The 72,089-nt window shown below is 40.0% G+C and overlaps 4 protein-coding genes and 1 pseudogene across 5 annotated transcripts in view; 3 read left to right on the top strand and 2 right to left on the bottom strand.

Moving 5' to 3' along the window:
* LOC105048713 (vacuolar protein sorting-associated protein 9A) overlaps window positions 1-4,297 on the top strand; it is a 10,267-nt gene extending 5,970 nt beyond the window's left edge. Inside the window, 3 exon segments of the mRNA XM_073261396.1 lie at window positions 847-1,026; window positions 2,928-3,303; window positions 3,306-4,297. Coding sequence (XP_073117497.1) covers window positions 847-1,026; window positions 2,928-3,303; window positions 3,306-3,748 — 999 coding nt within the window. The 3' untranslated portion in view covers window positions 3,749-4,297.
* Window positions 4,298-15,984: 11,687 nt separating this feature from the next.
* LOC105048712 (uncharacterized) lies at window positions 15,985-17,199 on the top strand. Its single transcript, XM_010928130.4, has 2 exons — window positions 15,985-16,804; window positions 16,934-17,199. Exons 1-2 carry the CDS (start codon window positions 16,124-16,126, stop codon window positions 17,018-17,020), a joined length of 768 nt encoding a protein of 255 aa, XP_010926432.1. The 5' UTR covers window positions 15,985-16,123; the 3' UTR covers window positions 17,021-17,199.
* A 10,184-nt stretch (window positions 17,200-27,383) lies between these two features.
* LOC105036946 (uncharacterized) lies at window positions 27,384-37,355 on the top strand. Its single transcript, XM_073261395.1, is given in 11 exon segments — window positions 27,384-27,562; window positions 27,640-27,744; window positions 27,852-27,911; window positions 27,994-28,167; window positions 28,248-28,358; window positions 32,727-32,798; window positions 35,404-35,487; window positions 35,594-35,624; window positions 35,627-35,693; window positions 36,071-36,155; window positions 36,714-37,355. Coding segments are annotated over 11 exon segments (1,239 nt in total). The 5' UTR covers window positions 27,384-27,484; the 3' UTR covers window positions 37,086-37,355.
* Window positions 37,356-40,388: 3,033 nt separating this feature from the next.
* Window positions 40,389-46,174, bottom strand: LOC105048709 (uncharacterized). Of its 2 annotated transcripts, none has more exons than XM_010928128.4 (5): window positions 45,990-46,174; window positions 45,573-45,911; window positions 42,957-43,172; window positions 41,278-41,497; window positions 40,389-40,851 (listed from the first exon to the last, which is right to left on the bottom strand). In XM_010928128.4, the coding sequence occupies exons 2-5, from the start codon at window positions 45,683-45,685 to the stop codon at window positions 40,585-40,587; spliced, it is 816 nt and encodes a 271-aa protein (XP_010926430.1). In that variant the 5' UTR covers window positions 45,686-45,911; window positions 45,990-46,174; the 3' UTR covers window positions 40,389-40,584. The 2 variants fall into 2 exon arrangements, with proteins under 2 accessions (XP_010926430.1, XP_073117495.1); XM_073261394.1 differs by lacking the exon at window positions 45,990-46,174 and adding an exon at window positions 43,287-45,474 and having other exon boundaries at window positions 45,573-45,910.
* A 2,453-nt stretch (window positions 46,175-48,627) lies between these two features.
* On the bottom strand, window positions 48,628-49,691 carry LOC140859348 (uncharacterized; annotated as a pseudogene).
* Window positions 49,692-72,089: the final 22,398 nt, after the last annotated feature.

The following is a 72,089-nucleotide window of genomic DNA, read 5'->3' as shown; positions in this document are numbered from 1 at the left end:
TTAATGTTATTACAGAAAGGCTTAATCATTTTTGTTATTCATCCAAAGACACTTTAAAGTTTAATCCATAGACATCTTTTATGGAGAGAAGTTGTGAATAAAGGATTGAACATAGACAATGTTACCTAGGTTCAAGAAATCATGATTATATCTAGATCTCACTTGGTTATACAAATTGGCTGAGACCTAGTGGTAACAATCAAAACCTACAATAATCTTTCTTCTTCTTCTTCTTCTTTGTGCTGGCGGGGGCAGAGGAGTGGCATAGGCATGATTGATCTGACACAAATGAGAGGTGCAAGTCACCGAGTGTTTAGATATTCATAATATCTGAAATATTTAAAGCCATTTGAAACATTTATAATGTTATCTTTAACATTCTTATGCTTTACTCTTTTACTTATTAATTGGTGTATTTTTCCTAGCATTCTCTATTGTTCATGGATTGATTTAATCTTGAAATTAACTCTTCAATATCTTTTAGGGCAAATTATGAATACTAATTGTTATAGGGCATAAGTACTGCCATCATATTCTATGACACTGCTTTGAGAGTAGCATGGATTTGTATCGTGTCTTATATTGTATTATTATGTTGATTATGTAATTATTATTTTGATGTTCTTTGTATATTCTCTCTGTTGCATAACAGTTAGTGGATTTACAATTCTGTTGTTATCATTCTTTGTTATCTTCATAGTTAGCTATCTTGACCGTTGTTTCTTGTCTAAATAGAGCATGTGACAAGGTCCTAGCACGTAAATAGATATTCTATGATATGAAAATTTCTATCAGGGTCCATGGGAAATTCATGAGCACTAATATTTTTGTTTATTTATGTCATAGCTTGCACAAAAGGAACTGCAGAAGATCAATATGTATAAGGCTCCTAGAGACAAACTTGTTTGTATCCTGAATTGTTGTAAAGTCATTAACAACTTATTGCTAAATGCTTCTATTGCATCAAATGACAACCCTCCTGGAGCAGATGAATTCCTTCCGGTCCTCATTTATGTTACAATAAAGGTATGTTTGGAGTCCATGCAAATACTTTAAAAGAAAGCTCTCTAACTAATAATTTGCTGCTTTTGTTCTGCAATAATACATAGACTGTTCCAGTCTGCCATGTTCATAATCTGAAACACAATTATTAGTATATGTGGTGACTGATTTTATGTACTCATCATAATCTGGTGATATGATTAAAATTCAAGTTTCAAATTTTCAATAATCATGTAACCCTGTTGTTCACTAGTATAACATTGTAACAGCCAATATTTGCCTGGATCTGCCTGGACAGAGATTCTTTATGATTAAAATGGTGGCTGTTATAATGGTTGTTATTCATCATTACTGCAGAAATTAACTAAAAATAACAAAGGTATTTGCCCTTGTCACCATTCAAAGAATTATTCTTCCACCTGATACAAAAGTTTTATATATATATATTTTTAAAGGTTCATACGGGTGAACAGTCAAATGTTAATAACAGCTTCTATGATGGGATAGTGGCCGGAGAATGGATGTTATTTGTGTTCCTGTTATTAATGTATGTAATGTAAGAGGCCTCTGAAAACCATTATAATGGCCTTTACCATGTTGTGAGGGCCGCTGTTTCAAACTTTGCTTTGCAATTGATTAATCTTTTAAATTTGTTTAAACCCAGGAAGTTTTGCTCATATGTTATGTAGGTTTTTGATTGCAGTGAATGGCTAGTAAAGTAGCTAAATGATTTTGTTTTGAGCCAAAACTGTGAAAAATTAATAACATAGTATTACAAGAAAGGAAAAGGTATAAAAAATGATACCAAAAATGGAAAGGAAAATGAGTGTGAAAAATACAAGAAAGTGGTTTAAATGTCTATAAAATCTAAACTTGAACCATTTTCTTCTCACGTTGATGTATCTAATGTAGTCGCTGCAATTTAAAAAAAGAGCATGTGCTTTACACTTTAAACCTTTGCTAGTACTCAGTCGTTCTCATCTTCTTTAGAATGGAAAAAAAAAAGACTGGTACCTAAGCGTATGCAATGCACATTTGATGAAAAATAGTATGAAATTTTAAATTTGTGTATTATGATTTATAAAAAATAGTACTAAAAGTAATTCGATTTTTTTATCTTTCAGATTTTTCTTGGTACTTTTTCATATTTATCTACTTTCACAATAAATTTAATTTTTCCTTATCCATTTACAGCTTGTATTTCTAATTTTATTTTCTAATTTGTTTGCTCATGATTTTTTTTAATTATGATAATTTCTTTATCTGTTCGCAACACAATTTTAAATTATTTATCTTTTTATTTATTCATTATCATAAAATTTTGAAAATAACAAAGAGAATTGTTTTTTTGTATGATATCTTCAAACACGAAATATTTTATTACATTTTTCTTATTTGTTTGTGGTTGTTATTTTCAATTTTTCCTTTTTTACCTCAAGTTCTTTTTTTGGTATGACCTTTTCCTTTCATGTTTGTAACTAGTTCTTTTAATTTTCCTTTATTTGTCAGAAACCAAGGTTCTTTATTTTTATTTGTTTATTGCTACAATTGTAATTTGGTAAAATTTCTTTATATATGTAAAACAAAATTATTGACAAATATATATAGGGCTACAGTTTTAATTCCCTAAAAGTTCTGTTTAGCTTGTAAGGCCTTTTAAATCAACAGATCCGGCCTGCAAAAACATCAAAAATCCTTACAAGTTCAGATTGGGTTTCTGCCTGCATTTTGAGTTTATAAATATGCCATGACATTGTATTTCCATTCTTTCGATGCATATCATATTGCTAGATTCTAACTTTTCTAAGGCAACAGAAACAAGTTTGCACATGTGCTACAAATTTGTTCAGTGCAATAGTTATGATTTGCAATTTTATGAACTGGGCCCTGCAGAAAGGAATTATGAGAACTACTGTACTATGCAGGCAAACCCTCCACAGTTGTATTCAAACCTGCTATACATACAGCGGTACAGGCGTCAATCACGATTAGTCTCTGAGGCGGCATATTTCTTCACAAATATACTCTCTGCAGAATCTTTCATCTGGAACATTGATGCACAATCACTCTCAATGGATGAAGTAGAGTTTGAGAAGAAAATGGAATCTGCTAGAGAACATTTATTAGGCCTATCCACCAACACGGAGAGCCAAAGAAATCAAACCACTTTAGATGCTTTGGAGAATAAGATGGGGAGTTTGAGAGCTAACAGAAATTCAGATGATTCTTTGTCTGTGAGCAAGCATCAGGTTGCAAACCAATCATTTGAGGTGAGTATAGACCGAGATATGAAGGATAAATCAATGCACACGGGTCATCCACCTCAGATTTGGAGAAGAAAGGAGCTACAGATCTTCTGAAGGATGATAACTTAAGCAGACATTTCCAAGAGTTCCCATTCTTATTTGCTCGTGCTGGAGATTTGACAGTTGATGATGTAGAAAGCCTTCTGAATTGCTATAAACAACTTGTTCTTAGGTATGTAGCTCTTTCCAAAGGAATGGGCATCAGTAATGAGTCTCTTCCTGCAACCAGTGAGCAGACACCAGCAAAAGCTGAGACCACTGGGGAGCCTGAAGATGTAGCAGAAACAGAGATGAACAATGAAAGGGTTGACATCATCAGTGGAAGTAATGACAGTTCAAGTGAGAATATGATTTCAGGAACGGACGGCACTGAGACCAAGAAGGATCCTGATGACTCGGTTGCCCATTCAGGTGTAGAAAAGGATGATGAATTCCATTAGCCTTATTTTTGCAAATGTGTGAAGTGTGAACAGTGTATTCTGCTCTCTTTATGCTAGATGTCACAGAAACTATTGCATATGCTCAAGGCAAGCATCACAGGAGCACAGTTGTGCGGGTAGGAGCAGTAAAATGGTGTTTGATTTAGAAGATTGAAGTTCAGAGGGAGAAGAATGGAACGTGGCTGCATTTTACAGAGAAAAATAGCTACATTACATCTGTCTTCAAGAACATGTGCAAACCAAATCCTGCTGGCTAATCAATTCTACCATAGATCTTGGAGAGGTGTCTTGGGTCGTCTGCATTTCCTCCACTCTTGGATCAACTTTCCCAGGCCACAGCATGTGCCAACTCTAGTTTCATATATCACCATTCCGTTGTGTACTTTGTCAGGTGTTCCTTGATCTTTTCAGAAGATGCTCGCTTTATTGTGCTCTTGAGAGCATTTAACATTTTCTAGATTGATTCCATCAAAAAAAAAAAAAAAAATTGAAATTGATTTGTTAGGGCAGCATTCCACTTATTGCTGTGGTGCTCCTTGACCTGGATGATGCTTTCTGCATTCCCCTCTTTCTAGGACATGCCTACAGTTGCATCTTTCTCTGATTAATACTCGGGGCTTTGCTTCAAAAGCTTAGCATGAATAAAAAAAAATCTTTAATCAAAAACCCACCTGCTTTCTTACACATGCATCCATGCACTGAAGGAGGTTGTTTTTCTTATCTAATCCAACTATACCAGCTGACTAATAGCTTCTTGCCCACTTTCTGAACGATGAATAAATTCATCAATTTTCAGAAATGCTCAATGGTATCTAGGCTCTAGTATATGCAGTATACTTTCTCAATCCTATCCTCTCCAACCAAGTACTTGAATTTTAATTGTTGCCATTTGTTTTAAGTTCGAGCTGGCATTCCGGTTGACAGGAGTATTTCTGTATCAAGTTTCAAAGACTAAACCGCTAAGCAATCTGTGACAAGCAATCTCACCTTGCCTGCATAAGCTTTACAAGATTTGCTGGTTGCATTATCTACCCAAGTGAAAATGACAGCAACCATACCAACAAGAAAAAATAAGCACAGAAAAAGAGACACCATCTGCATTGTTGGCCTGCTGTGCAAATGCCTTGAACTTGCTACCTGTGCTTGACTACATTCTAAGCAAGAAATACAAGGTGCAAAAGCATTCCACCATCAAAACAGTCAGCAATTCGAAACAAAAAGAGAAAAAGAACCAGCATCTGGAACCACTAAATCTGCAGTTAACTATTACATTGCAATGACATGAATTTCCCACTTTCACTAGATGAGTTTTTAAGGGTAATACTAGCTAATCAACAATATTTAGCAGCGCCTGCACAATAACTTGGATATAATCAAAGAGTTGGCAGGTTGAAGACCTCATAATATATGACAACAGCTCACTTTAAATTGCATGATCTAATAACTGATCTCCAGAATATTGACTGCAATATCGGGGTGGAAAAATGATTCTTCAAACAGGTAGCATCGACTTAGTATGAATTGTACAGATGTAAATTCTGAAATAATCGTAATGGTGCATAATTGCATATTCAACAAAATTTTTGTAGAATCTAACTCAAAATGAGCTTGCTAGTGTCTAATAAGTATCAGCACTGAAATGTTGATAGATGAAATGATGACAATCTGCAAACTAATCTTACAAGATCTGTAATTTAATTGAAACCTCTATTCCTCTTTTACAATTGGAACAACTTGGCTCGTGTTGCTCTCCAATTCCCAGGGTTTAAACCCTGTAACTTTTCCATGGATAAGTACTTGAGGTAGAGGCGCAAAACCAACTAAGCTAGCAATTATTACAACCTCCGGGCAAGAAATCAACTAACTAAAGCAATTAATTCTGCACAATGCATTGATCGAATCTAAGTCATATTTTGTGCAATTTCCCACAGATATATAATGCCGACATAGAAACTTTCTAAATTATATCTTTCGTTAAAAAAAAAAAAAAAAAAAAAATCTTTCTAAATTATATGGTTGGGATCTATGTAGTATTGAATCATTGACCAAATCCTATCTATCACTAACTTAACTTGGTTTTCTTGGGATATTTTCCATTTTATGGGGTTTGTTGTCTTCAACAATGATATTTTATGGGATCTTGTTCGAGATTCTAATGATAGCTCACGGCGGAATTCCTTGATCCATGAGCATGCTAGGTCGAAGTCTTTTTCTCTTTTTTTCTGATAAAATGAGCGAAGAAACTAGATTTACATATTAAAACCTTACCTTGATGCCAATCATATGGAGCTTATTGCAACATAAAGACGGCATGGATAATAATGGAATCTCACATGCGCTGCCATGGATTAGACAAATTTTACTTAGATCCACCAATTCCTACTCGGAGTACTTCCAATCACTTATGACAACAGAAGAAGCAAGAATATAGAAGTAAATGACAATTTCATAGGAGTTTTCACTAAGAAATGGATTACTGTTTTAAAGGTAATGATTTTGAACAGATTAATTATCCAATAAAGCAGAAATCCAAAGATCACCAACGAAGTTAGATAACACAAGAGCCATCAGCAAGTCAAAAGCCATCAAAAACATTTGAAATCCCCCCTAAACCCACTATAACCATAGTTAATTAGGAGAGTCAGGTTTATGAGATTAAAGGCATTGAAATGTAGAATGGAGTGAGAAGGGCTGGGGTTCAGACCCGTTACCTACCCTAACAAAGAAATAATTTTTGCCATTCATGATTTATGTGAAGTCAAACGGAAGGACTTCCCTAGATGAAAAAAAAAATATTTAGGCTTCCAGGAGTCCCAGATTTACAGGAGTCATATGCTGACCTTGGAACCGCTGTGCAGTTGAGCCATCAATATATGGATATGTTGAAATGAATGAAAATTTCTTTAAAATTCTCTCCATGAAGCTTCAATTATTTAAGAGTTCCTAAATTATGGAATTTATATTGCCCATGAATGGAATTGTTATTTGGTCACCACATCGATCCTCCATAGATTTTTTTTTTTTCTTTTATTATTATTATTTATGGAATCCTCCATAGATTTTGAATATGAAATCCCTCAAGAACTTTTAATTAGTTAATATTTTGGATCCTAGACTGTTTCTATATTTACTTTGTCGACAGTTAAATGAGTCACTATATGCAATTTCTGAAGGTTCTGGTTACATGAAAATTTATTTGAACATCTTTCCAGGAACCTGTAATTATGTGAGAATTTCTAAGTTACAAGATTTCTGGGGAAGGAACGTACAGCATTCATAGTTTATCCAAAAAAATGGTAGCTGATGGATGACTATTATTCCAGTGACTAAGATTATTGAATTAATTTTGATAAGCATGTTTTTGTTGTTCTTATGTCCGCATCTTTTTTCTCTTAATCATTTTAGGGTAAATATAGACATATTCATTTATTATAAAAAGGATAAAATATATTATGGCTGCTAGTTGGCCGAAATGGAGGCTATGTGGAAGTTCTTGTACATGCCATCACTATTTTGCTGACCATCTCTTCTTGGAGGACTTCAAGACGGTTATATCCTAATTACAATTTCAAACATCTTCATTGATGGTGGATATTTGAAGACTCAAATTAAGTATCACTACATGTACCATGAGACATTTTTCTGCAGGTAAACCATGCAGCTAAGTAGATGACTTCCTATATGACCAACCACTGATTTAAAATTGTGGGAGACCTTTTCGTCATTGTGAGGCCATCTTTGAAAATTCTAGCAATCTATATGACTAGACATATTTACTCACAGGATTTTTTTAAGGCAGACAGTCCAACAACAACAAAAAAAGAAAAAAAAAAAAAAAAAGGTGAGTGCTCCGGAGTACTTTGCCCTCTGTCCATCTGTAGAACAAATATGTGGATTCGATATAAAAAAAGGCTGATGGTGAAATTAGAAGTACGAGGATATTATAAATGAAAAAAAAAAAAAAAGAACAGTCAATATATGCGAATTATTGGCTAATAACATAACGTAATACTCGAACAAAACAACAATCCACAGTGGTATTTAGTGGGCCAAATAAATGATCTTATTACACATTATCTAGACCGGACACATGCACAAGGCTCCAACCCAAGGACCGACGTGGGTTCCAGTACTTGAGAGTCATACTCAAGTCAGGTAATACTTTTAATATTATTTATTAGTTTTTACAAGATGTCTTGTAGTTAGGTCAGAGCTAGGTTAATATGCACAATCACTGGTGTGGCTTGCTGAGTTGCTTGGATGTTACATAAAGTTTCACCCTCCAAAATGTTGGGTATGTTTATGTAATCCATGATGATGCTAAGTTCATAATTTAATACTAGCACGGAAGTTTAAGCCTGTCACACTATTATATGCACCCATGGGGAAAGAAATCTGAACGCATTTGTAAAAAACTAGCACTCCTCTTGTTGCGGCCAATCCCCTTATCGTCTGATCGTCGGGAACGAGCGCCTGCAAAAGAAGTCCACACTGATCGAAGGTGACTCCGACGGAGACCCTCCGACGGTCAAGTCAGAGAGGAGATTAGACAACAGTAGAAAAGAATCAAAGAGCTCAGCGATGAGAGAGAGAGCTAGAGAGAGAGGGAGTTCAAGGGTTTCGAAAGAACCTCTTCCAGCGCTGTTGCCTTCCCCATTTTATAGTAGAGCGCGGCATGGCGCCATCATTAATGGTGCAGACAATGGGAGGAGTTGTCAAATCGCTGGAGGCTATCAGAGTCGCCGCGGACTGTCAAGTCGCCGTGGACTTGTCACATCGCTGGGGTTAATCTATGTCCTTGGCAGGACAATGTCCCAGGGTGGCTATGCCGCATGTCTTTGTCAGGACGGCTGCCCACAGCAGTCGTACGGCGTTCGGGGGAGCCGATCGACTGTGCATCGGTATTTGGTTGTGGGATGTCGAGTGATAACCCGGAGGCACCGTTAGCTGGTCAGGTGTCTTATTTAAGTCGGATGTCAGCTACCACCCCCGACAGTGAGTCGGTAATAGGGGTTCGGCCGCTCGATCGGTCGGAAACAGCATGGGTCGGTTCGGCCGACACTCCTTCAGTCGGACAATGTCGGCAGTTACTATCGGCAGTCGTCGATCAGTGCGGTCGGTAGAGTCGAGCCCGACGGTGAGTCGGGGTATGGGGGTCAGTCGGTATATCCCAACAGTTGCCCCCCCACTTCTGAGTCCGATGTCGTGTTGGCTCGCTTGAACACGTGGGCGACGGCTTCGGGCGAAAGGAGTGATTTTCCGTCATGTCTTGCCCCGACTCTGGCGATCGCATCAACGAACGATCCGATGTCGGTCATCCCGACTGCAGGTCGAGCATGCACGTTGGGTCGGAGATCGGCCAACCTCCGAATGTTGCTCGTCGACACGATCATTCCGCAGAGTCTGATGGTCGAGTAGCATCCGACGTATTTGGATAGGATAACGATGGCAAGTCGAAGATCCATTGACGTAGCATGTCGAGCGTATGATAGATGGTGGCAAGCCGAATATCCTTCGACCGGTCGTGATCGGGTCGGTATGTCGCAAGTCGAATACCCGTTGCCCAGACTTTGGTCGGGCGGGCATGTCACGGTTGTCTTGGTGTTTTGCCCTTTCTTAGTCGAACCTAAGTTGGCAAGTTAGCCAGCCACGTTGGTCGAAGCCCTTTACCTTCAAAGGCGGGGCCGTCGGTTCGGCGATCGGTGATCGAGCCGTTGATTCGGCGACCAACGATCGAGTCGTGGATTCGACGATCGACGATCGAGCCGTTGATTCGGCGATCGGCGATCGAGCCATGTTGGTCGGGGCCTTTTGTCTTCAGAGGCCGAGGCCGTCGGTTCGGCGATCGGTGATCAAGCCGTTGATTTGGCGATCGAGCCATGTTGGTCGAGGCCTTTTGCCTTCAGAGACCGAGGCCGTCGGTTTGGCGATCGGTGATCGAGCCGTTAATTCGGCGATCGAGCCGTGTTGGTCGGCGATCGGTGATCGAGCCGTTGATTCGGCGATCGACGATCGAGCCATGTTGGTCGGGGCCTTTTGCCTTCAGAGGCTGAGGTCGTCGGTTCGACGATCGGTGATCGAGCCGTTGATTCGGCGATCGATGATCGAGTCGTGTTGGTCGAGGCTTTTGTGCCTTTAGAGGCCGAGGCTGTCGGTTCGGCGATCAGTGATCGAGCTGTTGATTCGGCGATCGACGATCAAGCCATGTTGGTCGAGGCCTTTGTGCCTTCAAAGGCCAAGGCCGTCGGTTCGGCGATCGGTGATCGAGCCGTTGACTCGACGATCGACGATCAAGCCATGTTGGTCGAGGCCTTTGTGCCTTCAGAGGTCGAGACCGTCGGTTCGGCGATCGGTGATCGAGCCATGTTGGTCGGGGCCTTTTGTCTTCAGAGATCGAGGCCGTCGGTTCGGCGATCGGTAATCGAGCCGTTGATTCGACGATCGGCGATCGAGTCGTGTTGGTCGAGGCTTTTGTACCTTCAGAGGCTAAGACTGTCGTTCGACGTTCGGTGATCGAGCCGTTGATTCGGCGATCGACGATCAAGCCATGTTGGTCGAGGCCTTTGTGCCTTCAGAGGCCGAGGCCGTCGGTTCGGCGATCGGTGATCGAGCCGTTGACTCGACGATCGACGATCAAGCCATGTTGGTCGAGGCCTTTGTGCCTTCAAAGACTGAGGCCGTCGGTTCGGTGATCGGTGATCGAGCCGTTGATTCGACGATTGATGATCAAGCCGTGTTGGTCGAGGCCTTTGTGCCTTCAGAGGCTGAGGCCGTCGGTTCGACGATCGGTGATCAAGCTGTTGACTCGACGATCGATGATCGAGGCATTTGTGCCTTCAGAGGTCGAGGCCGTCGGTTCGACGATCGGTGATCGAGCCATTGATTCGGCGATCGACGATCAAACCACTTCGGTCGAGGCCTTTTGTCTTCAGAGGCCAAGGCTGTCGTAGATACTCCGCTCCTTCGATCTCTATCAGGATCTACGCACGAGGAGTGGGGAGAGGGGTGTAGGAGTCATACCTGCGATGCATCGGTCTCAGACTCCGTTGTCGGAGCGAGACCCGTCTATCGGTGGGGGGCCTGCTGGGTTCAGCAGGGGCCCGATCTTTCTTCTGCTTTTCCTTTCGGCCCGTGCCCTAGGTCAGGCACCGGTCGGAAGCTCCTGAGGGCATCGGGTGTGCCGCCGGTTGCTCCACCGACGAGTGCGGCAACCGGGTTGGTTGCTGTTGAAGGCTCTTGACCGCGTCCATCAGCACGGTCATCTGTCGCACAATCGCCGCGATCTGCGCCTCCGTGGTCATCATAGGACGCGGAGAGTTAGGTTCCGCCATGGAGGGTGGAGGAGGGGCCTCTTCCCGACGGGAAGAGCGCCTCGCCGACCCGGTGACCCTCGATCGCTGAGTTTTGGTTCTTGTCATCTCGAAAGGATATTTTGAGTTCTGTGGAGGTCGTGATCCCCCCTACCTGGCGCGCCAAACCTGTTGCGGCCAATCCCCTCGTCGTCTGGTCGCCGGGAACGAGCGCCTGCAAAAGAAGTCCGCACTGACCAAAGGTAACTCCGACGGGGACCCTCCGATGGTCAAGTCAGAGAGGAGATTAGGCAACAGTAGAAAAGAATCAAGGAGCTCAGCGATGAGAGAGAGAGAGCTAGAGAGGGGGGAGTTCAGGGGTTTCGAAAGAACCTCCTCCAGCGTTGTTGCCTTTTCCATTTATAGTAGAGCGTGGCATGGCGCTGTCATTAATGGCGCAGACAATGGGAAGAGTTGTCAAATCGTCGGAGGCTGTCAGAGTCACCGCGGACTGTCAAGTCTCCGTGGGCTTGTCACATCGCTGGGGTTAATCTATGTCCTTGGCAGGACAATGTCCCAGGGTGGCTATGCCGCATGCCTTTGTCAAGACGGCGGCCCACAGCAGTCGTACGGTGTTCGGGGGAGCCGATCGACTGTGCGTCGGCATTTGGTTGTGGGATGTCGAGTGATAACCCGGAGGCACCGTTGGCTGGTCAAGTGTCTTGCTTAAGTCGGACGTCGGCTACCACCCCCGACAGTGAGTCGGTAATAGGGGTTCGGCCGCTCGATCGGTCGGGAACAGCATGGATCGGTTCGGCCGACACTCCTTCAGTCGGACAATATCGGTAGCTACTATCAGCAGTCGTCGATCAGTGCGGTCGGTAGAGTCGGACCCGATGGTGAGTCGAGGTATGGGGGTCAGTCGGTATATCCCAACATCTCTCGTGAGGCTAAGTACAAAGCACTGAAATCGAGTGTTTAAAAAAAAAAAAAAAAATAGTAATGCATGTAAGTTTAAAAGTTGTTTTTCAGATTACCTCAGCTATATCTATAATCTTGTGGTCCGGTTAGTTCTCTACCTACGTACGTAGCATGATTACTCTAGTGGCAGTGGAGACATGGACACTGGTAACTATTAACTGTCCTAAATTTAATTTGAAAATATGAGTTTCTCCAAAAAGCATGTGCATACTTGTTAGCAGGTTTGTTTGCAATATCAAAAAAGCTAGGGCTGTAAATGGATTTAGTAAATCTAGAGCTACACAAACTTCTCCCAATCCACATTCCAGCATAAAATTAAAACCAAGAGGTTGGACAATCAATCTCATATTGGTTCCTCAGCAGCTAAATTGGACTCGATCTGATAATGGCCAGATTAAACTAATATGAGCTGCGAATCATAGCTCAAAAATCCTGATCTGATCTTAAATGCTTACACATGGTTTGTAGCTGAACCAAAAGGAGAGCTGATTAGGTTTGGATCTGGGGTCGAGCTAGATCTGCATCCAACCCAACTGATCAGCAGCTCCATTAAAAAGCAGATGCAAGATCTTGTTGGCATATACATAGTAAATGGGTATCAAGAATGATAGGCTTGCTCTTCTAATCTTGCGTGACTCCTCCACATTCTTAATCTCCTTTGCTCCCTTCTCTTGCACCATCTTATTGTCTATTAGCATTGTAACCTCATTACCTCACTTCTAACCTCTAGTTGCCAGGGCGGCTGAAGGGCAAGGCCACCGAAGCCCTTGTCTTAGGCCCCCATCTCCAGGAGGCCCCCCACTCTTGAGTCCCGCCTTTGCCTCCACGCTCCACCCCGGCAAGGTCTTTCCGGTCCGGCAAGGCAAGACTCCACCACGGCTCCATCCCGCCCCGCCTCCACGGCTCCATGCATCCACCCCACCTCCATGGGTCATGGCTCCAGCCGCTCCACGCTTCTACCCTGCCCTGCCTCCACGGCTCCACGCATCCACCCCACGGTCCCCACCTCCATCGGCCACGGCTCCAGCCGCTCCACGGCTGACGGCTCTGGGCTCCTCCACCGCTCTAAGCTCCACCCCCGCTACCTCTCCCTCGCCCTCCCTGGCTCCCTCCATGGCTCCACCCCCAGGCAGCCCCAGTGCCCCGCTTGGCCCGTGCAGTTGGCCGCCGACCGGTCACCGATGGCGAGGAAGACATCTCTGCGAGCGGCGCAACGGTGGACGGGAGTCACAGGATGATAGGTTTTTTTATTTTTTTTATTTTTCGGAGAGCTCCTGCCACCCCCATCCCCCCCTCCGCTCGGTGCATTGGGTCGCTGGAGATGATTTTTTTTCGTTTCCCGAAAGCCGGAAGGCCCCTCCCTGCCCTCAAGTCCCCTCCCCCCGCTCGTCTTGCCGCTCCTACGAAAAAATGAACGGTGCCGGGCCGCTAGCCACTGACGCTGCGCGTCAAACTCTTCCAAGGACGAAGGATCGAAGGCCCCTGCCCCTGGTCTTGGAACTAGAAGACTGATTTCTTTTTTTTTTTCATTTTTCGAAAGGCTCCTGCCCCAAGTGGCCAAGTCCTCCCTTCTCGCTCGGTCTGCAAGTGAGAAGATGAACGGTGCCGCTCATCGAAGGTCTTGAACAATCGCCAACGGCCAATCGGTCGGTCACAGTCACTGGTGGCAAGGAGCAGTGAAAGACGAAAGGTCTGTGGCGTCGGTCGATTTTTTTTTTTTTTTAGAGATCAGGAACACGTGGCAGATCATAAAAGATTATGTTCACGGTAGTGTAGGAGAAAATAAAAAAAAATAATTTTTAGCTTTAAATCTCTAAATGTGTTGAGCCGTCCATGCTAGTTGCCCTAGTATTATTAGCATTGCCACGAGTTGTCTTTGCTGCCTAGTTAGATATATCAATGGATTAGTTTCCCACATAGCATAGCTATAACATGTGACCTGATAGAGAACAATGTAACATAAAGCCCTTAAGTTACACTTTTTGGCATCCGTATGCTAATTATCGTACTACCATGATGCCATTTTATGGCTATCTTGGTGCTCCTTTTGTTCCATCTGTGATGGATTGTTGCTTTTTTGATGCACGCTTCAAATCTTTGCAACCAACGGATGCAGAGAAAATCGATATAATCATCGTATCCTCTTTCAATTAGCTATGAAATTTGAATAATAGAAATATTATAAACATACATTATTGTTTAGTCCCACATTATACAAAATATAATGTAGAGAAAACTTCACCATTCAATAGGGAAGAATATTCATTGTAAAAGCAAATGATGGGACAAATATGGACTTAGGTTGGAAGTATATGCAGTATATATAGGATGGTCTGGTAACATGCAGGGGACCAGTTGTTAAACAAACACGTGCATGGATCTTAGCTAATTGGTCGAGCCGTCAAGATCATTAACCGCACTTAAACATAGCTAATGTTCCTACTGATGAAATTACCACTTCCTCGTGACCTGAGAACGAGGATCCAGATTCTACTCTGAGTGGGTGTGCGTGTGAGAGAGAGAGAGAGAGAGAGAGAGAGAGAGGGGTGGGAGAATCCAGACACTTGGTGGACATTAGGCTTTCCCTGACCCACCTCCAAGTTATCTCAATAAACTAATAAAAATAAAGCTCAAAAAAAAAAAAAGTATGGTCATTTGGCTCTGGTATTGTGGACCCCCTGCTGTTGGATATTTGAAAACTAGTGGAGAATAGTATTTCGATTGCCATAACTCGTGTATAGGGGGATGAACAGGACAATAGATTGGATATTTTCATTTGCTGCCAGTACATTGGTGGAATCGGACATCCCAATCTAGTATTTTTATTCAATTTAAAGATGTATTTTTTTTAAAAAAAATATTATTTGATTTTATTGGATGCACAATGCATTTATACAAACAAAAATTATATGAGACAGCTATCATAGAAGAAATTATGAGACGTGCTTTCTATTTTATTATTTTTTTTATTATCTATATCAAAGCAAAAATCCGAAAGCCAAAAGTTTCTTCTATTAACAGAGATGTCTATCTCATGATGGAAAAAATTAAAAAAAAATTATGTATGATATTTTTTTTTTATTTTCAAATATATTTTTTTATTAATATATATTATATGACTAGATAATATACATCAAATAAATTAGTTATTTAGCAAATCAATACGTGCATTTAGAAATAGTTTGTAGCGTATGGTTCATCAATACATAGTACATGACCAACTGATATATATTTAATGAATTAATCATCTAATAATTCAATACATAATTTTAAATAGATTGATATTTAGTTTTGAAAATATTATGTTCACTAATATATGTTACATGACCAAATGATATATATTTTTAATTTTCTAATATACATAGTAGGCTTATTTGATACACACCTAACAATTATCTAGTATGCACTTTTGGATAAATCACTACATAGTTTTTGGAACATGTATTTTATTTAGAAGTATATATTGACTATTATTGTATATGTATCAAAAAATCTTGCGATATATATCAGAAAGTCGACAAATATGTATCAGAATATATGTATTAGTAAATATGATGTTTCACAAATTGCATATCAATTTATTTGAAGGTATATATTGAATTATTATATGATTAATTTGTTATACACTGTATATAAAAGAATTTGAAATTTTGTAAAATATATATTGATTTATTTAGAACTGTTATCTTGCGATATAATTAATTTATTTGATATATATTTTTTAATGCATAAAAAAATTATTTTTTTAACTATGAGACCATCAGTTTTATTAATATAAAAAATTTTTAATTTTTAATTTTTTTAAGACAAATATTAGAAAAAAAATATAAGAAAATTAGAAATCCACTCCATGTGATTTATGGTAGGTAAGTGTGGGTCTCCGATTAATGAAAGGATTTTGCAAAGTTAAAATGGCCACTTAACACCACTACTCCCGTTTCACTTTCTCCCCTCTCTCTGTCTCTCTCCAACCGAGAGAGAATACAACCAAAACCAAATTAATAAAAACAAAACCAACGCGATTTAGGAGCACCGAAGAAGATATCGTGCAAGCGAGAGTTGGAAAGAGAAACCCTCGACGAAGAATCCCCGAATCCAAAGAAGAATGGCGGGAACGGCGACGGCGGCGGCGGCAACGGCGGCGGTGATGACGTCTCGGGCGAACCAGGCCAACGGCGACCACCACCACCGCCGGCCCTACCCTCCTCCGGGCAGCCGCCCCCATTACCTGGGCCCATCTTCCTCTTATTCCTCCTCCTCTTCTTCCGCCGCCTCCCTCAAGGGCTGCTGCTGCTGCCTCTTCCTCCTCCTCACCTTCCTCACCCTCCTCGCCGTCGCCGTCGTCCTCGTCATCGTCCTAGTCGTCAAGCCCAAGAAGCCCCAGTTCGATCTCCAGCAGGTCGGCGTCCAATACCTCCTCGTCGCCCCCTCCGTCGCCACCGGAACCACCGCCTCGCCGGCGGCGGCGTACCTCTCCCTCAACATCACGCTGCTGTTCACCGCGCAGAACCCGAACAAGGTGGGAATCCGGTACGGGAAGACGCAGTTCGTGGTGATGTACCGCGGGGTGCCGCTGGGCGTGGCCACCGTGCCCGGGTTCGAGCAGCCGGCCCACTCGACCCGCCTGCTCCAGACCCGGGTCAGCGTCAGCCGGTTCAACGTCCTCCAGGCCGACGCCCTCGACCTCATCCGCGACGCCCTCGTCAACGACCGCGTCGAGCTCCGCATCACCGGCGACGTCGGCGCCAAGATCCGCTTCCTCGGCTTCACCTCCCCACGAGTCCAGGTCCCCTGCCTTTGCTAACATGCGCCAACCCTTTTTTTTTAATTTATTTTAAATCAAAAAAATAAAGTTTCCTTTTCTTTCCTTATTTTTTTTAAAAAAATTGTTAAATCAATCAATTAATTAATGTAGGTGTCGGTGGACTGTGCGATAGTGATCAGCCCGCGGAAGCAGTCGCTGACGTACAAGCAGTGCGGTGTGGACGGATTGAACGTGTGAACCGCCAAAAAAAGAAAGAAAAAAAAAAAAAAAAAAAAGGAAGAAAAATATGTTAGATTTTGTTTTTAGATTTTAAATTTAATTTTAACTTTCTTCGGGTCGAAGTAAAGTGGACCGCTTGCTATCGTGCGCGGGATGTGCAGGACTGTTTTTTGTAATTTAATATTTTATTTTTCTTTTTCTAGGGAGGGTTGGTGGTGGGTGGGAGGGTCCGCTGATTGAGATTGAGGGGGAGCGGGAGTGGAAGGAGGACAGCCCCCACCACGGCGCCGTTTTGTCTGTTCTCTGATATCTGGACATGGTGTATTATTTGTGGTGATGGGAGGAGGTAACTGAACCCTGGAGGTGATGGGATTCGAGAAAAATCAAATCTACGGCTTCAAGCTGAGAACTTGCTATGTTATCAAAAGATAACATCTCCCTGTCTTCTAACCAGGAATGGATCGGCCAAATGTTTGTTAATCCGAACTCATCCCATGTATTAAAGATTTTTTAGAATTATTGGGTTGAAAATTCTATGGAATTTATAGATTCGACTTGATCTATATTCTTTTTTCTTCTTATAGTCTCAAAATCATAAAATTATAGGTTGGGTTTGATCTGTATTCACAACTATCTAGGGAAAAGCTTTGGAGTGGACCAATTTGAGGTTGTCATGGTTTGGTTCGGATTGATTTTAGGATATTTTTGAAATCAAATCAACTTAAGTTAGGTTTTCTAAGATTGAAATCAAAACCGAATGGACCGTGCACTAAAGTTGGATCAAATCAATCCGAAAAATTTGGACTGATTTATTGGGTTCGTCGTAGAGGCGAAGGTGAAGGGAATGAGAGAGTTACCGGCAGCCTCGTCATGTATCATTAAAGAGAGGGAGTGAGAAGTGGGATGTTTTGTCGGTGCTCGTTAGAGGTAACCATTGGTGGACATCCATGAATGTGGAGGAATCTACGATAGATCTTGCCATCTGGTGTGCCAGATGGCCATTTTCATCCGAACGATTTTTGTATCAACATCCCAGCCCTCTCTCCGGTCTATAACCATCTCAATCCCATCGATGTCACTGCCATCATTGGCCTAGCCATCATCTTTAACACCAAGGCTATCTCTTGCTTCAATAACATCATGTGCATCATCCATGTCACCGTCATCAGCTTCATCATCATCGTCAATCAAAAAACTTTTCTAACTTCATCCCTTTTGGCGTGCATGGCCTCTTCTCCATCTATTCCATCCTCTTCTTTGTCTGTGTTGGCTTCGAAATAATATCCACTATTGTCGAGGAGCCAGATTATCGCCCACGACATCTTGTTCAGCATCATCCATGACTATTACCATCATTTGTTATTGCCTTCTTGCCCTCACTTTCTGCCTCATGCAACATTACTCCCACATCGATTAAGGTGCAATTGCTAGATTTAGCAAAGATGAAATAAAAAGGAGAGGGAAGAGGATTGAGGCTTAATTACTTTCATTTAGGATTTCTTCTCCTCTCTCGCGAGGAATAGAGAGAGAGAAAATATGTGGGTGAGACTTATGAGAGAGAAGATGCATATGTGAGATTACGGTAGAGAGAGAGAGAGAGGATATGTAGAATCATGCGAGAGAAAGGATGCATGGGCGAGAAAGAACGCACGGGCGGTGGGTTAATTTTTATTAAGTAAAGCTTGGGCTAGTTTGGAGAAAGTCAATATACAGAGGGTCGGGTTGATTCGATTTAAATTGATTTTTTTGAGAATTTAAATTAAATTTAAATTGAATTTTTCGTTTCAATTTTTTTCAAATTGATTTTATAAAAAATAATTAAATCAAATTAAAAAGATTAGTTCGGTTCGGATTTACAGTTCAATCGATTTTTTTACACATTGTTGGGTATAAAATACCCACAGCCGAAGTCTTCAGCAGAATCAGCTCCAGGAGGGCTCCGTCCGGACTCCTACGGGAGCCGGGCTCTGCCCACGACTCCAACCCCAAGGAGACCCCGTCCGGACTCCTACGGGAGCCGGGCTTCGTCGCCAACGTCAACCGCCGGTAAGATCCGTCCGGGCTCCTACGGGAGCCGGACTCCGCACCTGACCTTAATTGCAGGAGGACTCCGCCCGGACTCCTATGAGAACGGGCTCCGATCGCAACATCAACTCCAGGAGGGCTCCGTCCGGACTCCTACGGGAGCCGGGCTCCGCCCACGACTCCAACCTCAAGGGGGACTCCGTCCGGACTCCTACGGGAGCCAGGCTTTGTCGCCAACGTCAACCGCCGGTAAGATCCGTCCGGGCTCCTATGGGAGTCGGACTCCGCACCTGACCTTAATTACAGGAGGACTCCGCCCGGACTCCTACGGGAACCGGGCTCCGATCGCAACATCAATTCCAGGAGGGCTCCGCCCGGACTGCTACGAGAACCGGGCTCCGCCCACGACTCCAACCTCAAGGGGGACTCCGTCCGGACTCCTACGGGAGCCGGGCTTCGTCGCCAACGTCAACCGCCGGTAAGATCCGTCCGGGCTCCTACGGGAGCCGGACTCCGCACCTGACCTTAATTGCAGGAGGACTCCGCCCGGACTCCTACGGGAACCGGGCTCCGATCGCAACATCAACTCCAGGAGGGCTCCGCCCGGACTCCTACGGGAGCCGGGCTCCGCCCACGACTCCAACCTCAAGGAGGACTCCGCCCGGACTCCTACGGGAGCCGGACTTCGTCGCCAACGTCAACCGCCGGTAAGATCCGTCCGGGCTCCTACGGGAGCCGGACTCCGCACCTGACTTTAATTGCAGGAGGGCTCCGCTCGGACTCCTACGGGAGCCGGACTCCGTCGTCGGCTCCAACCGGTGCCGAACTTCGGCCGACGGATCCGCATTCACAAGCGCGACGCCGCAACCGCCACGATCCCGCTCCACTTCCTGCGACAGATTCCGCGCAGCTCCATCACTCCCTGACAAGCCGCAGTAACGATCACAGCACTGCTCCACTTCCTGCGGCAGATTCCGCGCAGCTCCATCACTCCCTGGCAAGCCACGATAACGGCCACAACCCCGCTCCACTTCCTGAGACGGTTACCGCGCGATTCTTCCACCCACTGACGAGTCGTGACAACGGACGCCGCTCCACTTCCCGCGGCAGGCCCCACGTGACACACCCCGATGATAGCCACGGGTCCACCCCACTACTCTCTGCAACAAACTCCGCCTGACCCTGGGCAGCCCGCTGCCAGACGGTTACAGATGTCGCTATCAGGCTACCGCCCCCTCCGCCTATAAAGGGGAAACCCCAGATACGTTATTCCATAAGCTTTCATCTTTCATCTAAAAATTCTGCTAAATTCTCCGTTCGAGCACTCTATTCTTGTTGAGGCAGAGAACTGACTTGAGCATCGGAGGGTCTTGCCGGAGTAACCCCACCTTCTGTTTAGACTTCCTTTGCAGGTCCCGACGGCGACCGCGACTTCCTCGACTCCAGCTTCTCTGGCGCAAGCGGATTTTTGCACCAACACACATCAATCCGAATTTTATAGAATTTTTAGTCTAATCATCCAAACAAAATCCTGAATAGATCAAAAATCTATATTTAAACTTAATTATTTTATTAAATAAATAGTCTAAATCGATTTACAGCCATTTGAAATAAGTTAAATGGGTTAAACTATTTAGCATTGCCACTTCTATTTCTAACATGTTGATAAAAAGTTTCAAACGAGGATTGGATTCGGCGGGTGAACCAAAGTTTGGTGTGGCTCAGTTCTTTGCAAAAATTTAAGGGTGCTTATCCATAATGTCCGGAGTGAGGTTTGAGGGGAGCTGAGTTGAAAATTGAATTATTCATAAAGATGCAAAATACCTACGGCTAGATGGTAAGATCCAATGCATCTTGACTATCGCTCAGTAGTTACAGCAAAACGAAACCTAAGATAAAAATGAAAAACAAAATTAAGCATGTGCGATGCATGAGGTTCAGGATAAGGTAGCAAAAGGGAGTGGGGCGAAAGACGAATAATAGTGGATGAAACATTTGGTATTAGCAAAGATGCTTGTGCTTTGGAGTCTGTTCAGAAGGGAAAGTGGTGGGAAAGATTGGACCCTCCGAGTCACCTTTGTTCACCTTTGAGTATAGCAAACTATTTTTCACGGATTCGTTATTCTTTATGGGCGCCATATTTTGGGGGCCTTTAAATTGCGGTTGAAATATGGCCGCTTGTTTGGTTCTGCCGTGGAGGATCTTGGTTAGCTTTGGCACGTGGAGGCAAGATGCTCGAAAAGCATCGTAAGTGCGGAGAAAAGTGAGGCTCAAGTGGTTTTATCGAGGATTGGTACCGTAAGGATCGTGATCTATTGGATGCCCGTCTATATCCAATTTTGATTACCGCTATAGTGTGCATCAACTCGACCAGGTGACTGGGATGCAGTAATAATTTTAATATTTGTTAAAATATTTATGGAAGAAAAAAAATTTACTATCCCTATTTCAATAACATTTGATGTATCTCAAAAATTATATATGTTGTGAGTAGGGGACATATTTAGTTTTATATTAATTATGAATTAAAAAAAATATAATTTATATGGATCAAATTACTTCTTTTTTCATGAAATATCTTTTAAAGAATAAAATTGTGGACCCAACGTAGCATCTGATACGAATCTAAGTTAAAGCGGATAATATCTCAAGTGTGAAATAGAAAATTTTACGTGAATGATATTGTTGGAAAGAGAGAATTAGTTAGTATATATCTAATAAAAATAAAAATTTTTAAGTTGATGATTATTCTAAATTATCCTTCACTTATCTTTTCTTGGCAAGAATATTTCTATGCTATGACAAGGACTTCCCATATGGGATTCATGGGTCTCCACTGCTTTTTATCTCCAATTATTTTAAGTCATGTGTGAAGCACTAGTAATATATTTATCTTTTTCAGACTTTCTGTCATCCAAGCTATGATACTTTTTTCTTCCAATAATAAATAAAATAATAATTTTTTATTAAATAATTTAAAATATATAAAAATATTGTAACTAATAGTCTCTCCCAATTCCCAGCATAAAAACTCTGATCCGAATGTCATGCGAATGGTACTCATTCTTTCCCCCTTCTTTCCCAGCCTAACAACCAAATTATCGTTCTTGACATGCACAGTTGGCTGTTAACTTGGCATGTCAACATGGAATGCGCCCTCTCTTAGTTCATTCCAAGGATGGCAAAATAAAAAAGTTTTTAGAATCTATTTGAATATTCCTCCTGCGAAGGCTTAGTCTAAATGCTAGCCTACAAGAATAAAATGTAATTTTTCTTTCCCACAGGATTCAAACCGAGAAGTGTTGGGTTGACATAAGCGATGCTTAAATAGACTTTCTATTCTATGAATTCAGTCCAAATCCTATTGAATTACTCCAATAGACTCTTATTGTTTACATGGAGCATTATCCATGATCATTTAATCATTTGTCTTTTATAAATTCCAATCACTAGTATCTAACATTGAAGATTATATACATCCCAACCAAACCTACAAACTTCAAACATATCACCATTGAACCCACTATATAAAAAAACATAGGCCTAGCCTTGAAAGTTCTGTGATGTAAATGACCAATCTAGACCCATGTCCCCATTTTCTGAGTCTGGACCAACGGTCAATGCTCGCCAGTGCGGTTCTAAAATACTCAAGCCATGCAAGGCTGACGTTAAAAAATCTCCCGAGAAGAGGAGCAAGACCCTTGCAGGGAATGGATAATTTTTTGGTTCAAAAAAAAAAAAATAATGGGAGACATTATCAATGACCCGTTGCATAACAAAGGAAGAGTCATGATAGAAAGCATGCTTGCAAAGATTGTAAGATGTACTTCATCTTATGCTGATCTTTCAATCTTCATGAATAAAGGCATTTGATGCGTTGCAATCTATGTGAAATGTTTCAAACGAAGTCTGCAAGCCCCAGACATTAGTTTCATTATGGACAATGTGAGAACCTAGTTAGGTTATTGCTACAAAGAAGACAGGACTGTAGAGGGTGGTGGAGCCTCAGATAGATACAATTAGAAGCATAACATTGCATTTGATAAAGATACAAACATAGCTACTAGTCATGACCAGAGAGATACCTGCCAAAGTCCCATCACCACTAAAATCCCAAACACCAACAGAACTAGCATTGGCCAGTCATTCAGCTGATAGGTTTTATTAGCCAAAAAAAAAAAAAGCTGCTTTGGTGTTTGTGAGGACTTTCCTATTTGCTATATATGTATGGTGCAGGAGGTTGAAGGCGAAAGATAGCTACATATTGAATAATTATTATGAGAATAACCATATAGTGTAGATAATTTTCTAAATAAGCTTATAAAATTTATAAAATGTGATCTTTAATATAGTTCTCTATTGCAAGCTGAGATAACAGAAGTTGTACTCTAACCATCCAAAAATGGTCTGCACCTGCCCCCATTCATAAGCTAAAGGGACACTCTCTCTTTGCATCTTCCATAGATCTCGACATCTTCCGTGATATGAAGTAGCCTTTGCATTTGGTTATACTTTCTGTGTGAAGGTACCAATAGTTCAATCATTTGGTGCTGATGATTGCCATCTGTTTTAGTATTTCCAGAGTTATTTAAAATGAGCATTTTGCTCCCATGGTTGTAGTGGATAATTTTGGCTGCTGGTGATGAATTGCATTTTTTTTTTTTTTGGAGATTTTTTCTAAAAAAATATAAGTTGATCACATATATATTGACCTATAAAACAGCACAAATGCATAAAGGATGATATAGTGATTGATTGCAAAAAGGTTTTTTCTCTGATAAAATGCTTCTTGTGAGCTTCATACCATATTTTGTCTGACAACTATTTCTGGTGAGCATTCAAATTATGTTCCAGAACTGAATCGTGGAAAGCATGCATACATGCAGTTCAATGTGCCAATTCGAGGATCGGTTTGCCATGGATACTTAATTTGGTTGCAAATCCGCATGATGACAACGACGGTAACAAGAATAACAACAATAATATACTTGTCATCATCATCAATGTCTTTGATGTCCAATATAACATTTGCCAAATTAGCTTCTGATTTTTTTCAAGTGATTTAGAAACTGCTTGGTGGCCTTATGGCAGAGATAATTCATCGACAATTATACAACAACAACAACACTTTGGCTTAGAAAGGCCTTCTTTCTATCATTTATTTTCTTTCTTTTTTAATTAACTTGCACTACTACAAAAATCCAAAAATATGCAGATGAAATTACTTATATATGATAGGAATTAGATAAGAACTCTATTAATATACCGAGCCTGCATGTATTCAATGCAAAGTGCACTAAGAGAAGCAGTTTTATTCCTTACTAGGACCCTATCCAAACACAAGTTTACATAGACGAAAATATTACGCACAAGCTTACAAAGGAACTTAAACTGATTTTAAGATTCATTTAATTATGGCCCAAAGTAAAACATTGCTCATCTTACTAAGTAATCCTAATGATAATCAATGTATATGATATTATCTGAGTAGATTACTTATTTTGCTTCCCAAAACTTTCATTTATGTTGTAAATTTGGCATTGCTATCCATTCTTACCTTCCTATTTGTCCTCAGATGAGAATTTGAATCTGGATAATCCAAATCCAGCCAGCATGTACAATATTATTGAAGAATATCCATTGTTAAGAAATAAGAGAGTGCTCGTAGCATGTTTTGTGTGGTTTTTTATCGCAAGCCCGAAATGACAGACTTTTTACTCGGCATTACTATACTCCTCTTTAGGTTGTTCGCCAAACTTTTATGTGATCCAACTCTCTTACTTATTGTTCTGTACAAAATTTAAAGGTTTGGGGTAGGCACTGGGCTTGCTTTTCACATCCTTCTGTCTCTATATCAGCTATAGTTAGGTGGCACCGCTTCCTACTGAGTCTTTAAGATTAATTTTGACTTCTGTATAGATAATCATGCAGCTGCAGAATATGTAATACGAGATCATGATGCTAAACTCGTGCAAGTTGAAGATAAATTAATATCACATTCTTCAGTCCATTTGCTGAATAGTTAGTAACTTGGTTAGGAGTCCGGGCAGCTCTTCATGATTTACATGCATTTTGTTGCGGTCAAGGGATCAGATAGTTCGGATGATTGGGTTCACTCTGCTCCAGTGTATGTGAGATATTATCCGCTTGGCTTTAATCATCTTTGGATTTCAGCAGACCTTAGTCATTTAGAACCTCACAGTTTTGTCCTTTAAAAAGTGCCTCATGGAGTGAGAAAGTTCCAATCCATATAAGCTATACTCCTCTTGACTCACAACCAATGTGGAACTAAAGATACCATCCCCCACAACACATTTCATATTATACTTGAAGGTGATTCACTTACAGTAATTTTTGGCTTACTGCTCTACTGAAAACTCATCGTATGCATATCCCATTCTCAAAGATTAGACTCATTGGAAAAATATTCTCCTCAGTTTATAGTTATACATATCGTGGGGCCAATCAGTTGGCGATTATATGGCAGCAAGAACTCTTTATGGAAATTTTACTTGGAATCCTATGACTCATTTGGATGCACAGTGTTCATACACTTTGAATGCAGATACGTATGGTATTTCCTTCTTATGCATTAGTATGGGTGTCATTGAACAGACAGTTACAAGTTGCTCATCTATATGATCACTTGCAATTATTTTTCTGCACCTGAGATCCTTCCATGTTCTAATGGTCTGCCGGAGTTTTCTTTCTGATCATCAATTGTGCTCAACAGTTCAAAGCAGCCTTCTTGGTCTATTTTTATATATTTTTTTCTTTTGCAAGGTTATATCAACTTTTAGATTTGAGCCGCAGGCTTCTAAATCATTATAGTTCTCTATATGCCATGACACACCAACGACCTCTTATTTTTACCACTCCGTATGCTCAATTATGGTTCTGCTATATTCTACCTTTCAGGTTTTCATCTTTTTTGCTGGTTATTATACTGCCCTGTGTTCGTCAGCATATGGATATGATTCATTAGCATATATTGCACTATTGGCAAATGCTTTCTATCACCTGGCTATGGATTTCTTGTATAACATTCAGATGTATAATCTAGCAGTGGGCATTATTGCTTCATAGTTTGCAGCTTTACTGTGCTTCATGCTGGCTCTTATTGCTGGACTACTGCTACATGGTTCTGCACCTTCCAAGCTGCTAGGACTAATGATATAGAGCTCTACATCTCTGAAGTTGCTTGCCGTTGTCTACTTCTATACTTACTACTTATTCACCTATACTTCGTGTTCCAGTTATTACCATTATTACTGTTTTTCTGCCTTATAGAGGGATGCTTTGTTTGTCTCCCATACATCAGTTCCAGGGCTCAAGCCTGTATTATATCTCCCTTCATATTTTGTAAATCCATAGATTTTTTTTCTTCAATTGTCTCTTTTAGGTCTTATCTATGCAGGTTGGGGTATTTTTGATCCATGGGCCCTCACTTGTTTATTGGCCCGTGTTGTTGTATGGAGTTAACATTCTCCTGTTATAAACTCCATGTTATAGTTCTCGTCAATATAGCTTATACTAATCCCTCACCAAAAAATAAAAAATAAAAAATTGACCAAAGTGCTTGAAATTTTCATTTAGGATCCATTTAGTTGAAAATAATCTGGTATAGAAAAATGAATCACATGTCAGATTACGATGTTTGATATGAAAAATAAAAGAAAGAGATGGTAAAAAAATTGATGGGCTCCATATTTATTTTTTGAAAAAAAAAGATAAAATAAATACGATGAAAGATTGGTATTTGATAAATTTTTGAGTGATGGTAATTTTATTCTGATAAAAATATTTTTAATAAATTATATATATAATTATTAAATTTATTTTAATATTTTTTAAAATTTATTCAATATAAAGTTTTTATAAAAAAATAAGATAGAAATGATATTATGGAAAGAATTATATGATTATAATTATTATATAAAAATTAATTAGAGATAATAATATTATTTTAATATTAAAAATTTTTTATGTTAAAAGATATATTTATAAATTTAAACATATTTTTATAAATTTATTTTTTTAAAAAAATAAATTTTTTATTAATTAAATATAATAAAATTTATTTTTTTATAATTATTTTTTAAATAAATAATTTTTAAAAACTATCAGATTAAACTCTAACATATTCCAACCAAATGGATCTTGATTAGAAAGTTCATAGGCACAATACTAACCATGCGATCTTGATAATTAATATCATCCAACCATCCAATTACATTTATCTATATTGATTAACAAAACAAAAACCAAGGTCCATGTCCAATAAATAGTCCTGACTCCCGAAGGGCTAATATTTGGCAATTGAAAAGGCCACGAACCATGACACATAATTCCCCAAAGAAAAAGATTTTCTGCCAATGAACGGCTCAGATTACCCCACTTAAATACCCCAGACCCTGTCCTTAATCCGCCGTCGAAGGAAGTCATCGGCGGGGACCTATGGCGAGCGGCGCGATGGAGAAGACGGCGGACGATCTCCGCAAGGAAATCCAAGAACTCCAGCGCCAGCAGCGCGAGGTCCTTCTCCCTCTTTCTCGCCCCTCCTCTCCCTCTCCTTCTCTCTCACGCGAACCTTGATTTCTATTTTGCCCCAGATCACTGAGCGGCTACGCGATCCGAGAGGGCTCCGCCGCGCCGGCCTCGCTCCCGGAGGCCCGCGCCCTATTGGAGGACCTCGCCAGCGCGGTGTTGTTCGACCTGTACGATCTCTATACTTGCCTTCTTCGGCGGCACTTTTCTTTCTGATTTTTGTTGATTTTTCGATGTAATTATTGGTTTTTGGTGGGAATTTTTCGATGGGATTTAGGCGGTGGAATCCGAGGACCAGCCCGCTCCCAAAAGACGGCTCCTTTCAGCTATTGTCAAGGTATTTTGCGGCAGCCTTTTCTTGTAGTAAATATTTCCTTCAAAATCTTGAATCTGTTTTCTTGATGGGCCTGGTGATGAAGGTGGATGGTGGAGAAACGAAAGAGGATGAGAGCGATGTGAATGATGCCAAGGAGAAGGATCCAGCTGGGGAAGTGGGGGCGGCCTCCAGTGTGGAAAACAGCAACCAGATGGCTGTGAACTCACCGAGCAATGGTGGGTTCAGAAGGGATGGGAATGCCCGGTCAAGGAGAATGGTGGGCTCCGGCTTGTGTTTTGTGTTTTGGGATTCTGTTGGATTATTATCTTAGTAATTGTTGTTTGGGTTTTGTTGCAGGACTTTGATATTCCAACAGAGTCGATGCCGAGGAACCTGCCGAAAGATGAAGACCCAAGCTTGGTCAAGAGGAACAAACGAATGCTTGGGCAGCTCTTGGGGACACTGGAGGTAATGCCTTGCATCAGAAATTACATTTTGTCTTGGTTTCTCTCTTCTTCATATTTGTATTTGTATTGCAATAATGTGCTCTTGGTGTACTAAGTTTTGTACTTCTGCAAATATTTGTAGCTAAGGGCAGTTGTCTGTGCTGTAGAACTACTGCCAGTTTTAGCACGTTCATTACTATTTGATGTTTGCCTTCTTGCCGACAGTTTAGTCTGTCTGTAGCAATGCATGAATAATTTGTGAAAGTTTTAGCATCACTGCCAATGCTTTCTTGAGTGTGCATGGTGATGAGCACATTTTTGGGTTGGTTATTCTGTCAGTCAGGGGCTGCCTCATAGAAGAATGGAGGCTATATGGTTGGTTGTTGCAGATGTTTTTTGTTGGATTGTCTATGAGTCCAATACTGTGTTTGCTTTGGCTGAGGTTTTCCTCTTGGCCGGAGTTATCCTCCACCTTATTTGTCGTCATCCTTATTTGTCTATGTTAATATAATATCTACAAAATGATGTAGGATATAAAATATAAGATTAGGAGTGCACCGAAGTGTTTCTTGGTCAGTATGTTGCATAGATGTATGCTAACTTGCTTAAAGTTACTAGATTGTCCAGCTGGTTGTGTTATATTTGAATATGGATCATGTTGCATGTCATTTTCCAAAAGTTTCATGCTGTCCATACAAAGGTGCTAGATATCAAGTTCTCACCTTAAAGCCACCTTATGGGCTCTTAGTTTAAATATTATAAATGTACTGTTGGGCTAACTAGGGCTTAGGAATGGGTATCCTATTCTTTTGGACTATGAGGATTCAAAAGATAAGGGTAGACTATTTTAACTATATGACTGTAGATAAGGCATAAATGTTGGTTTTTAAAAAAATAAAATAAAATAATATCCATGTATCCTTTCTTTTCCCTTGGGAACATTGTCAACATCCATATTTGTTGGTAGATTTGGTTTTAGATTTTTGAGGATTCACTCTTCTTTTCAATCAGAAATACCCATCTTCCTGATTGTCCTAAAACAAAAACTCTAAACCAAGAACACCTCTTCTCTGTATCTGCTCTCATGGGGAGGTGTAAGCAAGACACCAAATGCACAATTATTCTCAACTTAACACATGTATAATATATACTCCTCGTTGTCTCGTTTTTGTCACAAAAGGGAAAATAAAAAAATGTCAAAAATGAAGGGGCATATGACTCTCTCTCTCTCTCTCTCTCTCTCTCTCTCTCTCTCTCATCTCTCCACTTTCTCTCCTGTGCTCTCTCCCTCGTTGTCTCCTTTCTTTGCTCTCTCTGTGTTTCTCACTCTTATGCTACCCTTTTGCTTCATGTCTTTCTCATCTCAAAGATACCGTCTTGTTCTCCTCCTACTCTCTCTCTTAGAGAGATGCCCAACCCTCTCTCAAAGATACCGTATTGTTCTCTCTCTCTCTCTCTCTCTCTCTCTTCCCCCCTCCCTCCCTCCCTCTCTAAGCTCTTTATCCCTCTCTCTCAGAGCTCCCTCTCCTGTGCCTGCCCCTTCTATGCCTCTCTCTGAAGCCTGCCAGCTATCTCTGCTCACAATGCTAGAGACCAAGGAGCTACTCTCCTCAGAACTCCTCTCCAAAGATGTCTAGGATCTCATAAGTTGTGTGTATAAGATCCTTGGCTTGAATGGTAAAGTCGATTGGGATTCCATAGTGACCAAGTGATCACCTTTATATCAATCTCATGTAAAAGAAAACCTAATAAAGAACAAGTATATTCCAATTGCTTCTATCTAGACCAGTCACTTGGCCTACGACGGTATAAAATTTTTTTTCTCTTGGCCATGCTTATTTCTGTAACTGTAGTCCTTACTATTCTAGACTTCGTGTTTATCATTTCAAGATTACTGTTTGTCCTAGCTGTGTTGGTCTGTCATTGCATGCTAAGTGTTTAGCCAAATCTGGAAAGCAGGAAGTGAGAGATGAGATCACATTTTTTCTGCTTATCTAGTAGACTACAAGTCTTTACAATGGTAATGTTATTGTTTATTACCTAATCCTAACTATTTATTTCATATTAAGTTATCTCCTTGCCCTTCTTCATTGCTCTTTACCTCCAAGCAGGCATGACCTAACCATCACATTGCCCGATTTTTATTGCTGATTTTCGCAACTTTAATGCTTATTATTCAGGACTTGGTCTTTATCATTTCAAGGTTAATGTTTATCATTGCCATGTATTTCTTAATCTCTGCTTGCCCAGTGTTTACTCAAATATGGAAAGCAAGAAGTCAAAGACAAAATCTAGCTTCATAAAACCTAATAATTTATTCCTTGCTAAGTTATCTCCTTATGTTGTACATGAAGGAGGGATACTAGAAACAGCATAGCAGGGAGTAGGTTTATGGTCCTTAGCTCCTTAAAGAACTTTCTTCTACTAGTCTAGGTTTTCCTTAAAGATATTGGTATAAGGTTAGAAGAAATCAACTTCAAAACAAAGAAGAGATTTTAGAGAGAAAGATATAGAGAAGAAAAGAAAGGCAGGAGGGAGAGAGGGAGGCAGAAGAGGGAACATGAGAGAGAGGATGGAGGTAGAAAGAGATCTCAAGGAGGGGAGAGGCAGATCTCTGAGAAAAGGAGAGTGGTGGAGAGAGTAGTAGAAGAGAAAGGGATTGCAGTGAAAGGAGAGAGAGGAAGAGAGGGAGAATGGGTGAAGGTAACATGGAGAGATGGAGATCCATACACCTCCTTCCTATGTGATATCTTTCGTTCTTTCTTTTTTCCCTTTCATGACAATGGAACAAGATATTAGGGGGTTGAGATCCACACCCATCCAATCGCTGGGGAACTGGCTGGATCCAATCCCAAATCTGGTCATGAGGAGACCAATCTCATATATATATATATATATATGTTATCCAACAAAGCTACAAATCTTAAAGAAACCTGATTGTAAGGATATGATATTGAACCGGTACAAATTTTTGCAACTGAGTTTCTGTATGAATCTTTACTTAAGGGAGTGTAGATGGCTTAGATTTCATTGGAAAAAAAAATTGTATAGTTGTTTGGGTATAAAAAGATTTTAATGATAAAATTTTCACAAGATTGAGATGCATGAAATTTGATGTATCATGTTTGTCATGCGTATGTAGCAAAGTTTTAGTCTGATGTAGAGGAACAAATAAACTAGGAAATAGATGATCAAGTTTAAAGTGATTTTATAACTAGAAAATAAATGATTGAGTTTCAAGTGATTTCATATTCTGTGTGAAGAATATGAAATTACAGTTAACAAGCTGCTTACCGTAAAACTTTTAGTGACCTTACAATTTTCTCCATTTTTTTGGTAGAAGCAAAGCTCCTACTATGTCTTCCTCCTATAAAAGATATATAAAATGCATAATTTTTTAACCTGATGTTTGAAAATTGAACTTCAGTGTGAATTTGTGACTAGAACACCTAAGTTCAACTTCAGTGTCTATTTTATTGGAAATTTGGTGATGACAATTGTAAGATGTGCAAGAAACGTAACTATGTAGATCAAATAACTTCAGTTTTATGTGTAATACAATTGAAGGTTAATTCTAGAAGAATCCAATAATTCATGGGCCAAGGTTATATACTTGGGATCTATCTCCTTTCCCAAGTCTACCTAGGTGGTCTTAATTTCTGATACATGTACTTGCTTAGGTGTTTCTTTTATAATTTATCTAGATGGCCGTTCTTGCTTCATCAGAAGCAAATGATAGCACTACTGCATTCCCATGTGCAATGTGCAGTCCCTTTGCACTTAATGCTCATCAAAGTTGAGAGGTGAGAATCACCTTTCCCTCACCATAAATAGCTACCATGCAGTTTTCGGCTCCAACCACCTGATAATGTCACAATTCACTCATTTTAACGAACTATGGAGTCACATCTTAATGATATTTCGTCTGAACTTTGGCACTCCATTCTGATAGGAGTAGCATAGCGTTGGGTCGTGTCAGGTTGGGGTTGGGTTTCATCTTTGAAGATATTTGTTGAGCTAGTCAGCCAGTGAGTCAACTGCTTATGGTTTTCAGTTACAATCTTTTATTTGGGAAAACTGCCATCCTAGCTAGGTACCTAATTTTTGATATTATCAGCAATGAAGATCATCGGTGTGTTCTCTTGAAGCATTTCTTATGTGCCTCCTAGGCCTTTTTTTTTCTTATTTACATGATGAAATTTCTCATGGCATTGATTCTGCATTTTTTATGTTAAATGCACTAAAATTTTTTAATGAGCTGATCTCTGTACTTTACGTGTATTTGTAAATTTTGGAGAAGACTTTTTGTGTCATTTTGTTGCAATTTCTTTCATAAAACTCATGAGCTTTAGACTTTAGTTAATTGATTTCTGACGTCTTTTTGATCCAGAAATTTCGTGAAGAGGACAAGCAATTATCAGCAACAGAGGCATACATGCGTAGGTCAGATTCCTTACGAAGGGTTAGTAACTTCTAACCTCTATTGGTTGGAGTTTGTCTGTTTCAGTTTTGTGCCTCTTATGGATGTTTTTGATACCTGAAATCCTAATTCAAATGGAAATCATAATAAAGGGTTTTTTTAGTGTTTTTTCTATCTTGCAACTCGAAATGATCCTCTCAAAAAAGAAATTGGTAAAGTTCCACTGCTTGAAACGAAATAATTAACCTGAGGTGCATAGCACTGGGTATAGGATGTGTGCTAAAACTTCTTTATTACTTCATAGTTACAATAGATAGAAACTGGAAAAACAATGTCCACAAAATCTCTCTGGTGATTTTTCTTTAATTTTAGTCTCAAAATTATGCTTCCATTTTCAATGATATGACCAATGTGTTATATTAAGTAGAGTATGTTTATTAAAATGGTAAAGTAAAGATTTGCTATGTCATGTAGTTTTCCTCCAAAATGCTGTTGTGTTGTTACAGTTATGTTGCTTCATTCCATCAACCTTTATATGGAGCATATGTGCTACTTTCCCAACATCTTCATAGAATATGTTTAGCTGTTGATGCTCTGTTTCAATGATTATTTAATAACAGGTGCGCGGACAAATTAACAAGTTCATTAGATTTGGCATCCAGCAAGTACTTGGTAGTTATGTTCTATTCTACACTTAAGGGATAATAATTCTCTGTTATACCCACTTTGGATTCCAGATGAATTTGGGCTATCCGCTGGCTATCCACCAATCACTCAAACAAGGCCTTCTTTTGTCTGGCCAAGGAACCAAAAATCTGGTTTACCGGGCAAAGCTATTTCATTCATAGGGGTGAATTAACTTTAACCCACAGAGCTCTCCTTTCTCTTTTTTATCATTTCACAATTTTCTGCAACTGATCCCACCAGCCCTCAAGCCTCAACCAAACAAGGAATAAGTGGATAAGTGAGGATGGATACCAGACTAAGAAAGAAAATGGATAATGAGGATGATACCAAGCTAAGACAAGGAATAAGTGGATAATGAGGATGATACCCAGAGCTAAGACAAGGAATAAGTGGATAAGTGAGGGATGGATACCCAGAGCTAAGACAAGGAATAAGTGGATAAGTGAGGGATGGATACCCAGAGTTAAGCTTAGCTACCCTCTGTTTAGCTAGCATGCATCCACATGCAGCTTAGCGGCATAAATAAACCTTGCATGCCATTAAAACAACAATAAACAATCCTTAAGATATTTTATCATGATGCCGTGCAAATTATTTGTCAGGAAGTAGGCATGAAAAGCCTTGTTTGTCTCTTAGAACAATATTGACTGCTTGCAATTCAGCATATCCCTATCACCAAACCACATCAGGCATAAGCAATCAACAATAGCAAAGAAAGGATATGTTCTAGTTAAGGTGTCCCTATATAGACAAATTTCATCAAATAATCCTAGAATGATGTGCTAAAAACTTTGAATAATGGGTACAAGTCATGATGCTGTGTAATTTATTTTGTTGGAAGCAGGAAAACCTCATTTCTATATGTCTTTTATATTAACGATGATACAAGATCATACAAATTGACAAAACTCCATTACCAAAACCATATTAGGGTAAGTAATCCACATAAGCAATCAAGCTCCAAAAACTTGCTTTACTTTCAGTCTTAGCCAGACTAAATCAGTTCTAGTTTCTACTGTAATTTCAACCATTTCAGTTGAGTATTATAAAGAACTCGTAAAAATTAACTTAATCCGGGGAGCCAAAATAATATGGATCTAAAGAATTAAAGAAAACAAATTGGACATCATTTTGAAGTATGTTATGTTGTTTCTGTATCTTGTTTTTCATGGAAACAATTGAATCTTTTACAAAATTTGAAAAAAAATCAAATTTAGAGTTTAACATATTACTATATTATTTGATGGTACTCTGACATTTTATATTTCAAATGGCTATGAGATTTCAGTTCTAGGATAGCAAACTTATATGGAAAAATAATACTCTTCTTTCTGTTTACTAGCATCACAATGCTTGCATGTCCTAGGAAAAGCTGAAATCAAAAGGCAAAAATTTAGCTTGAATAACTGACATATACAATTTGATATTTTACCTTCAAAATTTAGGCGAAACTTTGAAACCCGCCTTTGTTTTGGATTAATTCTTGCTGAAACTGAAATGTTCTGATTTTGAAGTTTCAAGCAAAACTATAACGCTTGTGTAACAATGAAGGGACTCATGCCTCGTTGAGGGTCTCTTTTATGGATAGAAGTTTCATTTGAGTGGGGGAAGAATTTGGGTTTTTTTTCAAGTTGTATACTATCTTGGGATTGCTGTATCTGTTATCTTGATTGTATTATCGGAGTTACATGGTGCACCTCTGGTTATTCTTCTAACGTTATATTGATGCTGATTCTTTTTGAGTTGCTAAATGCCAATATAGTGAATCATGAAAGCATGAAATAAGTGATCCAAGATTGCATGTTACGTATGTGCAGTACATGCATGCATACATACATGCATACATATGTACATAACATTATGGCTATAAGTAGAAATCTTTTATGATCCTTCTTGCTGGATTAGGTAGATAAACACAAGGTCTAGTGCTTTTTGTTTATATTTTATTCACTGCATGCAGGCTGAACAAAAGGCACGTGAGGAAAGTGAAAGGTTAAGGCAACAAGAGCGAGAACAAATTGCAGAGAAACGCAGGCGTGATCTGGTGATTACTCTGCATCCTGATCATCCGTTTCACTCTGTAGCATAGATTATGGAATTTGCCTGCCTATCTTTGACTTCTTTACTGGATCATGATATTTTCAATCCAGACACTTAGAGCTCGTGTCGCTGCTAAGGCAGAAGAAAGAAGTTGGAGCTGCTTTTTCTTCTCTGGGCTGAGCATCATAAGAAGCTGTCCAATTTTGTAAGGTACGAGTTATGCTGTAAAAGTCTTTTACCAGTTTGTCACTTTTTTCTTCAGTTATCTTCTACTTACCTTCCTTGTAAATTTATCTTTTTCTCATTGCTCTTATCAGTCAACTTTTAATATTTTCTGTTAATGCGCATAAGTTAACGCCTTTGGAATTAACTTATGAATTTCCTTATGCACTGCAGGTTATTTTTATTTTTGGCCCAAAAGTGTCCATATTGACAATTTAGTTGAAGCAGATAAGTTTCTGATTGTATGCATAGCGTTAAACCTTCGATGTGACTGGAAGCTTTTCTGATGCATGTCTTTTGTGCCATATGTAAACTACTTTGTAGATATTGATTTTGCTTTAACTTCCTTTTGCTATCTTTATTAGGACTGAGGCAGAACCCCCAATATATTACATGCCGGCCAAACCATTGGTTGATGATCCTGCTATTGTTGAACAGCACAAACAACAGGTATGATGTTAATGCTCCCTCGCATCTGCAAACCTTTGCCTTTTCTCACTGCATGCATCTCACTCCATTTTTTGTTACGCACACCGTGAAGCTGGGCACACGAATGACCTTGTATGCAGTACTTTCAGGATGATGATAATTAGAGCATTCTTTTCTGATAACTTATAAATTGTCCATTGTTTCCCATTCCCAACATTGTAAGGAAAAACATTACCTCTATTGCTTTCCCAACATTGTGAGGAAAGACATTACCTCTATTGGGATAAGGTGACTGACCGAGGCGACCAATCCACATAATGCATTGTATCAATGACGATTCTTCTTTTACTTATTTTTTTGAAAAAAAAAAAAGAAATGCCTTCCTTTTTCTATGCACTTCTCTTTTCTTCTTTCCTTTCCCATACTTCGGAGATATGGTTTATCATTAGACCATCTGATGGTCTTTAGAAAGGAAATCTTTGTACATGGCAAAATCTTATTATACATACATTGGAGGTCGAGTAGTATTCAGGATCAGCATATCTCATTGGTAAGGAACAAATTGGATGGAATCTACAGGTTTTTCTTGAATGGAAATCAGCACGAAGAGCTGAGTTGTCAGAATACCAAAAGCAAATCGAGGAGCAGCATATTTCAAATGTCGAGAAGGAGCTGGAAAGGTGGCAGAATGCTCGGAATGCAAGGAGAGCAAACAATCTGGTGACTTTGCAGGAGACAATGGACAAGGAGCTAGAGACACACAAGCTGGAACATGGCCCCAAGACACGGAGGATTCCAGGTGGCAATGACGATGAAGAGGATGTGGAGGACATAGCCGCTGAGGATGAGCTAATGGATGAAGTCCTTGAAGTCCATGAAAGGATTGATGGTGATACAGCCAAGCTGTCTGAAACTGGTAATACCAGTCCAAACCCTGTTGAGATGCAGTAGGAGGGTGTAGCAACTAGGTCACACATTTAAGGTATTCTGTATTTCAGTAAAATTTATATTCTGTGTTTGCATTGTGTTGACTCGTGTTTGGAGGTTGTATTTGCTTTTCTTTTTTGGCTTTTGAGTTTAAAATATTACCAGCATCAAGTCTTACATTGAGATGTTAGACCCCTGCATCTGTTGTTTTCATATGAGGGTCTTGATTTGGAACTAAGTGTCACATTGTAGTTATTCTATACTCAAGTAATATGACATCTTGTTTGCATTGTATTTGACTCAGTCCATTATGTTTCATGTAGGCTAGGGGATATTGCAGATTTGAGACTGACCATGATCAATCACGGTCTATAATTGGGGTTGATTAGATTTGGACCTCTAATTTGGCAACACCATTCCAAAGAACCCAAATATTGCATTCTAGATAGCCTTTGTGTGAGGTCTTGGATCATTATAAATGGTATCAATGCTAATCTGTGATTTGAAGCTAAGGATGGGATGATCACGATGATTTGACTAAATGTGGGCTCTTAACCTAGCAAGGATGTTGGAGTTTAAATGGAAAGAAGAGAAAGTTTTTGTGCACCGTGTCCAATGCAATAAAATTGATGTGGAGCGCACTACCTAATCATATTAGAGTACGTAACTACTACTTTCTAACGATATTTAATAGTGTATTTAATGCTGCAATTTTATTTTTTCGTTTAAAATTTTGAATGACGAAAATATCTTATTTTTCTGAAAAAATTATGATATTCTGTAGTCAAATTATGATTTTCTGTATATGTCATAAATTTTCTTTCAAAAGTTATAAAGAGATAAGGGCATTTTTGTCTTGAAAATTTATGAGTTTTTTAAATGACGAAAATAACTCTCTCTTCTTTATGATATCTTGTGTGTAGAAAGTTATAATTTGACTGTAGGATGTCATAATATGATACAAGATGTCATAATTTTTTTCAGAAAAAAAGAATATGTTCATCATTCAAAATTTCAAACGAAAAAATGAATCTACATATATTAAATGCATGTTGAAAAATGATGGCTATATGATCAATTAGATAGAATGGTATATTTTTTTTACACTATGATGCATAAAAAATTACTTATAAAAGAATGTGTAAGGACCGGTAAGCCGTATTTTAGCAAGTCCCTCAGGAGATTCATATGGTGGTTCGTTGTGCATGAGAGCCATATCTTCCCTGGAGAATTTAATTATGGGAAGCTGTCCTTTCACGCCACCAGACTTGGGAAACGTCCATCCTTGGTACAACAAAGCTAGCAGGACCCCGTTGCCCGCACATAACAAAATTGATGTTGGTGGTTTGTTCTTAAAACGAGTACCCGCTCTCGTTAGTTCAGGCGCGATGCCGCTATTGCTCAGCGGGGTGCATGGAATGTAGTTCTCTCGAGCACAATATGATCGTGGATCATTTCGGCAGCCATGTTGAACCAAAACAAGAGAGTTCCCTTCCAAAATGAGGGGCTCTTGGGCAAGTCTTCTTAGCTTCATAATGATCACTTCCGATGGATCTGATTTTTTTGTAGTCCAAATTTTTTCATGGCTCTCAATATTTCATTGTGACTGTCCATATCTTTTTTTTTTCTCATCAAGTCTCTCCATCTATTAGCTTACGTAAGGTCTTCCTTCCGGGTTTCTTTCTTTTCTTCTAAATTCCATGGCATCATCTTTTCTATCTATGAGATCTTCCTCGAGTCTCTTTCTCTTCTTCCAATTTTTTTTTCTTTTCCAAATCTTTATATCTAAAAAATTGTATATCATTTTACTTCGAGGTGTGTATTGCAATGTTGGATAAATATTTTGTTAGGTATGTATTAACTGACCATATACTGTATACTAATGGATACTAAATTCGGTAAATTATATATCAATTGATCTATAGGTGTGTATTGGATCATTACTAGGTGTATATCAAAAAAAATTATGATATGTATCAATACGCCGTCTAGTATGTATCATTTGCTGATGTTTTGTATACTGATGAGTGCTATATTTTGAAAACTGTATATCGCTTTACTTTAAGGTGTGTATTGAAATGTCGAATGAATATTTTGTTAGATATGTATCAATAGTCATGTACTATGTACTGTGAATACTAAATTCGATAAACTACATATCAATTTAACTGTAGGTATATATCAAAAAAGCTTATAGTATGTATCACTTGATTATATATTTAATGTATATTAGATGGTCATATAATATGTATCGCTAAAAAATATGTGCTAAAATGAAGAAGAAAAAAATACCTTAATCATGAGATTAATAATTATTAATAAAAAAATTTTAATTTTTAAATTTATTCTTTAAAATTGATATTAAAAAAAATATAACAAACTATAAAATCTACCCCATATGCTATTTTATAGTGCCCACCACATATAATTTTTGTTCATCAATCATTTTCCTGTGGTCCCAATGTAAGTGGAGCGATTGAAGATTAGAAATGTATATATACTGTTTAAACTCTTTTATATATATATATATATAATACCCCATCGTCTAAGCTTCCCGTTCCGCTCCAAACCTCCCAGTTGATTAAAACTTCTAAGGATGAAAAAATAAAAAAAAATAAAAAAAAATAAAAAAAATCAACAAAAACAAAAAAAAACAAAATTAAAAATAAGATTTTTTTTATCATTTTTTTTGGACTCTTTTTCTCTTCATTTCATTCTCTTTTTGGGAGATCCATTGAGAAGGAGAGCACCCGAGGGAGATCAAGAGGTTTCCTAGATTCCATAGATTTCATCTGGGTTTTCTTCTCAAGCACATAGGATTCGTGCAGTTGCAGCAATGAGTTGGTCTCTTGAGGTTTGAGAGCTTAATCTTGGAGCATGTGGTTTGTAGGGTTTGGAAAGATTCTTGTGAGACCGACTGTTTGGAAAGATTCTTGTGAGACCGAACTCAATCCGGTCTAAGATAAGACAGAAATATCCGATCCTAATGAGATAGATACGAATGGATATGAAATGAATTTTTTCATGATAAGACATACAAATATTGACCGATCTAATCCAAATCCAATCCATTGCCATCCCTATTGAAGGCAATTATTTTCAGTCCAAAATGAAGTAAAAATGAATCCTAAAGTAAAAAATGAAGAACTCTCGAGTCCGCCGTATCTATTCTTCAATGAAATCTTCAGTCTTAACACAGTTCTTGAGAGTTAAAGAGAGCGGAAATCCTAACTGCAATAGAATGCAAAAGCACAAGACTCCATACAAGTCAACCCTGGCAAAGAAAGTAGGCATACAAAGCAGAAGCAAAACGAACGGGAAAAAAAATGAAATATGAAGACTTGATGGGATTTTTATAACAATAGTTCACAAGTGGCTAAATAATAATACCTAAGCAAGAAACAAATTGTACATCGTTCACTTAGCTCCCATGACTCACCAATTAAGCAGGTACGAGACCAACAAAGACAAATTACATAACTATCGCTTCGTTTAAATCATAAATGCCAGACATTTCAGGCAGTTACTTTGAACCAAATGCAAATGATAACTTGGGACGAGACTTGTTCTTACCCAACAGCTTCATCAGGTTTGCCCTTTCTTCTTCCTCTTCCATTCTCTTTCTTCGCATAGCTTCTTCCTTTTGTTTTTGGAGCCGCTCCAACTCCTGATAACGCTCCAACTCTTTCTGCTGTTGTTCCAAAGCTTCTCTTCTCTGAGCCTCCTCCACCCTTCTCCGATTCTCCTCGAGCATCTTATCCAACTCCTCCCTCTCTCTCCTTTCTTGTTCCTGCAAGCCCCAAATCAAAACACATCCAACAACCAAATGACAAGTTTAGATAGAGGAAGCAGTTGTCAAGAATGTAATCTATCTATCTATTTTAAGATTTTACACAAGCTCACTCTTAAATTTCAGATCACAAGATACAAAGGCTAAAAGCTGTTAGCAGAATTTAGTATATAGACATAAGAACATTTGAATGCCGGCAAAGCTCAAGCAGGAATATATCCAATTTAGAGGCAAGACCAGTTAGTACAAGCCAACATGCATCCCACCTGATCATAACTAATTCAGAACCTGTATAAAGTTGACATTTGCATTTCATGCCCGCTAAAACAGAGAATTTAGATGATAAAACAATCAAAAAAAAAAAAAACATTTGTATGTAAAGTTGATAAGTGCACAATAAAGCTTGTTTTCATACAAAATACTTACCGCTTTCTGCCTGGCTTCCGCAAGAGCTGCTTCCTTTTCCTTCTCAAGTTGGGCTGCAACCTCATCAAGCAGCTTTTTTCGACCTTCATCAATCCGTCTTTGTATTTCTTGCTTGACCTCCTCAGAGTTCAAACTCTCTTCAACTTTTTTCCTAATAGCCTCTTCAATCCTCGTAGCAGTTTCCTCTTCTAATAGTTTTAGTTCTGCTTCCTTTTGACGCCTGTTAGGAAAAGCAACATGTTAGACAAGAACTGTCCTTTGACAAATTAACGCCGAGATCAATGTGGAAACATGTCTTTGAGGCCAGACAAAAAGCCCTAACTATATCAGCAAGCAGTACGATAAGCTTCGATTATCATGACCAGCTAAGCCTTCCTTCCCGTCCATCATCGTAATATTAAATACAAGCTTATGCTTTTTAGGCATACCTCTAAAGAATCCAGATCCAAACAAATGAGTTTTCAAACTGGTGAACAGTAGATAAAGGAGGCACCAATTGCATCATCAAATATAACAAGTGGAACTATAGCAGTAGCTTCCTTCAGAAAAGCCTGTGGAGAAGAATGTCAAGTAACCTGTGGCAGGTTTAAAACTAATCATGTAAGCACTTCAATTCTCACATTAAAGCACAGTTCTCGCACTATCAAATTCTAACTACTTAAATGCAAAGCACAGAAAACAGGGTGTCGCATTCGCTTGTTTGTAGCGCAAAAAAAATGATAGCTAAATGCCTCAACTGTTTACTACATATGACAGGAAAGTGAGCACCACTCAGAGTGACACTGAAGAACCACTATTATGAGCCACTGACCGTTACACTGAAGAACCACCATCATCATACTATCTAGAGGCAGTCCAAACTAAATCCTGAGCCGCCTCGACAACACATAGACGAGCAACTTATATTATTGTGATATGATTGTTCAAAAGTAACTCTTGTTCCACATTAACTGGTTGCCAAACTCTAACCCAATAGATTTCCTACTTCTTTTACGTAAAATGGGTGGCTTGAAAGTACAAATTTCATTAAAGCAAGAGCAGTTTAAAAGCTTAAAAGTCAGATAGTGAAGTTTTTCTACTTGTCATATGTTAACCTACAACAGTTAAAATGACAATTTCATTTTTTCCAATGCAAGCATTTCAACATAAACAAACAAAGATGATGCATCACACAATACCCTTTATTTCCTATATGATTCAAAGATGTTACTTCCCCTTCTTACACATCGCGATCTCTCAGGTTTATGGCCACCTGATTTCAAGTCTCTGTGATTTTACTTCATCTATCCTGTTGTGATAAATGATGCGCATGTATTTACTTCATCTATCCTGTAGTGATAAATGATGCACATGTATTTACAGTAGAATGCATTCTTAAATAAGATGTCCACCAAGCAACTAGAATAACCCTCATTTCTTGAGGTCATTTATAGGTAGCCTATCCGTGAAACGATTCCATTCCTGCCCGACAATTTTCATTTTTTGGGATCATCCTTTGATACCCCTGATTTCAATTGCTTCTTTGCAATGAAAAGCCACTCTGACTAATTTCTCCATATTTTTGCAAGTAATCTGGGTAATTACATGTCCAACGTCAACAACCTATAAGATCCAACCATAGAACTGGCCCAGACTTGTAATCCAGACTCAACCCAAGCGACTAGGGCTAAAGAATTTACCGCTTCTTTTCTTCTTCTTCCCTTCTTTGTTTCTCCATAGAATTTTGGCGCTCTACTGACCCAGGACTAGGGCTTCGAGACTTGTCTATGGGAGACCTTGTGGTGGTCCTGCTTCGCCGTCTGTACCGCTTTGGTGATGGAGAATGACTTTTGCGCCTCCTAGGGGTTGGAGAACGGCTTTTACGCCATCTTGGGGAAGGAGAACGACTTTTTCTCCTAAAAAAATAAAATAATACATTATCAGGAAAGTGTAGAGAATCTTTGAAACATATAATAAGAAAGACAAAGTCTTATTTCAACTACAAGATAATACTAGACTAGTTGACTTACAATATATCATGTACAGGTACCTCAAGCATTGTTAAGTGTTATCTGTGTATGCTCCATCTTTTACCAAAACACTCTTGTAAGTCCAAATCAAGCAACCAAAGGATAACCATGAGCATTCACCACCTGCTTTTAAGGGTCCTTTTTTCTTTTTGGCAGCGAAAACATAAAGTCTTACAAAATTTTGTTTTTTACAGCATATATATCCAGTAATAAATAGCATTTACAACTTTGAGAAGATAGAACTCATGTTAGATTTAATCCCATAATCATATGCATATGGTTAATCAAACATCAAAGGTTCTTTAATCTCATGCACTGTTAGAAGTCCTACAGAGTTGCTGACATTGTTAAAGTAGGATGATAGAGATTATTACCATCGACAAAGTGAACAAAATTGTGACTGAAGTATGATTGCTACTGAATAAACTGCATAGCTACTGTCTGCAAGACCTCGAAGATCAATATCATTACAAGATCATCAATCAGATTACTATACCGTGGCATTAAACATGGAAAAAATACAACTATTACTTTCTCGAAAAGACGAAAACATGTGGGTACTACATAACATATATAAAACAAACTGCATAAGAACAGACCAACCCATTCCATAAGTAAAGCACGATTATCATGTTCAAACTACTGTGCATCTGCTGGGCTGCAAAACACAATCATGCAGCTAGTTATTGTAAACCCCCTCGAGAGCACCATCTAAAATCTCATTCTCCTCTATAGAAGAGGCAAGAATAATCAAACCAGGATAAATAAACCATAAAAAGGGAGTCAATTTTAATATTGTTGTCCCACATTCAGAATTCCAGTTCTTATTGTATTAAGTCTGCTAATTTTCAAGTTGATAAATCAAGTTCAGCGAGGCTATTATGAAGAAGCAAATAATTACATAATCATGACTACTATTTTCAAGCCATCCATTACCACCATAAAAAATGTGGTGCATCCTGGTGTATATGGATAATAATAATTTCAGCTGGGTTGTTATTAAGAAGAAAAGTTTTGGTGATTATGACCATTTTCATCATGACATTCTTTTTCTTCATAAGGATGTGGTGCCTTTCACCATATCTGAAACAGTAATAACAACAATGATGACAATGGTAACAGAGCTGCAACACACTGATCATCATCTTTCAACTTTCAGCATCGTTCATCTAAGAGACAGCAAATGATCATCCATGGAGGCATTAAACTAATTACTTTGATACAGTTGTAATTCATGAGAATATTATACGAGATTGAACAAAACACACTTGATTAGAAGAGAATCAATTTGGGAAAACATCACTCGGAGAAGCAGTCTGAAATGATTTCGAACAAAAAAGTTCAGCAAACTGATTTATTGTTCACCTTGTGAATTATTTGTCTCGTCTTCATTAGAATTATCAGTGGTCACACAAAAATGTGTTGATCCACGTCATTCAAGATCATGGGAATAGCAACTTAAGAACCAGTGCAGGCTAACTAGCATTGAACTGGTTGACATAACACAAGCATGAAACCAACAATTTGTCTGTCTCAACTAGTCTCAGCCAAAGGAAATGATTGCAACCTCTGTATCTCATTAAAGAAATTAATAGCACTGTTCTGCAGCACCAAGTTAACCAAATATCTCTATGAACGAGCTTCAACCAAATACCAGGAAATAAGCAAACCAAAACAACCAATACAAAAATGCTTTCTGAACAAGCTTCAACCAAACACCAGGAAATAATCAAACCAAAACAACCAATACAAAAATGCTTTCTGACATTATAACCAGTTTTGGAGACCAACATGCATCTATAAAGGACTCTCCCAAATACTCACCACCTTTTTCGGGGCAAAAAAAAAAAGAAGAAAAAAAATCGTGTTCAAGCACCAGTCAAAGCCACAATCACTATGCTTTTAGCAATGGAAATATATTTCTACACTTAACAGAAAACCTTCAGCACTCTAATTTATAAAAACAAAAAATAATCACTATTTTCCATTCTGACTGCAAGAAGATATCATATACCACTCGAACAATGGATAACTGCAGCCTGGTAAGAACTTCTAACTCGATCAAGCAATCAGTCTTACATGTGGATTGATGCTCCGACAGGATGAAACAAAATTTGCTTTCATTCAATCTTCCTTCATACAATGTATTCTTATGAAGTAGAAGCAGAAAGGTATACACAGACATAAGCTGGAATCTTGCGGAACAAGATGCATTAGAAAAAGAGGAAATTTAGATCTAAGAAAGAAAAGGCTACGCTGTAGGTTTGTGATTTCAAGCGAGATCACCTATAAGAGTAAGGAGAGCGGCTGCGATCCCTTCTGCTTCTCCTGCTGCTGTACCAGGGAGAAGGAGAGCGCCTTCTCCTGTACGAAGGAGATCGAGATACCGTCCGCGGCATCTCTCACCCAGTCCAGAATCAACAAGTGCAGTCTTTAACAAATCTAGCGATCGGACCAAGCTCCTCCCGTCCTCTTGAGATGCCCTAGGAGTCCCAAACCCAATCACAGGTAGGGGAACGTGAAAAGGAGATCAAACCCTTCGATTCAAGAAATCATCGAGGTCTATTACCGCGAAACAGCCTCGATTCATGTAAAGATTTCTTCCAACGACCGGAGGATGAGGATCTGATCCAACGAGAAGGAAGTTAAGGGCCGATCAAAACAAAACCCCGAAAGAGGAACCGGGCAAAGAAAGAGGGGAACCTGGCTGAAAGGCCAGAGTACCGGCCGGGAGGGGGCGGCCTAGGAGAGGAGATCCGGGCGGAGAGATTGAGACCCAGGAGTGCGCTCTTTTTCTTCTACAGCGGGTAAAAGCGAAGCGATTTCCGAAGGGCAGGCTCAGAGTTCCGAGAGGAACCGCGAGGAGAGGGCCGGAGAAACGCTTATATATAGATAGAGGCGGCTTGGGAGGCACGAGATAGGAGAATGCCTAAACATACCGTAAGAAGGGTTTACTCTTTTGTTTTTTGTTCCTGAAATTATTTGAAGTAAAAAAAAAAAAACTTTTCGATTTGCACTGCGATTGATTTGGGAGAACGGTAGCGAAAAGATTACATGCAACAAGCACCGTTCCTGGGTTTAGTTGTGGGTCATTTTGATGATTCGATACGACCTCAATCAAACTACAGTGATACCTTTAACTTGGTTTGCTAAGGCTAGCTATGATGTGTAAATGATGTTTAGATTTTTTTTTTTTGATAAAAAAAATGTGAGATAATTTATTAACTATGGCAAATGTAATGTTTAGGTACAAAAATAAAAAAGTCTGCAAAGCAAAAACAAAACGCAAGCCGAAGAATGAAGCAACCGCAGCTTATAAGATGGAAATAAATATAGATGTTAAAAAAGCAACTTTTTCATGAAGCTTCAAAAAAAATATATATATATAATATTGTGAGAATCCAAAAAATCTGTGTAGAAATATAATAGTAGAAAACTTCATTTAAAAAATCGTATAAGACTGTGAAAAAGCAGATTCATATCCATAGAAGTTAGAATCCATAACTGTATAATGAGCAGGTTGGAGCAATGAAACATTTGAAGTCGATTTCGGGAGCAAGCTAAAACAGTGAAATAGAATTCCATATTTCCTGACTGTAGATGATTCTGTAGCAGGTAGACAATAACACAGAAGTAGGAGAGAAAGATGTAGAATCTCACAAATATACCCAAAAATACATCATGAGAAGCATCCCTATATACTTAAAAACGAAATCAGCTTTGTCCATAACATCCACAAATACTGCATATTCAAAAGACGACCAACTAACAACGTGCAAACAATGAGCAATAGATGTAGTCTTACTTGCCTGCAGACTGTTGCCATCTAGAATACAGAATAATATAGGATTGTTTGATTCACAGGAAGAATTTTTCTACTTTCCAGAAGTTACTTCTTAGGAATATAATTTTGACATGTTTGGTTGGTCATGAGGAGTGACATATTCCATAGTGCTTATGTTTGGTTGAATATCTATCTTCCTGAGAAAACTATATAAAATACCTATTATACCCTTAATATATATGAGACCATACATTTTTACTCTCAAACTATATATAAATAATAATATTATATTTATATTCATATAAATATAATATAATATATTATAATATTTATATAATAATAATTTATTACATTGATATAATACTAATATATGTATTAATATTATATTTATATAATACTAATATCTTGATATTATTAAAATAGATATAATATAATATTAAATACAGTATTATATTAATATGAATATTAATATATATATTCTATATTAATATTAATAAAAATATTAAATTAGAATGAATATTAAAATAATATTAATATATTATAAATATTATATTATTTATATTAATATAAATATTAAGATAATATTTATATAAAATTATATTAATACTTATAAGGATAATATTTAAATAATATTTTTGAGAATTTATACGCTCCACAATCATATATTTGTAAAATTATGAACATCATTATTATTTTTAATTTATAGTAATTGATCTTGTATGCTATACATAGATTTCTAATCTAACTACTTGTTTAAATATAATCATGGTATTTGTCTCAAGAAAATCAATCTTTTCATCTTATTTTACACAATCTTTTGATCTTATTAATTTAACTACTAAAACCATCATTGAAGCTATTGATTGTTAGCATATTATAACACAAGATATTTACTGATTGATATGCGTATCAGTATGTAAATGATCAAAATGCTCTTTGATTATAAAAGTTTGACAAAATGACAAATAATTTTTATTTCAAATTTTTACTATTTTAATATTTTGTTCAATGTACCAATAGCTATACTAAGATATATTGGTTTCAAATTGTTTGTCATTTTGTCAGTCTAGGCCTGATGAGATAACAGATAAATATAAACAAACTTTATAGATAAAAAATTTATCGACATCAACCAAATTATAACATTTGAAATAAAAGTCCAAGAGACATCAGATCTATAATGATCAGCCACAATCAAATACTAATGCTACTTTCAAACAAGACTGTGAGTTTTTGGTAAAACTTGACTGTTTCAGCAAAACCTATCCATTTCAACTGAAACAGATCAATTTGGCTAAGAGCCTGAGATAGATCCATCTTAATTAAATAAAATAGATTATTTTACTGTAATAATTATTATCCATATAAATAACCATCTAAATCCATAAAAGTAACCAGCTTACATCATGTGAAATAAGAAACAGAAATTAGCATCCAAAACATAAATTTATAGTTGATCCAAAAATAGTGTTTGCATACACTGTTATCAATAAGGTCTTCACCAAAAAGGTACCCAATATATAATATTCAAAATGGATGCACAAGGCCCACAACGACTTAGCTATATTCCACTTTGAAATCAGGCAAGCAAAGAGTTAAAACATATGCCCGTCTATAATCCTCTGGAAGACTGAAAAAGTAATCAGTCTCCAATGGATCTGTGGCAATTTTTTTACCCACCCTAAGAATCTCAACTTGAGAAAGATCCTGCACCTTCATCACCTCAGATACCACTGCCATTCTTCTATCTACAGCCTTAGACTTATGTTTAAAATATGAAGCCAATTTGCCAATTTGGTCTTTAACAGTTGCCATCAAGTTTCCTACCTTAGTCATCTCACATGTAAGCTCTCTCACTATCTCAATTGTCTCATACCTAGCTTTCTTAGTTTTGGTTGGCCGACTTGGACCTGTAGCTTCAGTATTAGCAGTCATTTGTAGAGTATACATCATGAAACTCTGACTAGCATAATTGCTTTCTTCTTCTTGACTCTCATTGATAGTTGGTGGTGTGTGTGGAAATTGTCGCTCCTCAATCTCTATTTCTTCAACAGCATCGGCAGGTGCTTTAGCTCCTATTCTGATAGCACGATCCCTTCCAAAGACATTAGTCAGGTCCTCAAAGTAAGAAAAAAGGCTTATTCCTCATCCCGTGAGCATTTGGATGACCCTATATTAAAAAAAGATGGGGCAATGTAGTAAGTAAGAAAAATTTTCAAATAAAATATGAACAACTTTATAATACCAATGTACCTTAACCCATTCTTTGAAGATATCCTCCTCACAAGTCACGCATTTGTTGATGTCATCCCACCCAAATTCACTACAGTTAGGTCCCAACATCTCTGCGATAGCATTGTACTACTTCTTCAAAAGTTTAAACCAAGACTCAATATGAGGTGTTGCTTTCAATCCATACCCAGGAAGCTTATTTTCCATCAGCCTTTCCAATTATTGCAAATACCCACTCCTAAAAGTCCCATTGTCGGCCCTCCAACTTCCTTGAGTTACCAACTCACCAATGACTTAACTAGCTTGGCATCCTCCGTAGAACCCCATTTTCTTATGCACTTTGTCCTTTTATTTCCTGTTGATATTTCTCCTGCCATTGAGGTGCTCATTTCTACAATCACAATCTCATATGTTATAATTATATAATCATAATTTACCATATTAGGTTGTGTTGGGTATAAAATATCCCCCAGCCGAAGTTCGGGTCAGGAGTGACCCCTCGGGGATTCTACCGGCGTCCGACCAGCAAGAAGACTCCGTCCGGACTCCACCCAAGTTTCCCCGATGATCGACCACCTCCTACGGGAGCCGGACTTCGTCCCCGACTCCAACTGTAGGTAGACTCCGTCCGGACTCCTACGGGAGCCGGACTTCATCCCCGACTTCAACTGTAGGTAGACTCTGTCCGGACTCCTACGAGAGCCGGACTTCATCCCCGACTCCAACTGCAGGTAGACTCCGTCCGGCCTCCTACGGGAGCCGAACTTCGTCTCTGACTCCAACTGCAGGTAGACTCCGTCCGGACTCCTACGGGAGCTGGACTTCATCCCCGACTTCAACTGCAGGTAGACTCCGTCGGACTCCTACGGGAGCCGGACTTCGTCTCCGACTCCAACTGCAGGTAGACTCCGTCCGGACTCCTACGGGAGCCGGATTTTATCCCCAACTTCAACTGCAGGTGGACTCCGTCCGGACTCCTACGGGAGCCGGACTTCGTCCCGACTCCAACTGTAGGTAGACTCCGTCCGGCCTCCTACGGGAGCCAGACTTCATCCCCAACTCCAACTGCAAGTAGACTCCGTCGGACTCCTATGGGAGCCGGACTTCGTCCCCGACTTCAACTGCAGGTAGACTCCGTCCGGACTCCTACGGGAGTCGGACTTCATCCCCGACTCCAACTGCAGGTAGACTCCGTCCGGACTCCTACAGGAGTTGGACCTCGTCCCCAACTTCAACCGCAGGTAGACTCCGTCCGGACTCTTATGGGAGCCGGACTTCGTCCCCGACTTCAACTGCAGGTAGACTCCGTCCGGACTCCTACGGGAGCCGGACTTCGTCCCCGACTCCAACTGTAGGTAGACTGCGTCCGGACTCCTATGGGAGCCGGACTTCATCCCCGACTTCAACTGCAGGTAGACTCCATCCGGACTCCTACGGGAGCCGAACTTCATCCTCGACTCCTGCTGCAGGTGAACTTCGTCCGGACTCCTACGGGAGCCGGACTTCGCCCCCAACTTCTACTGCAGGCAAACTGCATCCGGACTCCTACGGGAGCCGGACTTCGCCCCTGACTTCTATGGCAGATGGCCCTCGCCTATAGTACTAACGCTCAAGGCACCCAACGGTGGACGACCCGCCAGCAACATTCGAGCTCCTTCCAGATGGATAGCCACCTCCCTCCGTCAAGCGCTTCAATCGAGCTTCAGCCAACAGGCCTAGACTCCCTGACAGGCCACAGTAACGGCCACGACTCTGCTCCACCTCCTGCAACAGATTCCGCACGGCTCCATCACCCCCTGGCAGGCCGCAGTGATGGCCACGACTCTGCTCCATCTCCTGCAACAGATTCCGTGCGGCTCCATCACCCCCTGGCAGGCCGCATGACGGCCATGACTCTGCTCCACTTCTTGCAAGAGATTCCGCACGGCTCCATCACCCCTGAAGGCCGCAGTAACGGCCACAACTCTGCTCCACTTCCTGCGATGGATACCGCGCAGTCTTCCCACTCTCTGGTAAGTCACGACAACGGACGCCGTCCCACTCCCATAACAGGCTCCACGTGGTAGGCCACAGTAATGGCCACGATTTCGCTCCACTACTCTTCGTGACAGACCCCTCCTGGCTCCGAACGGTCCACTGACAGACGGTTACAAAACGTCGCCATCAGCCTATTGCACCCTCTGTCTATAAAAAGGGGGACCCCAGATACGTTATTCTCTAAGCTCTAATATCTATCTCAAAATTCTGCTAAAATTTTCGTTCGAGCACTCCATTCTTGTTGAGGCAGAGAACTGACTTGAGCGTCGGAGGATCTTGCCGGAGCAACCCCAACTCTGGTTTAGACTTCTTTTGCAGGTCCCGACGACGACCGCGACTCCCTCGACTCCAGCTTCTCCGACGCAGGCAAATTTTTGCACCAACAGGATTGGCGCTAGAAGGAGGGGTTGAACCTTCGCAGTACCCTTGTTCTTAAAGGAGCACTCAACGGGACCACCTCTGGTCATCTTTCCCGGCATCCTCTTCTCCTTCTCCGTTAGATTTTTGCCCGATGCCGCCCCGCAGAGCATCCACGCGACGATCTACGGCCAGATCTCAGGCTCCAGTCTCACCTTCAATTTTTCAGCCTCCTCTTCCTCCCCCGGCGATGGCAGTTGGCGCGGAGCAATTCGACCTACTGGCTCAGCAGGTTAGAGGCCTCACCGAAGCTGTGCAGGCCATGCAGCAGCAGCAGCAACCGCAGCCGTCGATGTGACTGGAGAGAGCGTCGCTAGAACCTCAAAATCCGACGGTAGGGCGGGCTACTTGGGCCAGCCGCCCCGTCTTCCCCGAAAGGACAAATCTGAGGGTGGAGAGCCCTCAGTCGGATCACGATTCTACCCCCGGGAGATCCCTACCTCCCTTCTACTAGAAGAACCTCGAGACTTGCAATCGAGAGGATTTTCTGGATCAACGGCTCCGGGAGATGAACCGACGGATCGAGGAGCTCCGCCACGCACCCCCCGCTATGGTGAGGATATTTGTACTGACCCTCCCTTTTCTCAAATGATCATGCAGGAACCGATCCCGTCAAACTTCAAGCTCCCTCAATTTGAAAGCTACGACGGGACTTCGGACCCGGTTGACCACCTGGAGGCCTTCCGGACAATGATGCTGCTTCACGGCGCGCCCGACGCCATCCTGTGCCGGCTTTTCCATCCACCCTGAAGGGAGCGGCGAGAAACTGGTACTCGACGCTGAAGTCGGGTACCATCTTTTTCTTTGACCAGATGAGCCACCAGTTTGTGGCCCATTTTGTTAGCAGCCGGCGCCCCTGAAAGGGTTCGGAGTCCCTCATCAACATCAAGCAGAGGGAGGGGGAGTCCATCCGGGTCTACGTCAACCGTTTCAATATCGCCATGTTGGAAGTCTGAAATTTGGACCAATCGGTAGCTATGGCCGCCTTGAAAGACGGCCTTCAGAAGAACGACCTTTTATTCTCCTTGGAAAAGAAGTACCCAGAGATTTTGTTGATCTGTTGGCTCGGGCCGAAGGGTACGCCCGAGCAGAGGAAGCCTTCAGAATGAAGGATGAGGAGACTGCGAGAGAGCGGCAGGCGGGAGACTCGAGCAAGCCCGCAATTGAAAAAAGGCCAAGGGAAGCTCGGCCACGATCCCGAAATCCTCCCGGGCACAAGCGCATCCAGACTCCTCCCCGAGCACGTAGGCAGGGAAGCCCGGAGCGTCGGGTTCGGTGGAGCTCCCCCCTAGGAAGGTTCTGCAGCTACGCCCCCCTCAACGCATCAAAGGCCCAGGTGCTGATGGAAGTCAGGGAGCAGCTCCCGAGGCCCGAAAGGATGCGCACACACCCCGGGAAGCACAATCCTAATAAATTCTGCCTCTACCATCGTGACCACGGCCATAACACGGAGGAATGCATTCAGCTCCGAGATGAGATCGAGGAGCTCATCCGTCGAGGCCGGCTCGACAGGTTCATTCGACACCAGTCTGAGGGTAGAGAGGACCGATCGAGAGCCCTGCCGTAGCCTGAGCCGCCAAGGAGGGAAGAGCAGCCCAGAGATCGACCCCCAATTGGGATCATCAACCCATCTCTGGAGGACCTTGACAGGAAGCAGACCTTCCACAGCCCTAGGGTTTGAAAACTTGTAAATGTATTGAACGCTTTAAATCAAGATTTCTTTCAGACTTGCATATTTTTTCCTTTTTTGCATAGACTCATAACGACAGGGGACGACCCCGTCGGATGGCAAAAACAAACCCCAATATGAGCAAGGTCGAAGGCCCGATTATTTGTAGACCGGAATGGGGGGAGAGGCCATACAGTGCCCATATGCACCCCCACAGTCATGTTAGGGACAGGAGGAGAACCTCGTCCTAATATGAGCAAGGTCGAAGGTCTGGTTATTTGTAGACCGGATGGGGAGAGAGGCCATACAGCACCCATATGTGCCCCCACAGCCATATTAGGGACAGGAGGAGAACCTCGTCCTAACATGAGCAAGGTCGAAGGCTCGGTTATTTGTAGACCGGATGGGGGGAGAGGCCATACAGCACCCATATGTACCCCCACAGTCATGTTAAGGACAGGAGGAGAACCTCGCCCAAACATGAGCAAGATCGAAGGCCCGATTATTTGTAGACCGGATGGGGGGAGAGGTCGTACAGCACCCATATGTGCCCCCACAGCCATGTTAGGGACAGGAGGAGAACCTTGCCCTAACATGAGCAAGGTCGAAGGTCCGATTATTTATAGACCGGATGGGGGGAGGGCCATACAGCGCCCATATGTGCCCCTACAGCCCCGTTAGGAACAGAAGGAGAACCTCGTTCTAATCCGAGCTGAAACCGATCACGTCAGAGATAGAGGAAGAACCTCGTCTCGACACCAATTAGGGGTCTGACCATTTGAGACCCGACAAGAAAGAAGAAAACCTCCTCGGTGACCCTTCTACGCTACCGTGACTCCGTAAAAAGCCAGGGAGAACCCTTGAAAAAGAGAGAGAGAGAGAGAGAGAGAAGAAGGAGAAAAATGTGAAGGAACAGCGGCGGGCTACCCCAACGAAAAACGGAGGTCGAACTACACTAAAAGCACAAAGAACCTCAAGGAAGAGAAAGTAAGATCTACAGTCGTGAACAAAAGGCAAATCGACACGGCGGTGATAAGGAACCTCCAAGCGGCGTCGATGCCGAACCACTCAAAAGCACAAGAAACTCGATGATGACGACCTAATGCAAGGATGAACAAAGAACCTTCGAACGACATCTACATCGCACGGGACAAAAATGAAAGGAGTCTGGCGCACGACAATTCAACACGACGTACAGATAAGGTAACAAAGGCCTTTTCATTTCATTAGCAAAATGTGCGTTACAGAGTCTGAAAGATCGAAAAGAAAAAAAGAAAGAAAAAGAAGAGGAAGAAGAAGACAAAAATAAAAAACAACAACGGCGACAACGAGCAGACAAGCGACAAAAGAAGACACTTAGAGGGACGAAGGACAAAAAGAGCCCTAAGGGGGCTCGACTTCCTCCGACTTCGAACTTTCGGCTTCGGCCCTCATCAGGGAGTGCCTTAAGTTTTCGACTTCTCCTTCCAATTCTTTCTCTCTCATTAATATCTTCATGTACCTCCGATGAAGTCACTGGCTTTCGTTCTCCGCTTCTCGATGCCTCTTTCTCAGGATCTCAGATTCTGCCTCCGCATCCTTGACTGCCCGCTGCTCGTACACTAGCTGGATCTTCAACTGCTGCGCTTCGGCCTTCTCCTCCCCAAGGGCGACAGATAGCTCCTCTACGGTTCTTCTCAGGGACTGGAGTTCGTCAGAATCCCAAACGGAAGCAAACTGAGCCCCTTCAGCTAGCTGCCTTTGAAGGCGGGCAACCTCGTCAGTCGCCATCCTAAGCTTTCCCCTGTATTCATCCACCTTCCTCCACCAGCCGGCCCGGTACGCATCATAACTCACCTCGGCATCCTGGAGCTGTTGCTGAAGGTCGGAGAACTTCTTCGACCATTTTCGATCGCAGTCGACCCGTGTCAGAAGTCGGAAAGAGCTTCCCTCCAACTGGCTAATCCTCTCCTGTGCAGCCGACAGCTCCACCCTGAGAGAACTGATCTTGACAGCTTGAGCCCAAGATCGATCGCTGGTGCGCTTCTTGTGTTCCTCGAGCTCCTTCTCGAAGTTCGCTTTCCTCCGGCTGTACTCCATGATCCCCTTCACGTGGAGGTTCCGAAGGTGGGTGGCCTCCGCGGTGGCTTCAGAGTGGCTCTTCCTCAGCCTGCGAAGCTCGCCATCCATCTCCTTCGACCTTTTTGTTAAATGATGAACTTTCTTCTTCAGACGTCGGATTGTGGACTTCAGCGAAATCCCTTGTGGCAGGGGGAGCGCTTCGGCAGGACGCTGCCATCGGGAGATAAAGGCGTCAAGGCGTATCTCATTGCATAAAGCAAGACAGAAAAAAGGGAGGAGCGGAATGGAGAAGCCCTCCAAAAGGAGAAACTCAATTTTATTAATTAAATATTTCTTAAAGACAGGAGGAAAAGAAAAATTGCAATGAAGAAAAAATACAAGGTCAGAGGTCTCAGACCTCTGGAATAGGAGTTGGGGAGCTCGGTGTTCTCGGAAGAGGGGCTGTGGTAGTAGTAGCAGTGGGAGAGGGACCGGCTTCGTCTTCAGATGCCTCGTCCAAGAAGCCGAGGTCGAGCTCAAAAAATTTCTTGGCCACCTTCTCCTGACAGAGCTCGAATCCCTTGATGAATGCTTCTTGGCCGAACTTGACATTCAGGTCCCTCATCTCCACAGAGGCCTTGAACTCCTCCACCGCTTGAACCCTGGCCTCTGAGACCAGGACCAGGATCTGCTCCATCAAATTTGCGACCTCGACCTCCGCCTTCCTTGCCGTCTCCTCCGAGGTCTGCTTTTCTTTCTCCAGGACTTGCTTTTCTCTCTCCAGGGCCTCTAGGAGGGAGGCTACCTCGGCTGCCTTCTCTTTGAGGCGAGCAACTTCAGCCCGGTGACTCTCCTCCGCCTGGATGGCGTCCCTCCTCGCCCGGTTCGTCGCCTCGATATTGGCAAGGAGCTGATACCCGATCTGCAAGGGCGGCTAGGAGGTCAGAATGAAGGTTGGAAATTAATAAAACGAAGGAGCAAGGAGGAGGGGGAAGGTGAATCTGTTTACCTCGAGAAAGGATCCTAGGGAGTCACAGACCCGCTGTTCGAGATCGGCACGATCAATCCTCCGGATGACTTTGGGCAGGATGCAGCCGTCGATCAATCGCTTGATCAAGTCCCTGTCATTAAAAGGATAGTCCCCCAGCTCTTCTTCGGAACCGAGGGGCTCTTCGACGGTGGCTCGACGGTGACTCATCCTGGGGCGACCGACTTTCTTCTTCTCCCCCTCTCAACCCCTAGCGCCTCCTCGGAGTGGACCCCCAAAGCGGGAGCCTCAGCGGGGGGACTCCTTGAAGAAGCTCGGGGAGCTGGAGGTTCGGCATCTGAAGGAACGTCGACCGCGAGGGCCGGCTGGACAGGCGTGGTCGAGCTCATCTCCTCCGTTCTGGCCTTCTTGGTCGATCCAGAGGCCGCAGCGTCTTTCCTTTTGTGAGCCTTGAGGCCCTTGGCGAGCATCCGTGTTGCTTCAGCGTCCATTCCTGTAAACAAAAGAAGAGAGAGGGAAAGAGATCAGTAAAAAAAAAGAGAAAAAAAAAGAAGAAAAGAAAAGAAGAGGGAAGAAGAAAAAGAGAGAGGGAGAGGAAGAGCGGGAGAAAAGAAAAGGAAGGAAAAGATGGGATACTCGCAGGGTCCAGGGGGCTCAGACTGATGTTGAACAAAAACTGCTCCCTCAGAAGGTTGGGGAGAGAAGGAGTTGGGTAACTGAGAAGTTTCCAGGCGGCCTGAAGGTCGTCCTCCCCCAAGCTAGGAGCCCTGCAGGCAGAGTCCCTTAAGGAGCCCCAAGGGGGCAATCCCAGCCTCAAGGTCGGGCATCGGACGAAGAGGTACTTCCCCTTCCAGTTGTGGATTGAAGAGGAAGCACCTTTCAGCAACTCCTTCTTGCCAAACTGGAGGAAAAATACCATCAGTCCTTCACCAAGGGGTGGCGCTTGAAGGTGTAGAAGTACCTAAATAAAGAAAGAGATGGCTGAACCTCGACTACATGGCAAAGGAAGAGGAACCCTATCAAAAACCTAAAGGAGTTCGGCGCAACCGAGGCTAAAGAAATGTCTAAAAAGCGAAAGAGGACGATGACGAAGGGTGGAAGTGGAAGCCGGAGTCCGATGCGGAAGGCCTCCTGATACAGGCTAAAATGACCAGGTGGGGGGGTGCTAGCTTAGTCGGCGAGATCAGGAAGCTCCAGATCGTACTCTGGAGGAACTCCATACTGAACCTTTATCAATAGAAGTTCATCCGGAGTCAGGGAACAGGGAATGGCCCCCGGCGCAAAAATCGGACGAGGCCCAGCCCTAGACATGGGTTCGTCTACAGTGTGGGGATTCTGGAGGGCTGAGGCGGACGAACTCCTGGAACCACTAGAGGCGGAGATGCTGGAGGACATTTCAAACAAAGGTCCTAAAGATCCTTGAGAAATCAGACGGGACAAGAGGCGAAAGGTTTGCGGGGGACCAAGCCAGAGGGATGCGGCAGAAGAAAAATGAAGGAGAAAGGGCACCTAGATGGCAAGAACAGAAATGAAGGTTCCGAGACTAACCTAGATCACTCCGATGGATGCAGAGGGGCGAGGACAGGGATGACTCGAAGAACGCCTAGGGCCAAGGAGGACGTCAAAGAGGGTCAGGGCTCTCGGAGAGAAAGCAGACACCGACAGAACTCTCAGGTAGAATGAGGCTCCTGTAGGCGGAAAGGCGGGTTTAAATAGATCCTGAAATCCGATGCTATAATGATCGCGGATCTTCCCAGGCCGACCCGCGCTCGCCACGTGTCCCACTTGCCACTGCAGGAGGCTAAATGCAGCTGACAGAGCCATTACTGCACCGTACCTGGGCCAACGCGCCAGCGAAAATTTTGAAAGGTCCCTTCGGATCGCCCCGATTCGAAAAGACTCCAGCACGCGCGCATTAAGTGCCAGAATATCTGAGGGCGATCGCGCACAGGATTCAAGGGAACGACTTCGGCTGTGAAAATTTTTCTGTACTTTCTTCATTCGAAACTCGAACTCAAAAGTAGGGGGACTGGTGTTGGGTATAAAATACCCCCCAACCGAAGTTCGGGTCAGGAGTGACCCCTCGGGGATTCTATCAGTGTCCGACCAGCAAGAAGACTCCGTCCGGACTCCACCCAAGTTTTTTCGATGATCGACCACCTCCTACGGGAGCTGGACTTCGTCCCCGACTCCAACTGCAGGTAGACTCCGTCCGGACTCCTACGGGAGCTGGACTTCATCCCCGACTTCAATTGCAGGTAGACTCCGTCCGGACTCCTACGAGAGCCGGACTTCGTCCTCGACTTCAACTGCAGGTAAACTCCGTTTGGACTCCTATGGGAGTCGGACTTCGTCCCCGACTCCAACTGCAGGTAGACTCCATCCGGACTCCTATGGGAGCCGGACTTCGTCCCTGACTTCAACTGCAGGTAGACTTCATCCGGACTCCTACGGGAGCGGACTTCGTCCCCGACTCCAACTACAGGTAGACTCCGTCCGGCCTCCTACGGGAGCCGGACTTCATCCCCGACTCCAACTGCAGGTAGATTCCGTCCGGACTCCTATGGGAGCCGGACTTCATCCCCGACTTCAACTGCAGATAGACTCCGTCCGGACTCCTACGGGTGCCAGACTTCATCCCCGACTCCAACTGCAGGTAGACTCCATCCGGACTCCTACGGGAGCCGGACCTCGTCCCCAACTTCAACCGCAAGTAGACTCCGTCCGGACTCCTACGGAAACTGGACTTCGTCCCCGACTTCAACTGCAGATAGACTCCGTCCGGACTCCTACGGAAGCCGGACTTCGTCCCCAACTCCAACTGCAGGTAGACCGCATCCGGACTCCTATGGGAGCCGGACTTCGTCCCCGACTTTAACTGCAGGTAGACTCCGTCCGGACTCCTACGGGAGTCGGACTTCGTCCTCGACTCTTGCTGCAGGTGAACTTTGTCCGGACTCCTACGGGAGCCGGACTTCGCCTCCAACTTCTACTGCAGGCAGACTGCGTCCGGACTCCTACGGGAGCCGGACTTCGCCCCCGACTTCTATGGCAAATGGCCCTCGCCTATAGTACTAACGCTCAAGGCACCCAACGGTGGATGGCTCGCCAGCAACATCCGAGCTCCTTCCAGATGGATAGCCACCTCCCTCCGCCAGATGCTTCAACCGAGCTTCGACCGACAGGCCTGGACTCCCTGACAGGCCACAGTAACGGTCACGACTCTGCTCCACCTCCTGCAACAGATTTCACGCGGCTCCATCACCCCCTGGCAGGCCGCAGTGACGGCCACGACTCTGCTCCACTTTCTGCAACAGATTTGCACGGCTCCATCGCCCCTGGCAGGCCGCAGTAACGGTCACGACTCTGCTCCACTTCCTGCGACGGATACCGCGCAGTCTCCCCACTCTCTGGCAAGTCGTGACAACGGACGCCGCCCCACTCCCCACAACAGGCTCCACGTGGCAGGCCACAGTAATGGCCACGATTCCGCTCCACTACTCTTCGTGACAGACCCCTCCTGGCTTCGAATAGCCCACTGACAGACGGTTACAAAACGTCGCCATCAGCCTATTGCACCCTCCGCCTATAAAAAGGAGGGACCCCAGATACGTTATTCTCTAAGCTCTAATATCTATCTCAAAATTCTGCTAAAATTTTCGTTCGAGCACTCCATTCTTGTTCAGACAGAGAACTGACTTGAGCATCGGAGGGTCTTGCCGGAGCAACTCCAACTCCGGTTTAGACTTCTTTTGCAGGTCTCGATGGCGACCGCGACTCCCTCGACTCCAGCTTCTCCGGCGCAGGCGAATTTTTGCACCAACAGGTTGTATTGCATGAATAAGTATAAAAGAGCTATTAAACAAGAATTTGATATAACACAGGATTATAATATAACACAACAAGTATTATAACATAGTAAGAAAAATATTAAAAAGAAATAATAACATAACATATAATGTTCACATAAAGTTTAAGAGCCCTAAATATTAAACACAATAACGATGACAATTGTTTCTTCAAATTCTATTTTGTTGCCACTCTACAAATATTTGAGTTGCAAGATTAGCCCTGAATATATTCCAAGATGCAGATGACTCAATATGCTCAATATATGCACCATTCTCATGTGAAAAACTACCATGAGACCGCTCCTCTTCATTGTATATAGCCTTAAGAGGATCTACAGGCATCTCTCTTCTAATATAGTTGTACAGCAAGCAACATACAGAAATGATCCTACACATTGTCTTAATAGGATACCAAGTATGGATCCTTAAGATTGCTCATCTTAGCTTTAGTAGACTGAAACATCTCTCAATTACATTCCTAGCCTTTGAGTGCCTCATATTATAGAGCTCCTTAGGTGTAGTGGGTTGATGACCTTGTCTCCACTCATTAAGGTGATATCTTTGACTTCTAAATGGAGTTAAGAAACCCTCAGAATTTATGTATCCAGTATCGTACAGGTAGTAATAACCTACTTGTTCAAAAGCAAGCAAAAAAATAAAGTGAGAAAAAATTATCAATCCTAATCATGCAAGGAAAGTGTGGTAGTAATAAAGGACTTAAAATTATCTTGTGGGACTTTTAATCCATTTCTACGAGAAATGGCATCTCTAAGGACCCTATTATCATATGCTGACCCCTCCTATCCAGGTAAGACATAAATAAATTGCATATCCTGTGAGCACACACCAAGTATATTTGTAGAAATTTTATTCTTTCTAGATCGATATCTAGGTTTATCTTTTTCTGAAACTCATACTCTAATATGAGTACCATCCAATGCACCTAGACAGTTCTACAGTACAAATACAAACATAATAGTGAGTATTTAATAATTTAATAAATAAAAATAGTACCTTTAATTTAAATTATAATATATATTAACTCACCTTGAACCACTTCCATTTTTCATCTGTTGATGTTTCTGTGACAGGCTCAGACTTCTTTAGTAAGTGTATATGAAATCTCAAAATAGCATTAAGGACAGCATTAAAATGCCTACTTACTGTTTCACTCGATCTATGAAAGTACAATTGCATAACTCTATTTTTCGAGTGATGGCTTAGGATATGAAGGAATATCACAACCATGTCTTCCACTTGAACATTTCTATTCCCCTCCAATTTGCCAATCGATTTAAGCATTTCGCAGAGTTTCCAAAATGCCCTTCTATCCATTCTAAGTTGATCGATACAAACTTGATCACTCTCCATTATCATAAGCCTAAGAATAGCTACTCTATTCATCACCCTCTCGTCAGGTATTCTATAAAAAATATACACTACTTCTCTAGGAATTCTAATATTTAGTCGTACCAAAATTTCAAGAATCATAACCTTCATTGACATTATCATTAACATCATCTCCGTGTATATCACCAAATGCTAATTATCATCTTTTTTTTTTTAGACACTGATAAACGAGCTATAACTGCCATAAACAAACAACAGACAATTATGGAATAAAAATCAATTAAATAATCTTTAGAAGTATATTCAGGACAATCATAAGATAAATCAAAATAGTAAATATTTCAAAAATATTTTTTTAAATATAATTTATTAATAAATGAGACTCATCATGTTAAGGAGCTAAAAGTACATGGCCAATGGATTTTAATAGCAAATAAGATGCAGATCATGATTTTTATGTTTCTTGGATATAAATTAAAAAAAAATAATAAATCATAGCCCTTAAAAAGATGGACGTGACAAACTAGGGCCCTTAAAAATTTTGTTAACGGAGAAATATGGACAAACTACGGATCTTATAGAAGATCGATGTGACAACAGGAAGAATAAATATAAAATAAAATAAGCTTTCGTACTTCATTTCATGGTGGTTGATAGGGTAAAATATTTTTTATTTCTTAATATTAACAGAAATATATGTATTCATGTGAATTGATAAATAATTATTTAAATAATATTATTAAATTATATAGATGTTTGTATACATCAAAATAGGAACTAACATTTGTCTGATACTTTTTAAATTAATCAAATAAACAAAATATGTTAAAAAAAAAACTAGATAGGAAAATAAAAAATACTTTCATCGTATGAACACTCTCGGTTTAACTTAAGAAGCGTGAAATCAAAGAGAAAAAACTAATAAAAAAATAGAAAAAAGAAGAAGAAGATTTACTTGAGAGTTAGATTGGGTAAAGATGCCAGTTGTCTTCTCTTGAAAACTTTCCAAAAATTTTTGTAAGAAGAACAAAATAAAAACCGTGGCATATATCACTATTCAATTTCATTTTAACCATCCATTCATATATTATAGATTTTTAGCTATTGATCTTATAAGGACAATTTTAAAAAGAAAAGATAGCCATCAATTTCCATCCTATGAAAAGACTCAAAACCCATCTCTCTTGCAGATTTTTACTTCTTATAAAATATGAAAAGTATCTTCCCATAAAAATAATTTTTTTCTATCTCTCTCATTTTAAAATTTTAACTAAATAATTTTTTTTTTCACTTCCTAAGAACTATTATTTTCTCTCTCTACTTCTGACGAACCAAAAGAGTCCATGGATTCTCCCAAACCCCCAGCACACGCGCTGAGCAGAACTGCTACAGCTAGCCTACAGCCAGATATATATATAAAGAGAAAGGTCCAAATAGGTAAAAAATATTTATAAAAAGTAAACTCACAGCTGACAGTAAAAGTATAACAGTGCCACAACTCCCAACATTTCAGCTTGTAATTAAACCAACAACACTGATATGAGAAAAGCAGTCTCCCAACCATATGATCAGGAAGTAAGCTTGTAATATAATATCATATCAGCATCATCATCGTTCAAAATAAATTTCTCTAAAATTTAAATAAAAAATATCCAAAACAACAGACAGAAGAGAGTCATTGGGTCCCCAATTAAAATCAGATTGTCTAGCTCTATTTGCTAGATAATCAGCAGCTCTATTATCCTATCGACAAACATGTATAGTATATTGATATATACATTAAATATCTTAATAAAAACATCAAAATATATATTAATTAATTTTTATTTTTTAAAAATTGATGTTTTTTATTTGTGTTTTATAGAAAAAATGATCATCAATATAAAAGTTTGATTTACATATTAAAAAAAATAAAAACAAATTGAATTTAAAATAAATTTCATACGGTGATCCAAAAATGGATCCAAAACTATTTGAAAGCCAGTCCAAACAACGGTCCAAAGAAGATCTTCACGTGATCTACAGCGGATCTTAATGAACGTTTAAATGCGACCAAGAAAAGTATTTTCAGCGGCTCAGAAGCAAGTGAGCAAGAGATGGGTGAAACAGGAGCTGGAGAGCATGGATTAGGCGCATAACGTGAGTGTGGAGTGAACAAATCAAGTGAGCCTTTCGTGGTTTAAATGGTCTGGGGCCCACAGGAACCCAAAGCATTGATGGATGCTGGGATCTCGCGTAAGACAAGAGGCAGAGGCTTTGTGTGGGATTTTTGGTCGTTCGGCCCGGGTTCAAATGCAACAGAGAAAGCTTTGTATATAGGTGCGATACTAGTACGATTCTCATATGGATTTCAAGCGAGCCCGAAACAAGATGCTGGGATGCGGCCAAAGTTTTAAAATCCCAATCAAAATAGAAGAGGGTGGGATTTGAAAGTCCGTAGATGTCTATTGTCACGTCTTCGATCCGAGATTTTGAATCGAGGTCATGGCAACCACCGCATACTCATAAAAAACTCTTTCCATAAACATGCAAGGCATCTTATCATACTATCCTAAAACAACAGCGGAATAATTAGTCAACAATTTAAATCTAAAATATAACGATCTAAATTTTTGTTCTTTAATATCTCAATAAATTCAACAACAATTCAAAGGCTTTGCATCAAATTCAATAAGCCTTTCAATCTAAAATAAAAGTATGAAGATTCTGCTTCTGATCACTCTTCTATTCATATCTTGTATCATCTTAATTCCTCAACATCTGTAAAAACAATAAAATAGGAGGTAATGAGCTAGACAGCCCAGTAAGCAATGATCACTTTTCAACAGATTTTATCAGGCATTTAAGTAAATCATCATTTATAGAAAATAAATATATAGAGTTCATCAATTCGAAATCAATTTCAATTATGCAACATAATTCATGCCAAATTCATTTCTTTTTCAAAAATTCAAATTTCTTTCCAAATTTCAATTTCTTTTGTTCTTCAATTTCTTTTCGTCAACCATGAGCTATGACCACATTTTCCCTGTGGCAGGGTCATAATACCGCGTATCTGCTTGCGGTAGGCTGCGAATCATCTGGCAGCCATGTCTTTTGGAACCGCTGGTCTCGCTGGCGGTTTGTCGCTGGTCTCTCTGGCGACATGTCGCTGGTCTCGCTGGCGACATAAACCCTCAGGACAATCAAGTGCCAACGTATATGCCCCCATTGGCGGGGTCCTTTACATAGTCAGGTTGTCAATTCTTATTATTTCTTATACCATAATTCTTCATAAATCATGTTTCATATTCTAATTTCGATAATAAAACATATAATCATGTAGTATCGAAATTAATCAATATAATGCATCATGAAATCAATATGTTCAATCATGCTTCATCATAACATTTCAAATAAGATATTTTCATAACAAAATACCATTCATCCAATTCATGCATCGTTTCACAAATCATGTCAGAAGAATACATTATAATTTGCCGATAAATCTAGAAAAAGTGAAACATTACTTACCTCGAACGCATTCCAATAAATCCACATAATTCTATAAATTTTCTTCCAAAAATTCTATTCGTAGATCATATCGTGATATCCCATGATCAAACATCCACAATCCTATACAGAATCAATTTCAATAATTAGAAAGAATACGAATACCATATTTCAACGGTTTAGATTGGGTTCGATCATCTAATTTCATCTAATCAAAATCTAATTAGGACCTAAACGATCCAAAGTTTGACTATCAGATCAAATCAGATTCGAAGTGATAGGATCGAGATTTTTTCATCGATTTCATAAAATCAAGTGGAGAGAGAAAATCAGAGGAAAGAGAATTCATGAGGTACAATTCGAATTGATCAAGTGACACAATCCACATTACGATTGGTCCAATATCTCAATTGGTGAAATCAACATGATCAAATCAAGTCATGGCTAGATCGAAATCATGGATAATCAAATCTAAAGATTCATGGTCTGATTAAGGTGGGTGCCAGTATGCTGTCTGACAATCATAGATCAGGGTTCTTCATTAAAATCAGATCAGACTTATTAAAAAAAATTTCTTCATTCACTAACCTTTTTTTTTAGAGAGAGAATCAATCAAGAGAGAGAATATTTTAGAGAGAGAAAATTCTAGAGAGAGAAAACTCATCTTGAATTCTTCAGACAATATGATTCAACAAATTCTGATCGATCAGATCAAATCATGCTAAAATTATCATGTGGACAATTCAATAAGATCATGAGAAATAAAATCTAAAAATACTTGATCTGATCAAAGTGGATGTCGGTGTACCGTCCGACGATCACAGATCAAAAATCCATCACGAGGATCATTTAAATTCATCATCATTCTTCTCAAAATTCTAAAAATCTTAGGAGAGATAATCTAGAGAGAGGATTTTAGAGAGAGAAAGTAGAGAGAGAAAGTCCAATTCTAGAGAGAGAAAATACTAGTTCAGGCTGAAGAGAGAGAGGAAAGAGAGAGAAACTCTCTTTCTCATATTTTATTATTTATATCATTATTTATTAATTAATTTAATATTTTTCTTTTCTTTTCTTTTCTCTCTCTCTTTTTTTTTCCTTCACGGAAGAGAGAGGAGAAAATCCTATTTATTATTATTATATTATTATCATATTTTATTTTTCTTCTTTTTTTTTCCTTTTTCTTTTTCTTTTTCTTTTCTTTTTTCTTCTTTTTCTTTTCTTTTTCTTTTCTTTTCCTTCTTCTTTTCTTTTTCTTTTTCTTTTCCTCCTTCTTCTTCTTCTTTTGTTTTTTTTTTTCTCCCGCTGGGTTCCTTTTGGGCTGAAACAGGGGACCTCACGGTCCCCTCGTTGGGTGGCGGCCGGCGGCGCAGCCGGCGTGGGGCGGCCGTCGGCAGGAGGGGATGACTCGTCGATAAGAAGAGGGCCAAAATCGGTGGTCGGCGGCGACCACCGGCGTCGGAAATCAAAGAAAAACGAGAAAAATATAGAGATTCTTCCGCAACAAAATCCGGCGACTTCGGTCGCCGGCGAGCATGCACACTGGCATGGAAAGGAAGGGGGAGAAGAGAGGAAGGGGAGGAGGCTTACCTCCGACGCCGGCGAGACTTTTCCGGCGAGCAATTGGACGGCACAGGGACGGATCTTCCGTGAGAATTTTTCGGTGATTGCCGCCGACTGAGCTTGTGATCTTTGGTGGAAGGGAGAGAGGAGGGATCTCCTCCTTAAATAATACCGGAGGGAGCTCGTCTCAGACTCCGATTGGGAGCCGACGAGAGGAGGAAGAAGACTCCCTTTGGGAGTCTTCTCCCCTGTTTTTCTTTTTTTTTTTTTTTGTTGGGCTGGCTGGGATTCTGACATGGGTTGGGCCGTCACATTCTTCCCCTCTAAAACAAATTTCGTCCTCGAAATTTTTTTCTTGCTTGAGTCTTCATAGTTTCTTACTTGAATCTCATCCTCAAATATTTCAAAATTCTAATTCTTAATACAAATTCATTCTTAAATCATTTCATAAGGAAAAAGTCAATACATTAATATCAATCTGATATGGAACCATTCATTTTCTTATTCATCAAGATCAACATCTCAAAGATTTTCAATATTTCAAGATTTCAAAATTATGATCTCATTTCCTGTAAAAATTAATGTTCAATATCTCATGACTCAAATTAAAATCAAATCTATCTCTTGTGAATAGAAGAGGATCAATGTCTCTATTCTTGCATAAGAACTTCATTCATCATCATCATTCATTTTTTTTTTTCAAAATATTAACCACTCTTAATTTCAACCCATCATAAGATAGGAAAAACATACTTCTTATGAATCATATGATGACATCCTAATCAATCAAAATTCAAAAATATTTTCTCTTATTCGTACTTTCAAAGGTTAAATATTTATCATTTCAATCTCATTCTCGAACTTTTGATATTTTATTTCTCGATGCAACTTCATCATTAAGTCATTTCATAAAGATTGAATCAATATCACCATTGTTGATTGAATCAATATCACTATTTTTAGTCATCGAAATTTTCTTACTCAAACCCTCAAACTCTTAAATATTCTAATTCTTGAAGCAAATTTTATCATTAAGTCATTCCATAATAAAAATCAATAACTCAAAAATTGATCTAAATCAAAACTATATTTTTCTTATAATCAAAATCAATGTCTCTATTCTAAGTAAGTATATCAATTTTCTTTATCTAAACATTAACAACTCTTAATTAATCAATTCATTATCAAATTAAATTATAAATAACTCCAATCCATCTTTTGTAGAACAATCATCAATATCAATAGATAACCTCAATCTTTTTCATTCAGTCTGAGAAATAATAATAATCAAAAGAGTCCTAACTTCAAATTTCATTATACCCTGGAGATAATTATTTGAGTATACTAATCTAAGATCAAAATCATCATTCGATAAATAATCTCAAATTCTTTCTAATAAATAGAGAATTATAAAATTTAATTCTAAGATAGAAAAAAATTTATCTCTAAATATTCTAAATCTAAAATCAAAAATCAAAGGTCCACTCATCCTAGAATTAGGATGTTAATTATTTTTGTAGCATAGTAGGTGGAAGCTCTACTTTTGAAAATCATATTAGGGATATCCAAAAATAATTCAAAATTTTAAAATATTATTCTTTCTAATATCAATAAATTTCTTGTATCAAACCATATCATCTATCATAATTCTTTAACTCAAAGGGTCAACATTCCTGACTTACTCAAAGTAGTTCAGATTACCATGCTTCCGCTGCGCACTCTGATCTAACAATCAAAATTTCTTAGGTTCACCAAAAAAAAGTTGGATCAAATTATTTTTTTATCCTAAAATTTTAAATTTCAATTGAAATCAAAGATTAACTTTCGATTCTCATTCATATCTTTACTGGTGTACAATAATCTTGATTAACTCTTGAGTCCAATATCATATTTAAACCATCATATAGATTTACTATAATCAATATGAATTAAATCTCAATTCTCATATCAATTCAATTCGATAATTTTCAAACCAAAAATCTTTATAAGTCAAATCAACGAGAAAATCCTTCGATGCTCCACCAAATTTGGACATAATCTGAATATATATGAATTTCAAATCATTAATATTTTTTTTTCTAAAATTTCTATCATCAAGATCTTCAATATCTATTAAATATCCTTTCATAACAATCATACAAGCTTCAAAAAAATCAAATCTCCATTTAATAGTAGATTCAAATAGGGACCTCATTAACAAAAGCAAAGGAACTCCATATCAATTCCTAAATCCAAAATTTTTAAATTGTAAATTCACATGGATCTCTTAATCTGAGATAAATATAAATCAGATCTTTTATCTTAATCTGAAGATATCAATTTTTCATTAACAACCTCAACAATAATATCAGAAAATCTCTTGATCAACTTAGATACGAAGTCTTTAAATTAAAATTTCATACACATCATGTAGTCTCTAAGAGACATAATAAGATCCATTATTTAGATCTAAGGATGATGATTAAAGATTCCAGTATGATGAATATTCTACAACCTCATAATCGATTTCATTAATAAGAAATAGGTTTCTTTGCAATATCCTCAAATATGCATTCATCCTAATATGCCACTTTATATATATGATCCACATACCAAGTTTAATTTCGATAAATATTCCAATCAAGCATCATAAAAAAAACTTTCTTAGCCCATTCTGGAACAACATTTTATTATCAAATCTTTATCTTGCCAATAATAGTCAACTTCTCAACTAGAAGTAATATCATAGTATTATTCTCACATCGAATTTGAACTTACGATTCACTTGAATAACCATAATGCACAATAAAATTTTATGTCAATCCTTTTGTGATTACTTTCGATCAAAATCTAACTAATCATATCATGATCTACAGATTATCCATCATATTTCAAACTCCATATGTCATAATCTCTTGCGATCTTTTTATACATAATCTCAATGTTTAACCAAAATTTTTAAATATTTCTCCCACTACAATCATCAAAGATCTATACTATAATGTCCCTGGTGTCTATCCACTAACACCCATTCTATATCTGATTCTATGTTTCATAATTCATCCACTTATGCTCTGATATCACTATAATTGTCACGCCCCCGAACCGAGATTTTGAATCGAGGGTCATGGCAACCGCCGCATACTCATAGAAAACTCTTCCATAAGCATGCAAGGCATCTTATCATACTATCCTAAAACAACAGCAGAATAATTAGTCAACAATTTAAATCTAAAATATAACGATCTAAATTTTTGTTCTTTAATATCTCAATAAATTCAACAACAATTCAAAGGCTTTGCATCAAATTCAATAAGCCTTTCAACCCAAAATAAAAGTATGAAGATTCTGCTTCTGATCACTCTTCCATTCATATCTTGTATCATCTTAATTCCTCAACATCTGTAAAAATAATAAAATAGGAGGTAATGAGCTAGACAGCCCAGTAAGCAATGATCACTTTTCAACAGATTTCATCAGGCATTTAAGTAAATCATCATTTATAGAAAATAAGTATATAGAGTTCATCAATTCGAAATCAATTTCAATTATGCAACATAATTCATGCCAAATTCATTTCTTTTTCAAAAATTCAAGTTTCTTTTCAAATTTCAATTTCTTTTGTTCTTCAATTTCTTTTCGTCAACCATGAGCTATGACCATATTTTTCCTGTGGCAGGGTCATAATACCGCGTATCTGCTTGCGGTAGGCTGCGAATTATCTGGCAGCCATGTCTTTTGGAACCGCTGGTCTCGCTGGCGGTTTGTCGCTGGTCTCTCTGGCGACATGTCACTGGTCTCGCTGGCGACATAAACCCTCAAGACAATCAATTGCCAACGTATATGCCCCCATTGGCGGGGTCTTTTACATAGTCAGGTTGTCAATTCTTATTATTTCTTATACCATAATTCTTCATAAATCATGTTTCATATTCTAATTTCGATAATAAAATATATAATCATGTAGTATCAAAATCAATCAATATAATGCATCATGAAATCAATATGTTCAATCATGCTTCATCATAACATTTCAAATAAGATATTTTCATAACAAAATACCATTCATCCAATTCATGCATCGTTTCACAAATCATGTCAGAAGAATACATTATAATTTGTCGATAAATCTAGAAAAAGTGAAACATTACTTACCTCGAACGCATTCCAATAAATCCACATAATTCTATAAATTTTCTTTCAAAAATTCTATTCGTAGATCATATCGCGATATCCCATGATCAAACATCCACAATCCTATACAGAATCAATTTCAATAATTAGAAAGAATACGAATACCATATTTCAACGGTTTAGATTGGGTCCGATCATCTAATTTTATCTAATCAAAATCTAATTAGGACCTAAACGATCCAAAGTTTGACTATCAGATCAAATCGGATTCGAAGTGATAGGATCGAGATTTCTTCATCGATTTCATAAAATCAAGTGGAGAGAGAAAATCAGAGGAGAGAGAATTTATGAGGTACAATTCGAATTGATCAAGTGACACAATCCACATTACGATTGGTCCAATATCTCAATTGGTGAAATCAACATGATCAAATCAAGTCATGGCTAGATCGAAATCATGGATAATCAAATCTAAAGATTCATGGTCTAATTAAGGTGGGTGCCAGTACGCTGTCTGACAATCATAGATCGGGGTTCTTCATTAAAATCAGATCAGACTTATTAAAAGAAATTTCTTCATTCACTAACCTTTTTTTTTAGAGAGAGAATCAATCAAGAGAGAGAATATTTTAGAGAGAGAAAATTCTACAGAGAGAAAACTCATCTTGAATTCTTCAGACAATATGATTCAACAAATTCTGATCGATCAGATCAAATCATGCTAAAATTATCATGTGGACAATTCAATAAGATCATGAGAAATAAAATCTAAAAATACTTGATCTGATCAAAGTGGATGTCGGTGTACCATCCGACGATCACAGATCAAAAATCCATCACGAGGATCATTTAAATTCATCATCATTCTTCTCAAAATTCTAGAAATCTTAGGAGAGATAATCTAGAGAGAGGATTCTAGAGAGAAAGTAGAGAGAGAAAGTCCAATTCTAGAGAGAGAAAATACTAGTTCAGGCTGAAGAGAGAGAGGAAAGAGAGAGAAACTCTCTTTCTCATATTTTATTATTTATATCATTATTTATTAATTAATTTAATGATTTTTCTTTTCTTTTCTTTTCTTTTCTCTCTCTCTTTTTTTTTTCCTTCACAGAAGAGAGAGGAGAAAATCCTATTTATTATTATTATATTATTATCATATTTTATTTTTCTTCTTTTTTTTTCTTTTCCTTTTTCTTTTTCTTTTCTTTTTTCTTCTTTTTCTTTTCTTTTTCTTTTCTTTTCCTTCTTCTTTTCTTTTTCTTTTTCTTTTCCT

Source organism: Elaeis guineensis, chromosome 7 (genome assembly GCF_000442705.2).
Source record: "Elaeis guineensis isolate ETL-2024a chromosome 7, EG11, whole genome shotgun sequence".
Taxonomy (NCBI): domain Eukaryota; kingdom Viridiplantae; phylum Streptophyta; class Magnoliopsida; order Arecales; family Arecaceae; genus Elaeis; species Elaeis guineensis.
Note: the sequence above shows the minus strand (reverse complement) of the source record. Positions and strands in the feature narration are given on the sequence as shown.

What these genes read in the sequence shown, in the direction of transcription:
- LOC105048712 (XM_010928130.4), top strand. Translation starts at nt 16,124, where the DNA reads ATGGCGGGAACGGCGACGGCGGCGGCGGCAACGGCGGCGGTGATGACG. An exon ending in TCACCTCCCCACGAGTCCAG is followed by an intron (nt 16,805 to 16,933) that starts GTCCCCTGCCTT and finishes TAATTAATGTAG; the next exon opens with GTGTCGGTGGACTGTGCGAT.
- LOC105048709 (XM_010928128.4), bottom strand. Translation starts at nt 45,685, where the DNA reads ATGCCGCGGACGGTATCTCGATCTCCTTCGTACAGGAGAAGGCGCTCT. An exon ending in CGCTCTCCTTACTCTTATAG is followed by an intron (nt 43,173 to 45,572) that starts GTGATCTCGCTT and finishes TTATTTTTTTAG; the next exon opens with GAGAAAAAGTCGTTCTCCTT. An exon ending in CGGAAGCCAGGCAGAAAGCG is followed by an intron (nt 40,852 to 41,277) that starts GTAAGTATTTTG and finishes TGGGGCTTGCAG; the next exon opens with GAACAAGAAAGGAGAGAGAG.